At 40.7% G+C, this 72089-nt stretch overlaps 2 protein-coding genes across 2 annotated transcripts; both read left to right on the forward strand.

Moving 5' to 3' along the window:
* The first annotated feature begins 5375 nt into the window (after positions 1-5375).
* Positions 5376-59618, forward strand: pot1 (protection of telomeres 1 homolog). The gene is made up of 19 exons (XM_070831033.1): positions 5376-5407; positions 16745-16878; positions 17523-17595; positions 20529-20629; positions 24232-24339; positions 25554-25628; positions 28599-28725; positions 30195-30325; positions 30481-30774; positions 33670-33825; positions 53345-53529; positions 53842-53939; positions 56095-56263; positions 56363-56571; positions 56752-56887; positions 57753-57835; positions 58361-58455; positions 58785-58890; positions 59279-59618. The coding sequence occupies exons 2-19, from the start codon at positions 16759-16761 to the stop codon at positions 59395-59397; spliced, it is 2385 nt and encodes a 794-aa protein (XP_070687134.1). The 5' UTR covers positions 5376-5407; positions 16745-16758; the 3' UTR covers positions 59398-59618.
* Positions 59619-61799: 2181 nt separating this feature from the next.
* On the forward strand, positions 61800-67558 carry gpr37a (G protein-coupled receptor 37a). Its single transcript, XM_070831241.1, has 2 exons — positions 61800-62726; positions 66634-67558. The coding sequence occupies exons 1-2, from the start codon at positions 61800-61802 to the stop codon at positions 67456-67458; spliced, it is 1752 nt and encodes a 583-aa protein (XP_070687342.1). The 3' UTR covers positions 67459-67558.
* Positions 67559-72089: the final 4531 nt, after the last annotated feature.

Here is a 72089-nt window from a genome sequence, read left to right on the forward strand (position 1 = left end):
ATTTTTACTTATAGTTTATTTGGACAGTCTTCAGAGTTTTCACAGCAACACCTGGAGCCTGTTAATCCTCACTGTGTTCACTGAGGCCTTCACTCATTGAATCCCAGTTTAGGATTAATTATTGCAGCAGCAGCATGACCGAAGCAGCTCACCTGCAGTTTTTGACAGAAAGGAAAAGACTGATGCAGTTTGTAGAGACAACAGAGCATTATGACAATGTACTTCATCAATATGGGATTACTGCAGAGTGTGCAGACAGCTTCAACACATTATTCCTCTTCATCGTAAAAGGACGACATTTAAAAGAGTTTTTTACAAGTCAACATCTGCACATATTCTCAGAGCTTTGAAGTTAATTTAAACAACAGGTAGCAGTTTGGTGTATGCTGAATAATGCTGCTCTACCAGACGTGACAGAAAATTAGATGTTGTGATGTAACAAGCAATTAATTTATTCATTGGAGTGGTAAATAGCTATTTACTAAATTACATGTCAATACAAGAATGATTTTTTTCTGCCCTTTTCTTCTCTAGAGGAATTCTTAATTGGTGAGTGGGCTGACTTATTACCTGGGAGCTGTTAGCATAATATTATATGGCTTACCAAACATTTGATTCTCACTTGATGTACTGTGAAGAGCAATTGTAATCTGTACAGCAGAAAGCTGTCAGCAAACAGCCAATATTGTGTCTCAGAGGCCTGAATTAACATATTTGTCAGGGCAGCAAAGTGTAAATATTTGAGAAATTGAATTCATTTTCTGTACATCACATGAATGATTTGTTTAAATCTTTTGGCAGATTATTGATGTGGTTGTGGTTTCAGTGCTCCAGACGTCCAGTGAATGCTCATTTCATCAAAAACCTCAGAATGGATATTCCCGTCTTGGTGTTTCTGTCAGATTAGATTTGAGATCTTGTCTGATGCTTTTGTGTCAGTGATGATGTAGTCCTTCATTCCTCATTGTTGTGCTGTTATTACACTCCCAACATACTCCTTCACATTATCATTGATCAAGGAAATGATTCACCGCTGATGTCTCTCTGTACGCTATCAGCCTGCAGCAATTAACTCCATAAAAATGTTATTTGCAATTTCACTGTTAACTCATGTATTAATTCTGCAGTCAATTACCTTCACTTCAGCTTTTTCCAGACTCATTTCACTGATGGATGTCAGTCGTGACTGAGAACTTAACTCTAAGAAAACTTTTTGATCAGAGTGTCTGAAGTAATATTTTTTTCAGGGTTGAAATGGGGGAAGATTTGTACAGCAAATGTCACTCTGGCCATACTTAGGTGATAATGTTTTACCTTTGCTTTTAATAATCCAAATTCTCTTCTTAAAATAGAAATGTTGTGTTTGTTATCTTATTTTTGTAAGTTTAAGTTTTCTTGGCTTCCATCTCTGGCTTCTGGATTCCATAGAGCAGAAAGAAGACATTTGTACAATGCAGTGAGAGAATAAGAGAGACAATTTCTTTACTGTAGCTTATAACCTTGTTTAGGAGCCAAAGACTTTCTGGTTGACAAGGTCTGGGACTAAGCCCAGACCATCTGGGGCTGAGGTCAGGGTGTGTGCCGAACATGGTTCCCCTGCAATGGCGGTCCCTGCTGTCCTGCCTGGAACAGTACTGCCTAAAACTAATTTAATTTTACTGTATTATACAGTATGACTACTGCAAACATTACATTTAATTTAAAATTGAATCAAGGGAATGTTGTTGTGCATGTGCATGTGAAATTAAGCACTTTGTAGAGTACAAAAGAATTTGCCAATGAGCACAATCCAGGCACCAATTCAGCATCCTTCAAAATGTATTTGGGTAACATTTTAGTAGTAATTTAATGTCATTTCAAGAAGACAGGGTTGTGCAATTTGGTATATAGGAAAAAATAAAAAAATTGCCACAAAATTTTGTAGATATATTCATGCTCCTTATTTGATGAACTATGATGCCCTGACTTTTTATCTAGCGCCATAACGAGAACATTTCAATTTGTCCAATACTTTAGTATTTGACTTGCTAAATATTAGCACGCTGACTTTGTCACTGTGAACATGCTGCCATGACAAGTACAGTCTAATAGAGCCTAAATGCTATACACTGTATATATCTGTAATATGCTAGCTATAGCATTACTGTAGTCTGTCTACATAGGTGGTGTTCCCCAAGGTTCCATCCTCGGGCCCTTGTTATTTTATACCACTGGAACATATCATGATTAAAAACAGCATTCACTACAATTGTTCTACAGATTACACACAAATTTATGTCACATTAAAAACCAGTGAAGATGGTAATTTTGCTCCCCTATGAGCCATAGCGCACCCTCAGACCCTCTGGCAAGACTATGCTGGCTTTTCCTGAGTCTGGGCTCAAGACTAAAGGTGACCGGGCTTTTGTAATCAAGGCCCCTCAGCCCCGGGACTCCCAGTCTAAAGATCAGACGTTCGTAGAATCATTGACATCTTTTAAATGGCTTCTCAAAATGTATCTTTTTAAAAGTTCCTTTCAATGATCCTAGCACACCATTTTATTGCCAATATGTCTTTAATTATTGTAATCTATCTTTAATGTCATAGATTTTATACCATTTTATTTTTGTCTAATCTTAATTGTCCAATTTCATTTGCCTCAGTTCTGAGATAACCCTGAGAAAGTAAAGGTTATGAGTGTACCTCTTGACAGTAAACCACAGGATAAACAACAGAGAAAAGGAATGAAGAGAAACATGGAACAAAGCTGTGAGTGGTGCCAAATCATAAACCAAACAAAACAAAACGTGCTTCTTGGCTCATTGTAAAACTCTTACTTTTGACTAACCACTTGGAGTTTAATTAAGTAAACAGAGCTACCTGTCTGCACTAATCTTAAGTGTCATACAAGTCATTCAAAACACACACCAGCAGACACCCACAAGGCCTTGTGGGTCTAAACAATCAGGTTCACTACATGTAATGCCAAAGTCATAGATATGTAGAAAAAGAACAAACAAAAGTTAATCCTGTGGCCCAGATCCCAAACCATGACTAGTACCTCATCCGAGTTGAAATTCATGATTTTTATAAATAAATCACATCACATTTTGATCATCAGGACCATATGATCATAAATGATGCGATCATAAATGATTATGATGATGATAAATAATATAATGTCATGGCTTTTGGGAGTCTGTACCTCCACATGTTTTCTACAGATACATGAAAAAGAATAAATGGGCACATAAATAAATCCAGTTTCAGAATGGAAATTTGCTGACATGAACCTGGAGTTTTTTCTGCTGAGCTGCTGTCAGTTTAATGAACAACTGTGAACACAGAGCAGAGAGCTCAGATTGTGTCTCAGTCTGGATCACAGGTCGCACCGCCCTCGGCTCTTTCTCTGCAACAACACCATACAACACCACCACTCCTCAGGGCCTGGCCCGACATTCACAGGAATGATGCTACTCGTCTGTGGGGTGGACGGGACGAGTAAATCACCTTAACTCGTTCCTCCCCCTCCTCTTCTTCCTCCTCCTCCCCCTCTTCCTGGGGCCTGAGGCTGCTGGAAGGTTAGCATCAGGATTCATGGACATATTTTTGTGTCATCTATGTTGCTGCCGTATGACATCAGCACCCAGTCAGTCTGCATTTGACCTCCTGGTTATTTTCATAGGATTCTTTTTGCCGTTTTGTTGTAATTTCTTTCAGTTTCCTGAGACTAAACTTCACTAAAATTCACCAGACTGGACTAGATTAAATTAGATTATATAAAACTAGAGAAAAGTTTAAATGGATTCGATTATACGAGATCAGATTAAACAAAATTATATGTTATGTTATGTTATGTTATGTTAGAGAATAGACAGAATAGATTCAGCAGTAGGATGCAACCAGGAGGAGGCTCTGATAGCAGACTTCATCTCGTCTTCAGCGTGGGCATTTAGAAACACTTTGACGTTAGACGTGGTTGGACCACAGCTAGTTTTTCTTTCAGAAGCAGACTGAGACCTTTCTATAATGTAAAGCTTCCAGTTAATGTGAAAGACAAACACGTCCAAAAGTTCAGTAATGTGCATAGAACCCTGAAAACTGAATTAAAACCAACAGCACACCTCCATGGTGGAGAGGCAGCGCAGGCATTTGGGGTCAGATTCCCATTATAGTCTAACTGCAGGGCAGCAGCAGATTCATGATCGTGAGGTCAGTGTTAACAGTATCTCGCAGAACCCCCCCCCACCCCTTCTCCCTCAGGCAGCAACAGGGGATAACGGATAGCAGGACAATATGGAAGTAGTTGTTTTCCATCTGGAAGACAGCTTCATGTATGTAGTTTATTGGTGATATTCTTCACAGAGGAGAACGGTTGATTAGAAACATAAAGCAGGAACAGAATCTCAGGCCTGCTACTGTGATGTGTCTCTGTAGGAGAAACTCATTAGTGCTGAGTAATGAGCCTCCTGCTAATACAGCAGCAGAATTATGCTCTCTATCACGGGCTCTGTGAGTGTTTAGCATTTTTCAATTTAATTAAACAGTCAGTAATCTGGTTGTAAAAGCTTCTGAGGTTTCCATCTATAATGTAACATGAATATGACACTGGTGATAGCTCAGAGCAGAGTTGCTGTTTGATGAGAGGGAAGTTGTTGTTTCTGCCCTGCACATAAAGATGCTGATTGATTCAGATTCATCCCCAGTCAGATTTGTCAATAATTACTTGACAGATTTATGATGAAATACACACTTAGTATTCATGTTCCCCAGAGGATGATTGCTAAAGATTTTGGTGACCTCCTGACTTAGCATGTTTTTTGACATCTGACTACTACTGGCTGTGTGAGCTGTTACACTGCTTATGGGGTAATAATAGCCAATAATAATGATAGCTAATAATTACCAGCTGCAACCAAATTGGCTGGGATTGTTCTCACTTTATAGGTCTATGTGTGTTTCATATGTCTGCTTGTTCTGTTGCTCTCATTATTTTAAAATGTTTGGAGTTATAATCACAATTTGTTAAAACTAGAAGTGAAATTAAAGAAACAAAGCAGGTTGTAGATAGTTTTAGTCTTTGTGATTCTCCACCTCCACCATATAACAAATAACAATTTAGGCAAAACATACTCTTTAAAGCAATATTCCTAGCTGAAGTGTAAGCACTGACAGCAATTGGAATAAATTAATTAATTAAATAAATTTTTGTTCAAGTGTGGATTTGATGTGTCAGCTGCTTTCACTACATTTTCATAATTTTTATATAAATATTGTTTTTATTCTTCTATTATCTGTCCCCCTGTTTTCCTGTTAGTATAAATAGTAGTGCTCATGGCGCTTAGCTTGGGGTTCCTTTCACGCATGCGCATTACAACAGGCTGTCAATTCGAAACCAAGCGAGGGAAAACGGAGTAAACTGCTGCCGTAAGTTTCTTCTCTCTTGTTTCCAGCATGTACGTCCACATTTTGGCTGCTAAAGAGGGGCATTTTACCACGATGGTCCTTTCGTTGAAATGCTGTTCGTTAGTTTATAGAATCTTGTTTATCTTGTTAATCTTGTTCCGTTGTGTTTCCGAGAGTGCGTGGCCAGACCCAATCTAAAAATCCACATATTTTGGATTGCATAACTTATTGGCTGAACTGTCCACCACAAAAAGTGGAGGTTTAGACATTTTACAAATCTGCACATTCCACTTTAAAATTCGGCTTGCACGGAATACGTAATTAAACACACAGTGACGTTTTCCTTGGCCATAAATCAGGCAAATTTCCACCCCTTTCCGTCCGAGGGAAATGTTGAAATATTATTTAAATGACGTTCTGCATTATGTATTGTATGTATGCCGAATTTATCAATATAGTTTATGTATTCAAGAAATCACGTACACTATCTTCTATTCAATATGTATGGCTGCAGAGAATCAAAGCAACTTTAAATTGAGGGATTTGCGAATGGAGTTTGCGTGACGTTTGCTTATATGACAGAACAGCAGTAATCGCTCTGCGTTTTCTTTGTTCACTTGCTCACCTCAACACAGTAACACATATAAAATCATTTGGAAGTTTTCTACATATACTTGTAATGACTGCAGCTGCAAGGCTATTATGTTGGTGCTAACAGAAAGCTAAGCTGCCCTCCGTGGTTGTGTTTGCTAAAGTTTGCTAGCAAGCTAACAGTTTACTTGCTGTAGCTGAACTTCAGATATCTGGAGTAACGGAGCAAAACATGTGTGTTGTCACTGTTTCTATTAGCTTTAGTTGTTTATTTACGATGGACCACATTATAAACAGCTGGACCTGCAGCGCTGATGCTGTTTACTCGGTGCACTGTATCTTCTGCAGTGGCTCAGCTCCACTGGTTAATTGTCTTTTAGAGAAACTGATGGTTTCCTCTGTGAACTGATAATACATGATGCGCACATACTGGCCCCTCTAGTGCCTGATGGCGCTGTCGTTTCAGTAGCATATGCTCATTGTGACTGATATGGTCCTGCCGATTAGTGCCACAGCTGTTCTACTCGCACATGTATCTTATTAGTAGTTGTCAAGTGTTAAACTGGCAGATGCACCTCTCCACCAAATGACACAAAACATAACAAATCTGTAGTGTTAAATTGGCACATACCACTTCCCAATGATATATGATGGATGTCTATTATGTACCATATCACTAACATATGGTTTTCATCACATGAGTGGCAGCGATCAACAATGACCATTATCATGTTATGGCATATAAGTTACCACTTTTATATGGTACCTACAGGTGAACAGTGGCATATGTCAGTCAGGATTATCATACATCAGTAAGAGGTCTCTGCCAGATCAGGTGTTATTGAATCTTTACCTCGCACGACTTCTTCTTCTTCTTCTTCTTGATGATTGCAAGAATATGATGTATCTGTAAGAGTGCCGTGACCTCTTATGGCTGACCTGTCTCTTTCTGGTTTCTAGTGATGTTCTTAAAATAAAAAAAAAGCAAACAGTTGGTGAGCTTTTAGCAGCAGGAGTAGAGGGAGACATCGCTATTTGATGCAGTTATGGTAGTTTCAGCCATAATGGGCCACTTTAAAGCTTTTTTTTTTTTTTTCCTATTTTGTCCACTTGCTTTGTTAAAATAGGCTGTGATTGTGTTTGAAACTGCTGCAGAGCTGCTTTTTACTGCTGACATTTTATTGAGGTGCTGCTTGGTTAATCAGATGAAGGGATGACAGTGTGGGGCCTAACAACTTGGAAAATGGATTTTGCTTTTATTTATTTTTTTTACAATTTTTAGTTTTGAGCCTATGATTGAAAAGTGCATCACAATATATTTAACTTTCTAAAAGGAAAGAGGCTGGAGATATTTAATAAAAGTGACCGCTGGACAAAATGCCAAATGATTTCCTGTTGAGCTGTTGTTGGTTCATACTGTCTATGGGGTTTGTATGTGGGTGTTAATGCCTTGATCATGCCACACTGGAGTTATCCTTATTATAACTTGTAAATAGAATTCACATTACTCTGATATGTGCTACTTGGCACCCACTCATACAAGTTCCTTAAAATACAACAAATAGATGGATTAGTTAAGACTTTTGTTAGATGTAATTAAACCCAAATTTAAAGGATTGTGTTTGGTTTATGTTTTCAAGATGCAGTGTTTTAACCCAAAAGACCAACTCTGTAATCATACCGCTGTATTGATGATGTGAACACTTTAGAGTCGTCACCATGGGAATTTTTAAAATCTCTATCATGCATCCCATTTGACCTGAATGCAGCATCACTAGGCACAGGGCCTGTTGTATTATGGGAAATGCCGGATTCTGTACTCTGGACTAAAAGTCCCCTTGGCCTCTGTTGCTTTGATTTTATCAATACTGTCTTTCACAAGTGCAACAACTTCATGAACTCACACTGCTAAAGCACTAGAGAGCTACCTTTCCCTCTGTATACAAACCGTTCCCTTTTTATAGTTTCCCATTGGAGTTTTCTGCCTGTAAACCACAAGTTCTCAAAGTTTTGAGAACCAATGTAGGGATCTAGCGTATGATCGAGGGCTGCACAAGAAAAATTAACACATAAAACAAAATAATCATAAACATTAAGTTGCCAGAAACCTTCCCCTGCAGCAGAGAGAGAGAGATGGAGAGATTTTTAGAGACTTGTACAGTTTGGGTTACAAGCTTACTATATATCACAATAACACACATTAATATTGTTATTCCCTCTAGTCACAAGTTTGTTATCTGGCACCATCTCCATCTCTAACTTAAGCTAATAACACCAGCATTGATGACAAAACATAAATTCCTTCGCCATGTTGCCATGCAGCAACTAACTTTCTACAAGTTGTCATCCCTAACCTAACAGATGCTTGTTAGAGGGACGCATCTTGACGCAGTATCTGAGTAGTGTGTTTTAATGCAGCCTGTTGAAAGTGAAAGCGTTGAAATGGACCAAGGATGTTTAAAATCTAATGCATGCATGTCATGTCACCATCAGGAGCTGCACAAAGTGTTTCAGAGGGCCACCGCTGGCCCGCAGGCCGCACTTTGAGAATCACTGGTGTAAACAAACACAGTTCTGTTTATAGCCAGTGTTGATGAAACACACTCTGAACGTCCTTGACACCAATCACATATGTTTAACACATTTTGTTGCATGTAAACCATGCTGACATTTGCTAGCAGTTTTCTTCTTCTTTGCCCCTGCCTGGCGCATCGCTACATTTCTTGGCACGTAACTGGTGCCAGAGAAAGGCGTCATATACTGTAGCTCGCCTTTCATTTGATAGACATGGCTCTCAGCACTAATATATATATATGCTGCCGTGAGCGCCGGGAGTCTCAAAAAATCAATTGTTGGAGTCGGTGAATTGAAGCAATTAAGCCATCTAAATTTTTTATGTGAAAACGATTCATGTTCACTTTAGCATTTCCAGGTCTTTTTTGTAGTGACCTCCGTCCACAGTGAAACACCTGAGCAACATAAAAACAGTTGGCACAACACAGCTAACAGCTGGTCAGGAGTGGGACAGTCCGGTAGGCCGGATCATTATTTTATGGTTGTAATTCAGATGACTAAGTAAATATAAAACAGGTTAATGACAGCAGCGGAACTGTATAATGGGCTGCATCGATTTTTCAAATGAGCGATCACAGATAGTTAAGTGATTAAAGGTTGTGCTCTTAACTTTACTGCCTCACAGTGCAGCTCACGTCATTGTTTGGCAAAAGCTTTGTTCACCCGTTGCACACTCAAACACCAAATGGGCATTTTTAGATTTAAACACTATGTAGATGTTTTTGGTAAAGCTACGTTTTGGTGGGAGAAAAATGCTTATTGTAGTCTGGACGGATTGCTGAAAGAGAGAAGATGTGTTTACAAGAATTAACTGGCTTACAGTGGATGTACTCTTCAGTTTGCTGATTCTCGTCTCTTCCTGTGTGTAGCCGTAGATTAATTTTTACTTTTTGAATATTTGATATTTATGAGCTCTGAAGAGCTTACTCATCCTGTGTCCACCTGCCTGTGAGAGTTGAGTGCTCCCTCCTGCTTTTGAAGTGGCAGCCGCTCGCTGTAGGATAGATCACACAATGCGTGACCCCAGCGACCTCCTGCTGGACAGCCGTATGAGTGGGTGATGACATTGGACTTTCATCTGGTATATCATCCCAGTATTCCTCCTCTTCGCCTCAGTGGCTGCTCCATTACAGAGAAACCTGCCACATCATTCACTCTTTTCACGTGAAACATTGTTGGCTGGAGTGAAAAAGAGAATCCAGACTCTGGCTGGTTTCCTGCTGAAGAAGCCGAAAGAGCAGAACGAATTGGTCCTGGAGGAGGTGAAGATACCTGTTGCCAGTCCTGCAGAAAACTCAGTCAAACCAACTGTCTGAAATGTGACTAGTCTACATGTTGATGGCTCTGTTATGAAACTCTATAAGTAACATGGATGGGCTGAACTTAGGCCTGAAGGATAAACCATTTTTTAAATTGAATTGGCTGTCTGAAAGTGCATCTGTTAAATTGCAAGAACCACGATTTTCTATAGGTTTGAATTTATCCACATTTGAACAATGTCTGTACAATTTGTTGATGGTTTGCTAGCTTTAAGAAATCTGGTGGTGAAGAATTTACTCACCTGTAGCATATAAATGTTAACTCAACCCAGACTAAGATTCTTTCCTCAAGTAAGAAATCCCAGTCTGTGTCAGTTTGGTGTTTGAAAAGATTGAGAATAGACTTTTCAAAAACAGTAATTGTGAGCCTTTATTTTAGCTGCAATGTAAAATCACTGAAAAAAGTCAAACATGCTTAACTGCTTACTTACTTACTTAACTGGCTGAGCACTTTGCTCAAGTGGTCATAACAAAAGGGAGACACACTATAATGAATGTTTAAACACAAGAAATCTTTATTACAGCAAATGTCATCAGTTAAACCAAATTAAAGTAGAATAAAGTGGCACTAAAACAAAATTGAAGGATGGCATTATTTGACAGGAAAAATTGTATTTACACATTTTCCTCAAATTGTCCGGCCTTAGATGAACTGCTAGTATCCTAAATGCGGAGGTGTTCCCTGTAATGTAACAGGACAGGTTCCAGGTGTTGGCCAGGTGAGGTCATAAATGAAGAGCAGCAGAAGAGCAGCATGTTGGTCAGCTACTTATTCCTCATACAGAAACACAACAAGGCTCACTCCAGCATGGACACACTTACACCGCGACAATCCTCTCTCCACATCTATTCTAGGAGTTGGGTTTTTTTCTTCATTTGTTGGGTCTCTCTCTCTCTGCCCCCCCAAAAGAGTAAAAGATTATGCAAATGTAGAGCAAATAAATAAGGTTTGTGTCTTGGTAAAAATGCTCTGGAGTCAGAGAGGACATTTTGTGATTTTTGACACACTGTGGCTGTTTGTCAGAGAAGGGGGAAGAAAAAGCATCTCAACAGAGCCGTCGCTCTCGGTCTGACATGTTTGTTTTTCCCCTCCGCCTTTCTCTGCCCTGGTTGACTGAGGTTTGGATTTATTAATTCACTTCTTCTTCTGTGTCACTTGTTTTCTGACACTGCGGCACTGCAAAAAAAAAGAAAAAGAAAAAAGAAAGAGATCATATTTCCTTCACTGTCGTTAAGTAACTAATGATGATAATGTAATAATACAGCAATAAGATTTAGGGGTAATATTAAAATGTTCCCATAGGTCACAGTCACCCCTTCAAATAGCCATTTACCCCATATTCTCAGGTAACTCTATTCACCTCAACTGCCTTTATTTGAAACCTCTAATTCCCAGTTTTTATATATTTGGTAATGCAAATATGTTAGAACGTTTTATGTAACACAAATTAGATTTGGCACCATCGGCACAGGTTGGCTACGTTTTAATTTGCCAGAACATCTCATAATGAGAAATAATCCCTTTGCATGAACCCCTCCTCAATGACAATTTTACCAAATCTTTCTACCATTCAAGTGAAGTTGATGTGTGTTAACATTCGCCCCTGATGTGTGCCAGCCTTTTAATCCCAAAGTAACACTGATAACTTGCATTGCTGTAAGGTATGTTTTTCTAGAAAAAAACTCAACTGTGCAATTAAATGATATACAGTAATTACAGACCTACTGATTCTGTTGTTTTGTTTTATTTTATTTTATCTGACAGTAGTTCTCAGCCAAAAAGTGAGATTTCATTTTAGTAGAAATAATTTTTTCCTGCAAGGTGATCCCTCCATAGGTGCTCATTAAAACCTCCAACCATCTCCATTAAACCATTAAAAACAGCTACTGCTGTCAGCAACTCTTCAGTGTTGCAATTGCGAGAAATTTAACCTAAACAAAATCTGCTCTATAAGCACAGAAACATCATCAGTAAGGTCATATTTTTTTAACTCTGCATCCTGAGGAGAAGTTTTCAAAAGTCAGCTTTTCAAAACGGAGAAGTTGTGACCTAACATACACAAATCTGTATTTTACCACAACAACATTTTAAAGATTTTAACTAGGGCTGCCTCCTGCCTGTCTACCTACATACCTGCCTACCTACACACACACACACACACACACACACACACTGCAAGTGCAACCACTGTGTATGACCGGAGTCAAGTCTAAAGCTGGCGAGCTAGTCGCACAAAAATGGCAGAGAAAGACTGTCATGAATTACCAGCAGGAAGCAGACACCCTCTGAGCCGAAGATCTAGAGAGAGCTGTTGATGCGACAGTTTAGTGAGCTAACGGCACAAAGCACAGCCCCCTGAGCCCAGTGAGCAGTCGCTATGAGCTAAAGGTAATATTACGTCTGTGACAGCTATTTACTTGTGTTTATACGACTGTGGCATTTGATGTTTGTTGTTCATTTGTTACACTGAAAAGTGGAGAGAGGCTGTCAGTCAGCGGTTTTGTATATAAATGAATGAGACTCTGTAAAGACTCAGCCTTTAACACTGCTTAAAAACTCCTGCACACTGTCGCCACTACTGCTGATTTATTCAGTCAGCCATAATCAAGCGTTCAGACGAGCATTACAGTTACTTTTATACACATAGATACAGGGGAAAAAAGTCAGTCACAGGACCACAAAACAGTGCCATCCAGGTAATTGGATATAGACGGCTAATCGCCATTATCAAATACAACATTAACCTTCAGGGTTTAAAGTCAGATGTTGACCAAACAGACAACACATATTTTAAGATCAGTAGACCTGCTAAACATGTCTGTATCCCTCCTATTACATTATAGTAAATTGAATTATAGGATTTTGGATTGTTGGTCAGATAAAAACAAGACATTTTATAATGTCACCTAGTGCTCTTGGTTATTTAGATTATGGACATTTTTCAGTCTTCTGATGTTTCGTCGACAGAACAGTTAGTCAATTGATAAATGAATATAATGGTTAATTGCAGCTGTAGTCATGATATTGTTCATCCCGTGGCTGTAATGAAGAGCTGACTGCTGTCCTGCTTCTCTGTGTACATTGGTAATGTTTGTATCACCGAACCTGTGTCAGCTTCTTATCAGCTGCTGGTGGTGGAAGAAGCTTCATCTCTCTCTGGCCTCTGGGAGGATTTCTGTGATTCCTACTGCAGAGGGAACTCCTCCAGTCTGCATGGAAATAAACCTTTTAGATCTGTGTTTTCATCCTAGGGCTGAGGAGATAAGACAGATGATTTATGGGGATGCATAGATAAAAGAAAACACTCTACACTACACAGATAATGTGTATCATTGTACCTCCTCCAGTTCCTATAAAATGCGGAATATTTTAAGCTTCTTCTGATTATGAATTAGATGAAACAAGTCTTCGGTTTAACTGCTCATTCTGATCTACATTCATCGTAACTTAAACAACATACAGCATTTCAATAAATCTGGAAAAAAAAAATCAGCCTAGAAGCCAAGATGTGACTGTTATGTGTTTGTCTGCCAGTGTTTGAGCAGAAGTTTTGATTCAAAGGTTCAGTGAGTAATTAGCTGCTGTATTGAAGATCAAAATTGACTAGGTTTAGAGCAGCAAAAACACTACCGGTAACGGAAACGCTGGCAACTGGAAATGAGACCATTCTCTTCCAGCAGCACGTCAGGTCACAACTTTATATGGGCGCACTATATATAACTGTATATAATTGGAGAATTATTTTCCATTTAAAAAATGTATTACTATAAAGATATTTATTGGTGCATGTTTGCGGGGTGAAGCAGCTCTGGCTTTTTGTCCCCCCCCTCGGGGTAAGTGTAATGCGGGTGTGAGATGTGAGGCAATTTAAACAGGCGTGTCTGTGTCCAGGGTCTGTCTGTCTGTTTTTTTTTTTTTTTTTTTCTTCTGCTGTCGTCCACAGAGAGCCTGTGACTCAGTGCTGAAGTGTGGTTTTAAATGGTTTTAATAAATGGGATTCTTTGAACGCTGCAGAGCCTCTCTCCCTTGACGCACTCCCTCCGCTCTGCACTTGCAAGCTGCTCCTGACCTGATAAAAACCTGAAATCACCTGCTGAGCTGCAGGAGTTTATTTTTTATTTATTCAAAAGGTAAAACTGCTGGAGCGTAGGCCTGTGGCAGCTGGAGGTTTTATGTTGTAGAAAATGAACTTTCAGGTTGCAGCCAACACTGAGCTGTGTGTCCAGGTTCACCTCGGCCCATAATTAATGAGTGTACTTTGGAAAATTGGAGATTGTAAAATAGCAATTAAATATGCAAGTTTAGAGTTTAATTTGTTTCTCAGTGGATAGTGGGAGAGAGTCATTTGCAGTGTACTGTGATGGTGTGCTGTTTGTGTTTATAACTGACTGTGCATCACCCTTGATTACCCTCTCAATGTGTCAACTGATGACACCCATCTGATTAAAACAAAATAAATGCCATATTACCATCACTTTCTCTGCACAGTTTTCCATCAATAGAGGTTTTACTGGAGCTTCTGTAATTACGCCATTTTGTTGCGCTGCCTTCCTCTGCAGCGCTTTAATGCAAATGACTCTCCCTTAGATATTTCCCTCAGGAGCTGCTGGGGACCAAAAACAAAGCTAACTCTTTAGCTGTTAAATGCCAGTTTTCACCAGCTAGTTGTTAACTATCTCTGTCTGCCGCTACACGATGTGCTGAAACCTGCTGTAAAGCTCCACAAAGCCAAGAGGAGCTGCAGATTCATGTAATAACTCTCTGGAGGTTCATCACTACACATAATTATCTGTTTTGTACAGCTCACTAATTTAAAGCATTTACGTTAAAGCGTTAGAAGTCTTCAAATGCTTTGTTTGACCAGCAGTAAAAAAAAAACCCCAAAGACATCCAGTATACAATGACATAAAACAGAGAAAAGCAGCACCTTGAAGAAGCTGCAACAAGAGAATGCTTGATATTTTTTGCATTGTGTATGAATAAACAACAGACCACCTACTTAATCTTTTCAGCTGTGTTTGTCAGCATTTTGTTGCTGGGACACTGTCTTACTCAGTAGCACTTTGGTGTTTTGCTCAGCTCACTTTCTTTTGAGGGGAACAGGTGAGTCGTTGAGCATCCTCCCACCACAACGCTCATGTCTGGCTTGCAGACCGAATGGCCGCGCTGAGCTTACGGTTTAGCAGTGAGCTGCTGTTTGGAGATCTGTCCTCTGTCCCTCTCAGCCTCTTTTCCTCGTCAACAATGTGGCTGGGATGAACTTGAGTTACCCTCTGAGTTAATGAGTGTCCCGGAGCAGCTGAGCAGTGGGTCTCTGCGACGCTCGGAGGAGCAGGAAGGCCGCCGTCTGCTCGGGGTGGCGCGGCCGTCATTTGGCAGGGATCAGCTACTGTCCCACCGCGGGGATCACCAGACTGTTTACAGCGGACTGGTGGTCTCTGATATGCTGCTGCTCTGTGGGAGGGACTCTGACTCGCAGCTCAGTCTGTGTCCTTCATTTACAGAAGCTGACAAGTTAACCAGCTAAAGGTCACAGTAGGTCTGTGTATAGCTGTGGTCCAGATGCCAGAATTTTATCATACAGGTGTTTGTCATGTGCAGCCAGGGAGTTGCCAATAGAGATGCAAAGTCTGAGGCACCACTGGTTCCTCACCATGTTTTTCATTACTGCAATTCAATTTTGAAAAAAAGCACTGAGCACTCATTGCTTTTCAACACAGAAACTCAGGAGTCTCACAGATTTCATGATCCTATACTGTAGATGCATGTTATGGCACTGCTTAGGGTTGCTTTCTTATGGGGCTTTTTGCTCTCTTAGATAGTGTAAAATACAGTCTTAAGTGACAATATTTTGAGTGTCTGAACAAAGACTCCGACCAAACACTTGATGTTAGCTTTGAGTACTCAACAGTTTTTGTATAACTCCCAAGGGCACCCATTAAAACGTTTGTCTGTGTGACTGTGACGCCACAAAGAATAGGCTGATTTGGGTGTTCAAGCTGCCTGGTGAGCTGCAGCTGTAGCATCCTGGCTGATGAACCTGCAGGTGTAGGTGGGTCTGTGAACCGGCAGCTCTGTGATGTTTTTGGGGGCAGGCAGACCAACAGAGTGACTTGTAGCAGCTGTTGGTCAGATCCAGAAAACCATCTGTGGTACCATCACACAGAGCAGCTCTGAACTCATGAATGAATCAGTCATCGTGCTCTAATTCAGACCTCTGGCTCCTCCCCTCTGGTCCAAATCGGAGAGGTTTATTTGATTTTATTTTTTCCTGGCTGGATTTTCTGCGTGACTGAGCAGCTGACTGTACGGCCGAGTGAACAGCTCGTCTGCCTTGCAGGCTGTTCCCGTTCCGCCGTCCTCGGTCGACGAGGTACCACCGAGGGACTCGCCAGTCAAATCTGCCGGAAATCAAACTAACGAGCTCTGACATGAAGCAATGTGCTACCTGCTGGGAACACGGTCAACACTTTTCTGGGTTCCTCCCTGACACGCCTCACAGACTTTTACCCTCCCGCCGTGCTGTCGACATGGATCTGGTGTTTCCTGTCAGCGATTTTATCCTGGTAATGAGTCGTCCGTAGTGGAGGACAGTCAGACTGGACTTCAAACCAAAGCCCTTAAAACCAGAGATCACCAGTTGGATCAGTGTCTGTCAGAAGCTGTGTGTCCTGCCTTCTCAGACAGAAAACCTAAAACCACTGGCATTCACCTCTGTCCAAACCAGATAAATATGAATATTTTCAGAGGTTTCTTTTGTTCACAAACCCGGAAACAGACCCATAAAATCAGAGGCTAAACTCAACCCAAACTATTTGGCACTCAGTGTGTTGCTATAGAAATCAATCCTGTTTTTCAATTCATTTCTCTCAGGTCACCTTGACGTCATGCCTGTCCATGTGCTTTTGGAGGGGGCGGGGCCAGGTGTCCAGGTACCAGCACACCTGACCAGGGTTCCCATCCCGCTCATCAGTACCAGCACCGACTCCTCCAACAAAACAGTCCAGGTTTGTTTACAGCACGCCTGTAATCAAAAAGGCTTTTCATTTTTGATAAGACTAATAATACTGATACTAGTAAGACCTAATGAGCACCAAAATACCAACAACTCACTTTGAGCTGTTTGGTTTGACTGAATCTCTCACCTGTGTGGCTGCGCAGGGCGATACAGTACCACACAGACGGGCAAGGCCAAGGAGTATTGTGTTGGTCATTGTCACAAAAAAAAATGTTTTGTTGTTATGGATGTTTGTGCAAGATGAGTATGGAAAAACAAACAAAAAACTAGAAAAGAAAACATTTTAATTGATGTTTTGTGCTGCCGTTCATAGCTGCCACGTCTTTTCTGTAGAGTTTCAAGATTTTCATGTGTTTTCCTGCACTGATCCATATATTTTTCCCTTTATTCCCTTTTCACTTCTCTGTCACCTGCTACCATCTGTTCACATCCACCTAGTTTCTCTTTAATTTGAGGCTATTTTTCTTGTTCTCGATTAGTACGCTGCAGGAATATATTCATAAAAGCCAAAGCAGCAGAATAAGCCACCGTCTGTCTTGCAGCTCATTTCCCAGAGGGCGCTCATCAACATTACTTAGTTTTCTGATGTGGCTTTGAAAAGTTGACAGTCTTTTGTTTTTTTTTATTTTCCAGGGGAAAGTGGTTCATAAAGGCCCGCTGGTGTCGTCAGCGGCTAACAAATTCATCCAGAAGACTGTCATCCAAGGTAACACTCAACATGTGTTTGTCTCGGTGTCTGTATCACCTGTCTGTTTGTACCTGAATTTGGTCCAAGCACCTGCCTGCTGGGTTCTGTGGGTTATAAATTAGTTATCAGAGCTTTCAGAGCAGGTTGTTACAGATGTAAAAGTGAAATCAGTGCTGTTGTACTTAAAAGGTCACAGTTGTTGCTATGGGGAATCAAACCAGCAACCTGTCAATCATCTTCTTTACTTTGGTCACAAGTTTTGAAAATCTTGTCTTTAACTTTACCAGTGTGTGTTTTTTAGAGAGGAAAAACCTCAATTATTGATTAAGTTATTAGATTAATTGGAGTTGCTGTACAGGTACTGGAGATTGTATAAACTATCTGGTGCTCATTTCACATAGTTAATTAACAAAGTGGTTTTTCAGTTTAGTAATTTTTGTGACACACTGAAAAAGATTAACCTCAACTGAACTTAAAACAAAACTGAGGCATAATTCACATTATGCATTTTGTTTCATCAACATAATTGGCTCATTTGAGACTGAATTTGAAAAGGAAAAACTTTTTAGCAATTGGAGTTTGGACTGAAAGTCTTTTTGTGATTATGTAAAATGTTTCAGTATTGTTGTTTTCATCTCACCCTGCCATGCAATCACTGGTCTGCTCATCAAGAACAATTTGGGCTTTAGTTTCTTGATGAAGGACACTTTGACACAAAAATGTAGACTTAATTTCACAAGTAGTTTGCAATAGTGCATTCTGGGATGTTTCCCCACACCTCCCTTGGGATGCTGCAATATAAAGCCATACAAACTACTCCAGTAAGAAGTTGTAATATTTTGTCTTCCACCACCAAATCAAATAAGATTACATCCAGATCAAACCATTTAAAGTAAATTTTTGACAAGAAGAAAATAATTATTGATTAGTGTTGCATGAAGCTTTAAATGTATTTTTTGATGTCTGAAAAGTGTTAAGAATCTCTTATCTCTGTCACACTGTTTTTAATCATTAAAAGGTGCAGTGTGCGAGATTAATTTGCGTATCTTTGGGTAACAGCTGGCGCTGGAAGCTGACTACTACTATTTGGCAAGCTACTGTGGCTAGCAAGCTGGTTGTAACTAGGCTGGCAGGTGCCGGTGCCAAGGCGTTTTGCTGTTGGTCTACGATGAGTTTCTCTGAGCTTGTTTACTGAAAACAGCTGCCTGCTGCTGCTGGAAATGCTGGGACTGAACCAGGAGGTAAATGTGCTGTAAAACCAAAACCTGTAGCATAGAGAGGCTAAAAAGGTGCGTAGTACTGCAGAGGTAATGGTGTGCAGTGCTTCTCTGTGCGTCTGGGTCTTTTAGACCTGTGTGTGAAGGTCTGGATTGTAGAGGCAGACAGAGACCAGTGTGTCTCATAGTTGTCTTGTCTGTGGCTTTCATATCTCAGAGCGTCCTGATGAAGAAGCTACAGAAAGCTGAGGCTCTTATTGTGGCGGGGACATCCTTCCTTCTGTTCATTTAGACTCTATGACACCCTGCCTGTGTCTCCAACTGCAAGATGAGTAGGTCCACCTGTCCTCTATTGTGGGTTTGCAGACAGAAATGAGAATTTGAACTACTGACCCACACCCGCAGTACTGATGTGAGACAATGAAAGGTTGGATCTTGGCAGGATGATTTGACCAAATTCAGAATTGTCATTGTAAAAGTGCAGCATGCCATGCTTGTACTGCACTCATAAAATTAGTCATTCCTATATGCCGATGTCCTATTGTTCTATCAGTAAACTGTTGTTGCTCTCTGTTGCCAACAAAATGGAGAAAACTAGCGAGCTCTGCTGAACAGATAAGCATGACACCAAGCCATCTGAGAAGTAATGTGTTTTAGCGGTTTGGATTCAACACCGCAGATGCCTTTATAAAAACGCAACTGCCTTTCTGTTCTGGTAATTTGTCACTCAAATGAAGCATTGGAGGCACCAGCAACAAACAAAATCACATTTTACAAACAAATTACACGTTACTTCTTATTCATTGGAAGTTGCAGCCCCAGTGTAGGATAAGGGGATCCTAACCACCAGGTCTGACACTTTTCGTTTATGCCATTACATCCTAGAGTGTGTGCAGAATTGACAAACTCTGTAACAGAAATGTGTAAATGGTTAGAGACCCACCTTAAAATACAAGTTTTATTGTTTACATGGGAAGTTAATTACTAGCTTTCCTTTGCACCAAACAGTTATTTTGGTTTCCTCTGTTCAGTGCACTTGCTGAAAGAAATCATGGGACTAGACTGGTGACAGAGTAAACTAAATGTGTGTCATCTGCACAATAATGACGTGATTTGACCTAATGGAAGCATGTCAAAATGTGAAAAATGATGGACACAGATGGATTGAGCCTTGGGAGCAACCCAATATTATGTTGATCCACTTGGATCTATGGTTGCCAGGTGAAGTAGTTCCTGTCCACATATCCCCGCATATTTTGCCATCTTATGGTGATGGCCTTTATACAAGCTTCTGACGAGGGTCCTGAGGATGAGTGTGATTGAAAAGTAGACAGACAGGCAGACAGAGTTTTACAGTTGACGCTGGTCCATCGTTTCTGGTGCTTCTGCTCTCACTTTGCAGGTAAAAGGTCTGATGAGTCCCAAGATATGTTGTTGTAGCGAAAGCAGCCTTGGTTTTTGATGGAAATGTTGGCAGCTTTGCACAAACCTGAAGGGATGGCCCTTGTGCAGATTAAATGAAGATGAAGCTGTTGTTACAGAATGCTAATCCACACGTTATCCCTGCATGTAGCGCAGACATATGGGTGATGTCTTTAAATATCTTGTTTTGTCTGACAGACACTCCCGAGACCCAAAGATGTTCAGTTTATTATCACCCAAGACAAAGAAAGTCAGTAAATCCTCATCCTCATCCTCATCGTCCCGAAAACATGTTCTGCATCTGTTTTGCAGAAGAAGAGTCGCAGCCAAACGCCTCGTCTCTGAGCCCGTCCATTAATGTTGTCCTAATCGGAGAGCTGGCCAAGGACTTCAATCAAGCTGTCAATCAAGGGGTAGGTTCATTTAATCATCAAAGATATGATGCTTAGGCTTTTTGGATGGAAACGTATATGGAGTTTTTTTTGTTTTTTTTCTCTTGACAGAGATGCAAGTGTTATTTACGACAGATAAAAGCATTAGAAATCTCTTCATACTGTAATCTAAATATACCACATTATAAGCATCACTGATAACTAGTCATAGTTTGTTCATTGGAAAAACTGAACAAGTGTAAACAGTAACTATCTGTTGGCTACTTCAGACATTAAGATCAGGGCAGGAGTAAAGCCACGGCGAAATGGTCAGTGCTGGACATAGTGTGGCCATAATTAACCTTCCAAAATTAACCATTCACAAGGCCAGCTTGGCACGACTTGGTGCCCTACATTTTTGCCTGAATGCCCCAATACATTTGCATTTACCAAATTTCTTGTATGAATAATGAATGAATCTATATTTAGTGTGTGTGTGGACATGCTGTTGTGATAAAGTGCTGATGGAGATGGTGATGACGTTCGTGTCTGGCTGCTGAATCTAATTTACTTTTCTCTCCTCTGTGCCATCTGAGTGTTCACACCTCAGTGGTGTGTTTGTTCTCGGGTGAAGATCACATACTCTTCAGCCTCCCAGACATCTCCAGCTGTATCTGGAGATCAGTCTGAATAATCAGTAACTAATTTGCTTGTTAATTGTTTTTAATTACGTGTGTGTGTGGTATTTAATTTATCTATCTCACCTGCAGAGAAAGCAAGGTCACTGGAACAGGCCTGTATTTGAGAAGGATCTTTTGTCTCTTTTTTTATCATAGTATTTATTTTGTGATCTATATATTGTGTATTTTGATCACACATCTGCGGTAATTGTAATTATCCATTTATACAAACTCAACACTTGCTGTTACCTGTTCACTTCATTTTTATAGCACTGATTCCATCAGTACAACAGCAGAGTTGTGTTATACACACCACTGAAAACACAGATACTGTTCTCATTCATTAATAATTTTCCAATAATATCTACTTTGCTGTGTTTTTGCTGTTGAGCTGATGTCATTGAAACGTAACACTGCATATGTGTCACATTAAAAGCCCTCCAGCAGCTCACAGTGCATAACCTTTCATAATCAGCTTCACTGTGAAACATTTGAAGGAAGTGTGGATGTACAATGACAATAATTGAACTGAATGTAAAAAAAGTAGAAAATTAGTGAATGAAAACAGTATTAATGTCATAAAGAGAGCAGGGAGTATGACATGACTGTTGTTGAACTGATGGAATTAGTGATCTGGAAATGGACGTTATACTGAATTCACCACGAAGAGGAAAAGGAAATGCAGTTTCATCTTTGATTTGTTTACTCTTCATATTAATTTTAAAACAAATTAATAATACATTGTTTCTATACATTGCAATAAGAAAACAAAATCTAATGATATATGATGATGATTGTGATAATTACATCTTCTGTAGAACACATTCATGTTCTTCATGGGAGACAAAAACAAGGCTTTTTAAGGTTATTCTCCTCGAAATGTACTTGTTTCAAAGGAACATTTTTCACCTTGAGTGTGAGTTTTTCTTGGAAATCTTTGATTTAATAAACTGCCTTTTTATTGTTGCTGTTCAGCATGTTCTAGTATTAACATCTGGCACAGACAGCTTATTGGCTCTGGCCCTGCGTGGATTACTGTGTGATTTATTAGATTTCTGATATTTAACACATTTGTCACTTGACGGTGTCCTTGTCAAACAGTTGAGTTTGAAGAAGTCACTCCCTTGAAGCTGCATTCTTTAGGCTTGAGAGGGGATGAGTGAAAAATGGCTTGAAAGGTTTTTTATAATGAATATTCATGTCATGCTGATGAGATTACATTATATTATTTTAATTAAAAACAAGACTTGGGAAGAATTGGAAAGGTGTGTCTATGGAAATTGTATTTTTCTGCATCATAACACGTGATTTGAATAAGTTAATGAGCTGAGTGATTCATGTGATGTGCTGATGAGTATTACATTTGTCTGTAGGATGAGATGAATTAATTTACATATGGTATGTTTGAAGAAATGTACGCTGAGCTGTGTTAAGCCTCAAATGGATTGAGGCATCTAAATATCCTGTGCTGAGAAAATTAAGGGGGAAGAGTCAGTTCATCCTGAGTATATAAACCACTTTATTTGGACGTTAATATGGAAAGTTGTACATTATATACAATTATCCTTTGAACTTTTTATGACTAAACTCATAGTCCTTAAGATTTTCATGAAACCAGACCATACAATATATTTACATTTAGCAATTGCCTTTTTATATATAATTTTTAATTTTCAGTCTGCTTCTTCTGCATTAGATTTGAGTTGCTGGGTGGCTGTGGATACCCGGTCCTACCACTCTGTACGTCGAAGTTTCCCTGCACAAGACACTGAAACCCGACTATGCTGAGGCGTAGATTCAGTGTGCAAATGCTCAACTGTGCGAACGCCTCCAACTTAGATTCCTCCTGTATGAATGATGTGTGAATGTAGTGTAACAGAGATCTGAGTGGTCAAAATGACTACAAGTACAGAAATGTTACTATTTGCACACAATGTAATGCAATCAGCAGTATTATTGTTTGTAATTTGAGCTCTCAGATAGCCTCACTGTTGACTGTTCACTCTCCTACAGCCGTTTCAGAGCTGCATCAGGTTACTGGTACTGCAAACCAAACATTTCCCACTGCTGCTTCATATTAAAAGCATTGGTGAAACGCAAAGCTTTTATTGTGAAGCAGCACAGGAAACCCCATGTATTTGTCACCACTAACTCCGCTGTTGTTTCTTACATAGTAGCTGTTGAAATATTTGCAGCCTCCAGAATTCTGGGAGCTGTAGTATCAGACGTCACTCGTTCTTACCACGGTAACCATTAAACGTAGAATAGATCATCCTTAACGTGGTTCTCCATGTGTCATTGCTCTTGTGTGACAGGTCACGTCCTGCAGCTCTCTTGAACTTTACAAAGTGACTCTGAATCATCACTGCTGCAGCTCGCTGTGCCAGTTTACTTTCAGGCCACTCCGATACTGTCACATCTGTACACATCTGTACAAACCAGTAGCTGTGATGGTTACGGCGTGGTGAATCTGTCTTTGACCTGGACAGGGACAGTGAACACATCAGGGATAATCCACCTGTCAGCAGAGTCTCACTGTGTTTTTGGTCTCCCTACAGCGGCGTGTTGATGGAACTAAAAAGCGCCGTAAAGCTCGGCTGAGGCAGGAAGTCATCACAGCCTGAGCCGCTGTGCTCGGCTATAGATCACAGAATTCTTGTCAGGCTGTGTGTCTCTGTAACATGATTATTCAGACTATCAGCTGTCCCTTTGTCAGCCCTGAGTGGAGACTTTAAAGCCGTCTGTGGGGCAGCTGACACGCCAAACAAAAGACAATCTTTACTTTTCACACCAGCTTATCATCGGCGGCTTGTTGTGACATTTTACTTAATGTCTCCCAGGATGCAACATCTGCTGCTTCAATCTGTGCTCCCTCTGGGAAAAAGGATGTATATTTATCTCTCTGCTCTCTCAGTTTTAATCCCCGATTTCTCCGCTTGTTGTTTATCTTACTTTGTCCCATAGGATGTGGTGGTGGCCTCTGGCTTCACTGTGGGAAAATCTCCAACAGTTCATAAGGACAAGCTGCACCCCTGCAACCTGCTGCTGTCAGGAGATGACGCCTGCGTTTATGTGAGGACTTTTCTAAATCCAAGACAAACATACTGTTTGAGAAAATCTATCTGTAAATGTATACAGTGTATGTCTTGCACAGTTTATTTGCACTATGGGTGCTTTCACACCTAACTTGTTTGGTTTAGTTAAAAATGGACTCTGGTGTGAAATTGACTGCAGTTTGTTTGAAATGTGTGAATGCTGTCCATCAAATGCTGGTGCACACCAAACAATCGGACCAAGACCGCTTTAAAAAGAGGGTCTGGGTCTCCTTCAAGCTAACTGGTTCATTTGTGGTCTCCAGGCAAATGTACCAACCACAGTATTTTGTACTTTTTTTTATTTTTTGGTTTTAGCACAACTTCAAAAGCTAACTTCAGTTTATTGTAAGACCACATCACCCACAGTTATGCTTAAAAAGTTAAAATACATGCAGACATCAGACCTCACATGTCCAAATACACACACATGCTAAAAATCTATACAATGTATTCCATCAATAGCAAAATTTAAATACTATTGTTGCCCAAAGCCAGAATCATAATCAGTTGACCTTTTGGTAAGGTTGTGATCCCAAGTACACGTTTACTACTCACCCTCTCTGTCTGAACCAATGCATCACTGTTACTGTGTGTGTGTGTGTCTGTTAATTCAGTCTGCAGGCTGTAACACTCTGAGAGCATGAGATTGCAAATTGAACATGACTCATCTTCGGTCTCTGTCTACGTCAGTGTCAGACATAACACCACCACCACCTGGAGACGTGTCTCTGTTTACCTGCTGATGAATTTCACATCCCTCTCATGTTTTATCTGCAGTCAGACATCACTACATTAACAGCACAGCAAGGTTCAGCAAATTAACAGCTGAAATTCAGATCGAAAATTTAAGTAGTCGGTACTAAAAAAACAGTATTAAAGTTGTTCCAAGTTAAAAAGCTAATTTGGATCTAAAAAGTCAAGTCAAAAACTCAAAGAGCCTAAGGATGAAGCTTGCAGTTTGTATGTGGGTTATGTAAATAAAGCTGACTAGTTTCCTATCCTGACATAAAGTTCTCTCAGTTTTACCATTTTTATTTGAGATAGGAATACTTTATAGATATTATTCCACCCTCCTCACTCACCCTGTCATTTTCTGCTTTTTCCTCCAGCAGCATTGATGTCTGCAGCGCGTCTCCTGCGGTGGCTTAAAACACATCGCTGTAATGTTTCCTCTCTGTCTTCGTCCTTCAGGTGTCCCGCGTGCCGCCTCCTCCTGACCCCAAATTCCCGCCGGCCGTCAAGAGGAGCCCTACGCGCTCTGCTGAGGTCAGAGTCATAGGCATGGTTAGCTGAAGAGGCTGCTGGAGTGTGCTGTGGAGGTCTTGTAGCTGTCAGGATGCTTTATGTCAACAGCTGGCTGTGCCAGAGTCACCTCGAATGGGTCAGGGTCTCACCAGACCTCTGTGTCTCTGTGGTGGCGATGATGTGGCTAGTTTGTCACCATTTGATACAAGTGTTGTTAAACCCTCACAGCCCTCAGTAACTGCTTGATAGCATTTTTATGTACGAGTCAAACATGGAAATCAGTGGACAAATTTTGTGCCGAAAATGTATGAACTTTTTTAGAATGGGGTGTTGGGTCCACTGGGAAAACTGGATTTTTGAGATGGTTTGAGGAAAAAGTCTGCTTGAAAAAAAGTTGCTTCAAGAACAAAAAGTCCCATGTTATGATTGGATTAGACATGTTAAACCGTGACTAACTTGTACAAGGCTTGTTGTTTGACTGTGGAGTCACTTTCCTCTTACCAGTATACATGTGTGGTTTGTGTCTGCATGTAAGAACTTTACAAGTTTTTTCATACTATAATGATTTTTTTCATAACATCACAACTTTTGTTCCAATTTTTTTATGACTTTTCTTTTAAAAAAAAGTCTTAAAAGGTGTTTAATTCATTATTCTAGAAATAAGACCTTATCTGGTGTTAAAATTTAAATGAAAACATTTATTGGGGATCAGTGCTAAAGTTAGAATGCTAGGCTAATTAGCCTCCACTCTCTGAGTGAAGGTAGCAGTGCAATAGCTCAACCCAAATGGTGAATGATGTGCAGGGATGGACAGCTTTTAGGGGCAAAAATAAAACAGTCCTGCTCTTCAGTGAATATAAAGCAAAACTGCAAAAATAGCGTCAGGCTTTCATGATTAAAGCCCATCTGACTGTCTGCCTGCAGAGACAAATGAGAATGAATCAAGATGTCGGCTTGGAACTCTGAGAAAAGACACTGCTGCCACAGTTCAAGATATCATAATATAATAAATAATGTATCTGAACTGCTGTACAACTATAGGAAGTAAAACATTAAGCCAAAGTAACTGCGAGGTGGAGCTGTTACAAACATTTCTAAAAAGGAGTAAATTAACGAATACAAAGGACAGAATAACACACAGAATAAAAATAAACAAGAGATTTTCGGATGCCAGTGATAAAGGTTTCTAGATTCGATTGAACAGCCGATTCTTACTCAAAGTTTGATCTTTACTGTGGCACAAATACTGATAAAAAGAAATGTTGGACAGACCGCCTGTGTCTGGTTTTCTCTCTGATGAGCATATGCTCATTTTTCAGGTCTTTTAATATTCTCCTCTGAAAATCACCTGATTGAGGAAACATTGAAGGAAACACTGGAAACGGAAGTTGGAAATTATCGGTTCCTCTGATCAGTCATTCCCCAAGCTTTTAACATTTAGCAGATATGACATTTGTTTGGTTAAATGCCAAGATTACAAAATGTGTCAACCTCTGAAAACATGATTATTAGTTACTTGAAGTGTGAAACATCAGTTCTGTCCTCAGTTTGCCTTCATCACAGCCTACAGTGATGATAAGATCTAGACTTCACTGTTCACACACAGACGGCATGCTAACATGCACATGGTTAACACTGACAAAACACTCTCATGGAACTTGACACTTGAGTCCTTTCTTTCGATATTTTCTATAGTTTTATGGTTCTATGGAACAACGAAATACTTTTAAAAACAGCACTGGGCTGCTGCTCCACCGAACAGGTACACGAGGAGGAGGAGACAAAGATGGGTGAATCTTTGTTATATTATCTTTCAAGCTTGAACTGTAAAACACTTCTGCCCTAAATCTAACCACAAAACCTTTGTGGTTCTTCTTTTTCTTCTCCTTGATCACAAGCCAAACCCAAACGACTTAACAACACTGCACAAATGGATTCTTCTTTCTTCACTTCTGTAAAAAGTTGATTATTTTCAGTCCTTGTTGTTTTGACCTGCTCTCCTTCATCACACTCAGAGATGTAATAACAATCCATTTCAGCGATGCTGTGTTTTTAACTGAATTCCCAAAAAGAGGGGAGAGAAACCTTAATTTAAATATTCTTTTTAATAAAGAGATCCCCTGCGGGCATGTTTTAAGACGTTTAAGAATTACACTGCTTTGAGTAATTTGTTTTTGATTGCCTGGTTTAAAAATCTCAAGATTATATCTAGTCACTCGTTGTAAAACCCATAATCACTGGATATGCAAATATTGTTCATTTCTAAAGTGTAATTCTCTGTGCAGTCCCAATGTTGATTGGCTTCCAAGCTAGTTTGTTATGTCGCAAAATCATGCTGTTAATGTTAAAACAGCCTTCTAAAGTCAAACTCGACACATACCTCATACATTTTTGACTGGACTTCAATTTCTTCAGCGTTTGTTGGCTATTATGTTGATAGCATTATCAACACTTCACATAGTTGTTTCACACTTAAGGTCAACCACTGCTTTCACATTAGCACGCATGTATTTCATCTTTAGCTTCCAGCAGTAAATGAACTGAGCCGAACAGAAATCAGCTGAACTCCTGCTGTGACAATGTGCTGGTTAATAATGATGAATGAGATGATATGAACAGGGAACTGGCGATAGGCCACACATGAATTAATGTGTGCAAATACATGCACACATTAGAGTTTGACACAGTGAGTACTGTAAATATGTTTAATCAGTATTTGGTGAAACCCCTACTTTATACCGCCTCTTATCCTGCCTCTGACCTTTGTCCCATTTGAAATATCTCAACAATATCTCACCACACACCTGCCACCTCTCAGCAGGTGTGTGAACAGTCAAAATGTAATTTGCTTTGGTAAAAATCCTCTGCCAAATGAATGTAATGTAATGTATTGCATGTCAATATACTAACATTAGCGTGTTACTGTTGTCATGCAACATGCTAACGTGGGCTGCCGGTGCCTCTTTTTGACTCTGCTGTGTTTCTCTTCAGGATTCCGGGACGGCCAAGGCTCCAAAATACACCTACGTCCAACTGGGCGACCTGAAGGCTGGATCTGTAGTCAACGTCTACGGGGTGGTGGTCTTCTTCAAACAGCCGTTCAAGAGCCGCGGCACAGGTTAGTCTAGAATTGGACCAAATAATGGACAGGAAATGTGGGAAAGATTTGATTATGTATTTGTTTCTAAAACAACCTGGAAGAAAAATTTCAGTAACTGAAGGTAATTGAAGGCTGAGGAGTAAAGCTCCTCTAACATGTCCAGTCTACCCTGAAATATAACCTTTTCAGCACCATGGACAGAGATGTTAAGCTGCTCTGCAGCTGTGTTTGAAACTTATTTGAAACGTTTTTGAAATTGTAAGAAAGATTGATGGTTTTTGGTAAAAGGGATATGAAAACATAAAGCACATGATCTCCTTTGATAGAGAAATGAAGTGACAAACTGAAAGGAAGAAAAAATCTTTCATGAAGTGATAAAAGCTGGATCAGTGCTGAGTGGGAACAGATGGAAACGTATCTGAATATTACTATAACACACTCGGAAAGGTGTGGAGAGAGGTGGCGTAGTAAAATATATTTTCGGTTTGTGTTGATTGTCACATAATGGCTGTTTGGGATTGAACAGGCTGCTCAGGCTTTAAAAGCCTCAGTACTCGTCAACATCAAATGGTAAACTGCACTAATCTAATCCACTGAACCTCTGGACAATGTTTAGTCATTTACTTCATTTTCCCGTTAACGCGCTGCAGCAGATATAGTCATGAGGTGCAAACAAAGCAGTTGGTCCTGAGGAGCAGGCGGAGGTTAGGACTCCAACAACAGTGTCAGACTTAGCAAAGAAGAGCGAAGGGAATGATGCTAAGACAACAAACACCAGACTGTTTAGTCTGAGTCTACTTGCAGCCATGCAGCTCAGGATGATGAAGTGTGTGTGTGTGTGTGTGTGTGTGTGTGTGTGTGTGTGTGTGTGTGTGTGTGTGTGTGTGTGTGTGTGTGTGTGTGTGTGTGTGTGTGTGTGTGTGTGTGTGTGTGTGTGTATGGGGAGGGATAATGAAGAGAAAGCAGCATATTGGTTGGAAACTGTCCAGATTTTGTCATCATCTTTGTGGATCCTTCAGGGGTCTTTTAAAGTTAAGAGTTAAGTTAAGAGACATCTGATGTCAGAGAAATACACATGAAATCAAACAGTGGAGCAAGCTGCGTGAGCCTCCCTCACCTTTCCAAATACATGTAAATCACATCTCTATGTCTGAAAAGTAAACATAGAAAGTGTCCATCTGGAAAACCACTTCAGGCCAACTGCATAGGGATCTGGTCAATTCACCAGTTGAGCTGACTCAACCATGTACATATTCACTATATCCACCTTTTTGGGAAATTTGGGAAACAACTTGTCTTGTTTTTAAATGTGCTTTATAAATAAAGTATCATCACTTGATCTTGGGGGTTATATCACAAAAGACTGGAAAGTCTTTTTGTTTTTTTACTATGTGGATGATATTACGCCTAACAATAATGATCATGCATTTTCGGCTTTTCACATTTGTGTCTCAGAGATCTGACCACAGGAAGTTTTCTCTCTGTAGACTTCTGCTCCAGCCTGAAGATTACCGACCAGTCCGACCAGAAGATCGGATGCACCATCTTCTGTGAGAAGCTGGACGACCATCCCAAAATCTTTCAGATCGGAGACATTGTCCGCATGCACAGAGTCAAGGTCCTAGGTTCTTTTAGCAACCATGCTAAATTAAAATTTTGCATGATTATGTAAAAAGGAAAAAAAAGAGCAGGACTGCACTAAACTACTACTAAAACATCCAGAACCACCAGCATTGTTCTAAATCTGAAATGATTTTACGTGTCCCTTCTCAGGCTCGATTCTTCAATGACTCCATCACGCTGGTCAACACCTTCGGTTTCTCCGTGGTGACATTTGATGGGACGGTGGGCGGAGCAATGGAGCCACGCACCTCCAGCCGCTCCTTCAGCTTCACCCAGGAGGACCGTCGGACTGTTGAGGAGCTGCGATCCTGGACCGCCAGCCAGGCTCTCCTTACCCAGGTTCCCACAATCCCTCTGTCTGCCGTCCAGCCCAAAGCTTACTTCGATCTGACATGCCAGTTGCTGGCTAAAGCTTCCATCGACACCACCTGCACCCTGCTAAGGGTAAGAGAGTTACAGACATGGTAAACTACAGAGTACTAACTAACAAGTTGAATTACTAACAATATGTGGTGCATGTCCACAGGGTAATGAGCCATGTTGTGTCTGTCATTACTTATTTCTGTGTGAGACCGCATTTTGTACCAGAAGAACGGCAATTCTGAACCTTTTTCAGAAGAGGGAATGGAAGTCTCCAAACAGTCAATGAATCTGAACGGACGTAAAATTATAATCCTCTCTACAGAGGTTTGGTTTCTTAACAGTCACCTTTTTCCTTCACTTTGAGTTTTGAATCCTGATTTCTAGGATTTCTGATTAGATAAAACCACCAAAGTGTGAGTCCAGCAGTCTTCAGAAGCTCACTGTCATTTTCAAGCATATCCACTGCTTGTAGCTTTGTTGAACCGTTTTCGTTTTGAAAAGCAATTACAACACAAGTCATCCAATCCTCATGTGAGACGTCCTGATGAGCCAGCATTGGGCAGCCACCAGAACAGCAAACAGTCTCTCACATCCTGTGATCCATATATTCATAAATCTAAAATAAACACATAGCAACTAGGAAACCAGAAATGGTGGCTTTTTCATTTTATAGCCGCTAAGTGTGTTTTTTTCACACATATTGGCTCCAGAGGCCTACACCATGAGTTAGATCCAACAAATCCACAGTATCTTATCTTTTCCTGGCTTCACTAAGCCGAGCAACCACAGTCACATCAAGCGGTCACACAACGGTGGTTATCAAGTTGTTAAGTCAACCCAGGGCTTACCAATCTAGCTATGAGTGCGTTCACACTGAAGGGGCGGTGTTTGCAGCATTTGACCATTTGCAAACATGGATAAGTCTACTGGCAGCTGAGTGGCATATTAAAAAAACGAAGAGCAAACGAGGATAGTAGGCAGATCAAATAAGTTTAAACACATAATCCAGGCAAAAAGCAATGCGGTCCCAGCAGCTACATGCAGGAAGAACAGACACAAAATCATTAAATCAGACTCTGTGAATACACAAGTTAATATGCTTATAATATCCCTGCCCTGTCATTAGATTTGACTATTATAACATTTGTGTATTCTATCAAATGAGTGTGTTGCTTAGATGTATTCTTATGGCGTGTGTAACAATTTTAGCCTTATTCCTTCAGCTGCAACCCCGACAGTGTCAAATGGACGAGAGATCAAATAAAGAAACAAATATAAAAACATAATTCAAAGTGGTAAGTAGACTTACTGTCATATCTTATATAAGTACAAGTACGAGGCTTTAGTGTCTCATTCAAACTCAAAAGCACAATGAAATTGCTCTGACATTGCTTGCAGCCAACAGGGAAGAAAATGCAATGTAAAATTGTCGGGGAAAGCCGGTCTGCTGATCTCTCTCGCAGCACAAACGATAAGTGCATCTACTCATTGAGAGAGGCGCTATGCGTGTTACACACATTTGATTATTTGACTCTCCAGACACGCCTACAGGATCGGCCAGAATCTGATGTTATCAGTTCTAGTAGAGCTGATCGGTCAGTAGGCAGCGATTTTACGGCGTTGAGCTCTTATCTCGAACATGCCCTGTTCCGGGGGAAGGTTATGTTCAGCATAAGAAGTAATGCACCATCTGTAAGACGTGAACCACCACTGTCGCCCGGAAAGCTCAGGGTTAAACTGGAGATTACCTCCCTAACCCCAAATCCTGCTTTGTAGTACAGGCCTCTGACTTCAATTTGTGAAGATCCAACATAACGGACTAATGATAATAACCAGAAGATCTGTTTTGATGAGTGACGTTTTCTGCTAATAAGCAACACAAAATTCGTTTGTGTTCATAGTGCAGCATCACAGTCAGCAGGAAGTTTCCCTTGAGGCTGTTTACTGTCAGCTTATATCAATTTGCTCTAACTGTGTTGTTTTTATTACCCACAGTCACCAGTTCTTTTGTCGTCGATGTTAATGTGACTTGTTGTCTTGTTAGGAGGCTGCGTTGCTGTCTTGTTCCTCCTTGTTCCTGCATCTACGGTTCCTTTTAAAACTTCAGCCTGTTTAAGTAGTTTGTATTGTATTTTTCCCTTGGGAATAATGGAGCTGTCTGCCTTCAGTCTTTAGCTGTCTTAGAGTAAATCTACTTCACAGCCAGACCGTCTCAGTGGGAGGAGGTCTCGCGTATTTCATCTTGGTCCTGAGCTGTTTTACCTGCCACGACCGTTTTCAGAACAGAAATGAGGCAGTAAGTGACGGCTGGTTTCCTGCCAGTGAGGCTGATAGAGGAGATAAATTTGAGCAGGATTTGGCAGTGACTGCTGGTCTGCTGCCAGGCTGCTCTCACTGATTTCTAAAGCTGCTCTGAGTGTGCTGCCTGTTGTTACACAACCAAACATGCAACCAGGGGAGGTTGTTTTCAAATCATAAAAGAAGAAGAAGATGATATTTTTCAACCTTTCGTCAAGCGCCTGAGATCATCGCCAACTAAGATTTGGTTCTTTGCTCCCACCTGCACCACTGTACAACAGGCAGCTTTGACATGAACACATCTGACTGGGAGGCTTTCAGGTCTGGTGAAAATCTTCAAGTGCTCTGGATTAAAGAGTTGCTACACTGATTAATGGATCAGTCAGTTGACAAAGAAACTAATCTGACTGTTTTGATAGTTTGATAGTTGTTTGAGGATACTAGAAGTGACTAGGTGCTCCTCGTCTGTGGGAAGTGCTTCATGTTCTACATTTACAGACTGAGTTATTAATCTGACAATTAGATGTTGAGACACAATGTTGCGTGCCAAAGAGGTGGACAGGCAGATGGGGCAATGGGCCATCATCACCTTTATTTTTCTCTGCCTTCAGCAGGTTGAAAATATCTGTATGCTGCCCTGGTCAGCAGAGTCGGAGTCATGTTTTTGTGTCTCTTCAGGTGTGGGACGGGACCAGGTCTCCTCATACTCTGCTGAGGGTGATTGTTGAGCCGAACGCCACAGAGGGACCGTCTTCCTTCTCTGCAGAGAAAGAAAGTCTCATCGCGAACGTCCTCGTCTACGACAACCATGTGGAGTTCGCCAAGCAGCTGAAGGTCAGGACTCGCTTACAAAACAAATAATTATTGTGATCCATCTCGATGTCATGATTACCCTTGCATGTTATTGATGCATTTTGAAATTGAAAAAACTTGCTTTTTACATTTATACCTTACTTAAAAAAAAAAAAAAGGTGATAAATGTGCACAAAAAAATATTAGGCTTATAGGTCCAGTGTTTTTCAAGATTACCCATGACAGATTTATATATACACACACACACAACCAAATGCATGATCTCCTCCAGGCTTACACAACAGCACAACTGACAAATTTGAATAAACAACATCTTCGGTTTGCATGAAGCAGCAGAAGCACTACCTACTTGATTAGGCGTGACTATCCTGAACATAAATTCATAAATTCAGACACGAGCGCACAGTCTCAGTCAACTTTTCTGGTAAATCAAGCATAAAAAGTGGTTACGTCTCTGCTGAGCTTTCTCAGATTACGGAGTAAAATGGAGGGATTGTTCCTGATGTAAAACCTGCTGACGGCATACAGATTTATCAGATAGGAATAGGAAACAGCCAGAAACACAACAGTGTTAGTTTTTCTGTCGGATGGTTGTTTGAACCAACGGGAATGATGGATGGTGGCTCTTGGAGTCAGAGTTACATAAATGTTCAGTGGATTGTTTCTATGCCTAGCTGTGTGCTTGGTTAGAGTCAGTTAATCAGGCTCAGTGTGGAGAGGACGTCTGCAGAAATGTGTCATAAAAAACAAAAAGATTCACACTGTGTAGGGACGCTTTTCTGTGGTTGTAGTAATGAAGAGAGTAGCCCAAGGTTCATTCAAGAAGTTTATGTAGTTTTACGAGCTCGGAGTCTAACATCACAGGCATAGATGAGACTAAAGAATACAGAGCAAAGCTTTCACATATATATAGGATTCCACAAGCAAGATCTGGTTTCAGGTATGTGAGGGGGTACCCCAAAGATGGACTTAACCTTTACATGTGCTGACCATCGTCCAGACAAAGTGGAGTCAGGAAGATAGAATGCTGACTTGAGAGGAACGTGTATATTATCTAGGACACATGTCCCTACAGCATGTTACATGAAAAAGACATTCTAACACACTGTATGTCCAAACCCTCATACTTTGGATTTGTTTGTGCCTTTTTTATTACTTTTAATTCTAAAGCACTTTGAGATGTGTAATGTAGTAAATGTACAGAAAAGTCCAGTATGTGACATTATTCAGACGTTATCGTTATGTCGACTCAAGCCACTAAAAATAAACTAAATCATATATTTCCTGCTTGTTTGCAGTATTTATGTTTTTCAATTCTTTTAATCAAAATAAGATCTTGGGCTGAGAAAATGTGCCCATAACACACAGTTAAAAAAAGGAGAAAGCTGAAATATCTGGTCAGATTCACAATCTTGTCGACTTATTCTTTGATAAGATCCTGATTTAAATCTACATTTTTCCAGCTTGAGACTATTTTATTAATGCAAAGTTCTTGTACTGCAGCTTGCTGAAACTCTCATATCATATCTAAGCAACACTCCTATCCTGTTGAGATTAGTTTACATAATTATTCATTTATCTTTGGCAGCACATTTTTACATTGAAATTTTAACTTGACAGAAAATCACATTATTGATGAATAAGAAAGCAAGTCAACTTAATTTAAATGAGCAAATCCTTAAATCAAACTTGGTGAATTCAGTATTGTGAGTAAGATAATCTGTATTTGCATCCAGTTTCTCTTGACCTCGTCCGTCCATGCTGAAAAGTGCAGCACTGACCTCTGTCTTTCTGCTTCATGTCGCTCTCTGTTCTGCAAAACAAACCAGTTTGTTCTCAGCAGCTCTGAGTGCCTCGGGCTCACCTCGGATCACACTCTGCACAATAATCGCTGTGAAGTTTTAGAATTGCGATCTGAGATCTCTGTTCGCTCATTTCCATCTCGCTCGCTTTCTCTCCTCCTCGTTCTCCGGAAAGTAAAACTGCAGCTTAGATCTTCTTTGCTTCTCAGCTGTTCTTATCAGCTCCACAAACATGGACTCATTAACAGCTGTGGAGCGTTGACACTCATTACACCAGTGTTTTCTTGACATTTTCATTTTACAGTGTTGTCATTTAGCACCTGTGCTGAATAACAATGGGTGCACAGTCTGACTGCTCGTATCTTTGACACGTCTGACTTCTGTTAAACGTCAGTTATTATAAACTTGGTGATTATTACAGTGTTGTTATCACTGATGGAAATGATGGACAACACTGCCAATAAGACAGGAATTGAAATAAACTGGTTTTTATGCTGTGATTTATATGTTTACATAACCTCTGGCTGTGTGTGTGTGTGTGTGTGTGTGTGTGTGTGTGTGTGTGTGTGTGTGTGTGTGTGTGTGTGTGTGTGTGTGTGTGTGTGTGTGTGTGTGTGTGTGTGTGTGTGTGTGTGTGTGTGTGTGTGTGTGTGTGTGTGTGTGTGTGTGTTGGTCATAGCAACGACTGCGTCCACTGAGATTCAGATTCATTCAGCGTGTTAGATTGGATGTAACATTGGACAAATTCACTCAAGCCTTTTTAGAATGATTTTTCTCACTCTGCTGTGTAGTGTGTGTTTGTGTGGCAGGGAAGCACATCCATCTTGATTCAGGTCTCTGAGACATAAATTACATCGTGTTGGTCACAAAGTCACACTGAATTACAAGGCAGACCACTTACACACACACACACGCACACACACCCACACTGTTGTATAGTTGCGGGTTCTCCTCTGACGATCCTGTTTTTCCCAGACGGGTTTATTACAAAGCTCTGTTGAGCACATCCAATCCCTGACTGCATCAATGCATAGTTTTAGGATAGTTCACGCTGGCACCAGTTTATAAAGAATTTCTTTAGCTTTTTGCATGTGTGTCACATTTAACAGACGTGTTTAAAGTCCACACGGACTTCAAGGAATGTAAACCATAAATGTCAAACTTCATGTGAACCCTTCTGTTTAGATTTGTCCATTTTTTTCTCCTCTTGCTTCACCTGCAAAAGTGTCAACCCCCACAATTAACCATTTACCTCCAGTTGGCGTTCATGTACCAATGATTCAATTAGTTTCATTTTTGGGTTTTGAGCTGTTGATTGGACAGAATAAGATATCTGAAGATGTCAGCTTTGACTCTTGGGTGGACAATTACCTGTATTTTCTAACAATTGATGGACGAATTAGTCTATTAAGAATATCATAATACTGAGGTTGGCTGGAGCCTGCCCTGATTTTACATACAATTGAACTTCAAGTTGTAGTCAGTGCCCACTTTCACAAGTACTCCTGTACAGTCTAATGCAATCCAATATAACTTTTCTTTATAAAATCTGCTTTTAATCAGACACTGTCAAAGAGGTGTTAATTCATTTATATGTTGTAGCATGGAGGTCATAGTTGGTGCAGTTGTTGTGTCAGACTCTGTTATATTCAGAGGTGTTGATATTATTATATTATGTTCTGCCCCCTCATAAATGGAGCGGACAAAAAATATGAAGCACTTCTCAGTACAATGCAGTCCAGTAAAACACCACCTTTAGCTACAACATCAGTAGTAAACATATAAGTGGATTTATACATTTCTGACAGTGTCACAAAAAACTGAACATTATGAGCTTTGTAAAGATACCATAGAGTGTTGTAAGGATGCTGTATTGGATTGCATTAGATATTTACAGTGAATATGTGTAACTTTAGATGATTTCAAAGTTTGGAATACTGATCATTTTTGCATGTTGTCTTTTCTGGGTAACTGCACTCCAATGTCAACTCTTTCTCTGTAAGTACTTAGAAGGAGAGAACGGATAGGTAGAAGGATTCACTTACATCAGTTGATCAAATAACCATCTTTTAAAGGTAGGGGACCTTTTATATAGATGGTACAAGCTCTTCAAATTATTATGATCAAAGAGTATTGCATCTAAAAGTTCCTGCAATCACAGCCTCAACTGCCTTTTTCTTTCTTTTTGTGAAATTATTCTTGCTGTTTCCACACCCTGAGGTCCTTTTCATTATATATGTTGGTAATCAGCATAGAGCGGCCTGTGTAGCTGCATAGAGGCTGAAGCGACATAAAGGAGAGCTGGCAGGAAACTGGGATCTCATTTGTACTTTTCACTTTCCCTACAAGGACGCGCACCCTGTAATAATCACAAATAACTCATGAGATGTCACTGATGATAGCTATGGATGCCACATTCTCGGAGCTCCTGCTGCACACCCAATCCCACACAGCCACACCTGCAGTTTTACACTCGGGGCTCTGAATCTGTTTAAGAATAGATGAGTTTGCATTGACCTCTGGGCAGTTTCGGTGCCTTTCTGTTGCTCCTTTACTTTCTCTGATACATCTTGTATACCAGAATCATCTGGAGGGCCACAGCTTTCCTGCCAGACTTTTATTCAGCGATTTCTCTTCTGTGTTTGCTTGTAAAGGAACTTAGATTTTATGGTCACCTTGATTTTTAACATCATTGCAAGCTTAAAACAGGCTCAGATGTGTAAAACCTCAAAGTGGATGTTTGAGTGTTGGAGGTTTGGTGTTTTTGGCTTCATCTCAGTTCTCAGCCCTCAGGAAAAGCTCTCAATTGATGTTTTAAAATATTTTTTTTTTATTTTTTTTTTTTATTGTCCAAGCATCTTGTTCTGTGCAGAACTACCAGATGCTCTTAGCTGCATTAGCAGCAGTGTGTGGTAGGTGCACTCAACAACTGGGCAATAGAAGTGATATAAATGTATATCTCAGACGGGCAAAGTGCTTGAGGGCACACCAGCATATAATACACATATAATAGAAAAGGTATAATAGAAAAATAGTTTTGTCCAGCCTGCGCATCTGTTTGTATGTCCCTATTTGTATCCTATGTCCTAAATCAAGTGGGGGTGATTTTGGTTTTTCCCTCTTTAATATTCAGTGGCTCAGTTGAATGTTTTGAAGTAGTTTAGAAGAGACAGTGGGAACTTCTTCTTCCTGTGGAGAATTCATCAGTGAGTTTACACTTTTAATGATAACAGAAAATGGCACAAATTACTCTATCTTTAATATTTGCTTTATTTACCAATCGCTTGCCCAAGTGAAGTTAATTTCTTCTCATTCATTTTCTTAATTATCGCTGTATGAAGTGATCATCTGTCAGTTGCTGTTATAGAGTCCGTTAAATGTAGAGTGTGTGAGGCTGAGTAGGGTCTATTTTTCATTTTTACTGTGTAAGCAGCTCTCCACTCTGTCCTCATGATGCACATCTACACTCAACCCTGGAGGCGTTAAAGAGCTCTCACAATCAAACAGAGCCAGTTCATTACACCAAATATCTTTAACCACAACTCAGTGCCGTAAATACCCTTCATTAACACTTTATTTAACTTAAAACATCAGTCAAGGTAATGAGTTTGGAGTTATGTGTTGAATGAGATCATCTGGAGGTCACTGGTTTTAATACAACTTAATGAAATGTCATAGAAGTAGAGCAAAAATTATCATGGCTTCGCCTCAGAGCTTGGGGAGATTTTTCTGTACAATACTGCGGTAAGCATTTAAGGCGCATTTAAGGATTGTAGTTTTGAATTTTGACTTTGGTATTTCCGCACCAAGTTTAAATTTATGTGCAAGACTTCAAGCATGGTTTTCATCCTCGTGTTTCTGTTGTGTGTTACATACCAAAGGCGTGATTCTGCTAAATGGGGGGAAAAAAAACTACTGTTCTTCTGTGAAATGACGTAATAGGACAAACGAGACAGAATGGAAGAGAGCAACATGTTTGTCATTGCAATCAGGGAGATGAATGACTGGAAGAGGAAACATTTAGCGTCCGTGCGAACATCCATGTAATGCAAACCGTAAAATGTATATGAATAATTATATGGCAATATGTCAGTATTGGAGAAGTGTTCCACTAATATTGTAACTGTATTGTGTGATCACATCTTTGGAGCATCCCAGTTTGATCTTGTTTTTCGGAGGATCCTGTTTAGGCTCTTGTTTCTAAAGTGTTTTTGGTGCATTTCAGTAAGAATCAGGTTTTTAGTTTTTCCATTTATCTTCCATTGTTTTGCTAAGCATCTGACTTTTGGGGAATGCTGAAGGTTTTTGGAGTACCATGGTTTGGATCAGTTTAGAGTCTTTAGTTCTCTCAGACTTGGAGTGAGAGACTTTTTTTCTGTTAGGGAATAAGGCTTTCACGCCTGTGAAAACCCTCCGCTGAGCCTGTAAAAATTGAATTAAGATCAGGCTAATTTTAGATTCTGTTTTTGCTTCTTGTAAAGAACTGTCTCAAGTGGTATCAGGAAATTATTTTGCTCACATTGTGGAAACTCTGTCTTCGATTGGAGACGAGCAGTGTAGTTTGTCTCAACCAATTTGGCCAGAAGTAGCCTCTTGGTACCCACAGTGCCACAGTGAACTGATCTTTTCCAGGGTTTGGACGAATATGCTTTAATGATCAGGAAACTAATTCTGGTCTGAATCCATTGCAGTGATAGTAATTCAGTGGTCCCCAACCTGGAGGCTCCCCAATGGGTCATAAGATAAATCTGAGGGGTCAGTCCATCAGTGGCATATAACACTATGAAAAAACGGATCAAGACTCAAGCTGACTTTTTAACTCCAAACTACAGACTTCAAAAGGCCCTTTTAGAAACCTGAGGAACATCCAGAGAGGTTTTATACATAATATAAATGATATCTGCCTCGAAGGCGTGACTGCACAGCATTTATATCCTTTGCCCCACGTCCCACATATTTAGACAATGTCCTGCATTTTCATTGGCTCTGGTTTTCAAACATCAAATCACTGCAGGACAGATGGTTTTCTAAAATATCGCCGTCATCTGATTGCTGTGAAGAAAGCAAGGAACGCTGTCATCAACAAATGTACTGAAATTGTCAGAGATCCTGAGGCATTATGGAAGTTTCCGTTTGGGAACAGCAGCCTCAGCAGTGCGTGCTGCACTGTGACGCCTGTGAAAGCTGGTACAAGATCAAGGTGCTAATTGCGTCTTTCTCATACTGTTCTCACAGTCATGCTGCTCGATCCAAGAAAAATGATCTCTGTAACCTCGACACCTACTGCATTGAACAAAGTGCTTTTAATTAGTATGATGCACGTCATTGTCATCATCATTATCATCATCATCATCATCAATCAATAATGTATCTTAAATACGTTTTAATTATGTATCAGTCCATTTTTATTTATATTGCACCAATTCAGAGCAAACATTATCTAGGATACTTTACCTGTAGAGCAGGTCAAGACCAAACTCTTTAATAAAGAGAGATCCAGTGACTCAAGAATTCAAAATTAAGGATTCACAAATCCCCAAATATTGCACTATAAGCAAAAGACAGTTGTCAAAATTGTCAAATTTTAGACTACCTCTCAGCATTGGTAATGTGTTGCACATTGCCCCGTAAAAACATACTCTTTGTCCTACATTTGGTTTGTTGGGGTCTGGTCATCCTACCCTTGGGTGGTGCACGAATGTCTGAGTGTGTATGACTGTCTCAAAATATGTGGAATACATTCATGCATCCCCTCTGAGTGTCCTTTTTGAAGTGTATCAGGGCTCTTGTTTGTGATTTTAAAATCTTAATGTAAATCTTTATTTTAGGACATTATGCTTATTAAGTATGATAACATTTGACTGACAGGAGTATCCACACAGTCACACCAACCCCAATCCAAACTCTACACAGTGAAGAGGAGTCCATTTAAAACACACAAGGTCTGCAAACAAAGCTTAATTGTGTATCATGGGTAAAATGTTCCTTTGGATTTTTTTTTTTACAGGTCTCTCTTTACACCCGTCAGTCAATTAATCTCGTACTCACATACTGTGACACACACTCGGAGCCTTTCCATTAAGAACAGGGATATTTCTCCCAATTACAGCTGCTCTGGTGAATCATCACTGATATTGTGTGAAATCGACTGAGGCGTTTCTGTGAGAAGAAGGCCATTAGGAGAGAAAGGAGCCCATTGTGATCAAAAGAGAAACTGAGGTGTGTGTGTGTGTGTGTGTGTGTGTGTGTGTGTGTGTGTGTGAGAGAGAGAGACTTGGTTAAGGACAACTTCTTCTGCAGACTTAATCAAAGCAAAAAATGTCACATTTAACTGCCAGTCTGTCACTCCTACACCACCTTCATCACCAGAAACACTCAGAAATCAGTATGTATAAGCAGATGAAGAGCGCGTAGAGTATAGTGTACTCAGTTGCTATGGATATGAACATACTTTGTGCCTCTCAAAGACTTTTGCCTTGACACTTACGCTTCAGTCACAGACACAGTGGACTGTACTTTTATAATGTCATTCTAGTCTTTTTGACCACTCAAAGCAGTTCAGCGTCATTCATACACTCTCACATCAAAGCTGTACTTCAGGAGCAAGTTATGGTTCAGTGTCTTGCACTTCATGGACACTTCAACATGTGGACTGGAGGAGCCAGGAGTCAAATCCTTTGATTAGTGAACAACCCGCTCTACCACTGAGCCACAGCTGCTGTTCATCAGTTTTACAGCAGGTTTTACCTCTATGCATTTTACGCCAATATCATACTGTTCATATCTGCGTAGCTGCAAGGGTCCACACAAATATCATCAGCCCAAAATTAGTGACTGTGCAGAAAACACCACCTATTGATTTATTTTACTTACATACACTATGTAAATAAACACCACAGACTGACCTTGCCATTTCTAGAGCCAATTGCTAAAATGGCTAAAAATGACTCCCTACGATTTACTCTGAGGTAAGGTTTTGTCAAGATGCATCTCTGTTTTTTGGACCAAACATGGAGCAAATAGCAAAGCTGAATGAGTAAGCAGCTGTCATTTCTGCTGTAGCATAAAGCAATTTTTGCAGGACATGAACTGTTCTGTTTTTGGTGACCTAAATGAACGTTCCTCTGAGTTGCTAGTAGTTCTCTTTGGCTTCAGCAGTACAAGTGATCCTTTCACATCACAGGGAGCCGTTTAAGTCGGGATTAATACAGAAAATACAGTATCGGCTAATTGAGCTTCATGCAGGGAGATTTCAGTTTACAACCAGACCTTTCTTGATGGGTGACTTCAGAAATATTGAATGAGACCTGATTGTCCTGAAAGCTGAATGTTGAATTCCAATAACGTAGGATCTAAAACTTTTAATTTGTAGCGTTTCATGTGTCGTCTCCTGTTTTATTTTTTGGAGTGTCACTTGCCATTATTTGCAGCCACACTCTCTCTCTTACTCCCCCTGTCTCTTCCCTTCTATTTCTCCATCTCTTATTTTCAGTTTTTCCTGACTCTACCATTCTTCATTTATCCATTCATCTTCCCCTGCAGTCCTTTTTTGCTCTGCCTCAGCAGAATCTCCGGCACAGAGGTTTACCTGGTTACCTCTGCACGCACCTCATTTTCTCTTCCAGCAGAACCTGCGCCTGTCTGCAGTCTGAATCCTCGTCTCTCCTGCTCTCTCAGGAATTAAAAAAAAGTAGACATCTGTTGTTTCTGATAAACAGATGCTTAACATTATTGTGGGCGTACAGGAATATCAATGAACCTGCTTCATTCTGAGGCCAGACTTCAGTGAAATGAAAATTCATTACTAGTTTAGAATTTTGTCTTTGACACAACACGTACACAAAAAGTTGTATTTAGTGTCTGTTGTTGGTAAATATAAATTAAAAAAACAAAATGTATGGCATAGAATTTTGTTCAGAACATTTGTGGTTCACAGAGGATGAATCTTAATGACTTCCCCTTATTTTCCCTGTAGTTCCACTATGAGGTTGACATTTGAGTGAAATATCTTGACAAATTTTGGATTGATGGTTGTGAAATCTGCTAGAGATATTCAGCTTCCATAGAGAATCAGTTCTAATGACGTTGGTGATCCTCTGACTTCTCACTGTGGGCATCTTACAATTAAAAGCATGCCAAGTACTCCCTTTAGTCCAACAGCATCTGCTGTGTTTCAAGGTTTGCTTTGTGTTCCAATTGTTTTCCTCACTGTTTAAACTAGTGTTGCACGTACATATTGGCTGAAATCAAAGTCCCAACTTCCTCACACTTCAAAACTCATGGATTAAACGGTGCATTCCCAGAAAACTCCTCAAGTGCTGGGGCCTGTCCAAATCCACAGTTAAGTCCCAAAAGGCCCTCAAGCAGGTATCCTGCAGACTTCCAGAAAGGTCACGTAGGGTACAGACTTCACCACATTTCTCTTTAAAGGGTACTAGCGAGCTACGTATCAAAATACATAGATGGATAGACAGACATGTACTTTATTGATCCCAGATTGGGAAATTGTATCATTACAGCAGAATAAATAAAATAAATACACAAAATGAATGTAAGGATAGAAAAAAACAAAGTAGTGATAATGAAGCAGAACAACCACTCTACAGACTACAGTCCAAGTGTGCTATACTGTATTTCTTTCCCAAAGACACCATCTTCTTCATTTGATATGTATACATTATTAATATGAATATATTTAGGTTTATTATATATATGCATACATATGACATTTTATATATTTATGTTCTATTGTATTCATACAGAATATGCAATAATTATAAGTTTGGCTGAAGTAAACTAGCCCGCAGCGCTTCTGTGGCACCTCATTGTAAGCCCACATATACTGTCATCAAGTATGTAAGGGATATATATTTTTTTACTTCCTTTTCCAGGAAATAACAGTTCCTTGAAAATATGGATAGTGAATTACCTTTAAGATAATGGTTACAATCAAATAACCTTAAAACAAAATTGAGTTCACATTTAACATGGCTGTGCAGCTATCAGCTGGTCTAAAAGTGAAGTTAAACTTTAGAAAAGAAAGGGAAGGCAAACTCTAAAATCCATAGCCTTTGATCTATGGAATGAATATCTATTTAATTCCTCTGCACTAAATCTTTATGGTGCAGATGGTGAGTCACCCTGAATATCTTGGGCTAGCTTGCTGCTCTCTTGTTATAATATCATCGCTGTTTCTTTTAATTGCAATGCCAGAAATCATGGTCAAGTCTGATGATTTGTAATCACACGTAGCATATTATGTAGACTGGTCATTCTTACTCCCACACTGGTGCTTTGAGATTGTTCCACATTCACACAAGCTACCTTTATTTAATGAAGGGGCGATGGCCAATATTGATTAATCCAAACATCTCAGCCTTCACTGTCGGTGTGAAGGCTTTCAGTTCAATTCTACCACCACAGAAATGGTGTCATCTCTTCAGAGCACAACAGTTGAATCAGCCACTTGGTTCTTATCCAAAAAAGCTACAATGTGAGCATTCACAGCTTAGGATTTGATTATAATATATAATGTAAAAGTGTTAAAGTTACATTTGCATTAACCATAATTTTTCTGATATACTGGGTAAATGGAGTATGAAACATGCATAAATTAGGCTACTAATGTCAATTTTCGTGAACTTCCAATGACTGACGTCTGTGAGGGCTTAGTCCAGAAGCCGGTAGGGGCGCTTGAATTCAACCACTGCGTTTCATTGCTGCTGCTTTTTTTTTCTTCAGTGGTCACATCCTGAAATATTATGGAAAAAGTTTGAGCCATTGATTGTAGTGTTCGCATTGTCATTGTGATCTCCTCAGCCTGTTCAGCTCCAACAGTTTCCGTTCATTATCTCATTTTTAGCACTCACAGCTGAGCGAGTGCCCATTTCCATGTCATTGAATGTTTTTGGGGGTTGCGCACTAATGCGGTATGCTCTTTACTCCCACACTGTTTCCCGTTTAGCGAGCACAGCTCTGAGGAAAATCAGACTTCATGTCGGCCTGCGGGCTCAAATATCCTCCAAAAACCACCGACCGCAACAGATATGTTGCTTCTCCTGGCGCTTGAGAAGTCAGCAGAGCATCACTCAAACGAGCGAGAGTTCACATCCGCATTCACACCGATGCTTCATTACACAGCTTGCGTCTGTGTGGAGCTTCATCTTGTGTACAGATCATTATATAGATAATGCAGCTTTGGACAGATTTATCCCAGTGAATGTGAGTGGGTGCAATGCCTAGTCTGAGGAACAGCGTTTAAAAACGGCTTTTATTTTCCAGCATTGTTCTCTGCCAGAATATCTGACAATCTGTTCTTTTTAGGCTTTTTATCAACCTTTTGAACAGAAAAACTAAAGCTAAGTCCATGTAGAGTAAAAACTGTCCAAGTTTGCTCACCACTTTGAGTAATGCATTCTGCTGCTATGAGTTTTTTTTTTTTTTATGTTGTGAGGGACGGGACTTCCCTGATGGCCGTCTGACTCCTCGGTGGCCTTGATGACCGCCTCAACCTCCTCCTTCTATTATTCATGAAGAGAGAAAAAGGACCAGAAAACTGAGAGGCACAACAAAGGTTCCCTCTCAACACTCCTCCAGAGAATACAGTAAATAAATGAGTGGTATAGTGAGTGACTTAGTCATGTTGAGGACTGACGAACGAACAGACGTCACAGTGAATCCTACTTAAATACTTAGCTTTATTTGATCAGGAACTCTCATTTATATCAAGATCTCTTTTACAAGAGAACCCTGCAAAGAAAACGCATATATATATATATATATATATATATATATATATATATATATATATATATATATATATATATATATATATATATATATATATATATATATATATATATATATATATATATATATATATATATATATATATATATATATATATATATATATATATATATATATATATATATATATATACACAACCAGACAATTCAGTCACACAAATTAGTCATCGCACTCACCAATTAAAATGGCTACAATATTTTTTAGCTTCAGTTTGTCTCACCAGTCCTCTCAGAAGTAAGGCTACTGGAAGCCAGTCTTTCCTAGTTATAGATGGCATGGAGAACTTTTAAAGCTTACCTTTCCTGTGATCTGGTTTCATTATTTCTCCCTTTTAACTCCGCAAAGGATGGAAAATGTCTCAGCAACCTAGATAGCAAGGCCATCTGATTTTTTTTTTCATATAACTCAGGATGAGGTTTTTTATTGACAAAGCATCAGACATACCTTTGGAAAATTATTTAACTGATTTTGTCTCTGATGAAATGAAAAGTTTAAAAGTTTGCAGTCCTGCCAGTGTTCCCACGAAGCTGCAAAGTTCATTACAACCTCATAAAGAAAATGCTGGGCAGAACAAATGCCACACTAGTGAGGAACATTCTTGACCTTGGAAATGGCAGCAAACAAAACAGTCCTACCACAACATTAATTTGATAGCTGTTCTGGGGCTTTTGATCATATCACATGATCCTCATCAATAGATAGTTTGCCCAGTTCTCATGGAATTGATCTTCAGTATGTTAAGTTTTTCTAAGCACTGTCATGGCTTTTCATCAATGTTGAAAGTTGAACTTTTCAAAGTTCTAAGGTTGAGAATTTATTTCGAAGCTTAACTTTTAAACCAACACGTAGAGGCGTCTTTGACGTCCATCAGTCGTGCGTCTCATTCTATAGATACGATTTCAGTTTATGAAATTAATCCACAATGATGCGTCACTTCCACCCCCTCACCCCACCTTTTCACACGTTCTATTTCAGTTGCGTTTAGTGCAGAGACAGCTATTTAGATCACACAAATATCCTGCTTTATGTCTGTTTTGAACTTATTAACCATATGTGTATTGATCGATCAAGGCTGCTAGTCTGTCTGTGAGCTTATGTGTTTCTCTGACTTTACAGGCAGATTTTCCACACTCGTTAGGTTGGCAATGACACATAATCAATGTATCAGTAGGTTACATACAAATCCTGCTGATTTCTTCCTAGTGGGAAAACGCTTAGCTACAGCACAAAGCAAAGATCACATAATTAACGAGTAAGGTGATTGTTTAAACCTTCATGTAGTAACTATATTAATAAGTTGAGATGCATTGATATCTAATTTCTTGGGAGACTGCAATGGAGACCTTTTTTTTCTAAATGACCTCAAACATATCTGACATTTCTGACTGCTGCTTACTCATTTATCTTTGCTGTAATATTGATGTTTCTTATTGTTATCTGAGCAAAATATATGCTGATACTAAGATCAGTGATAACTGTGCTGCACCAGTGTATCTGTTGGATAGTGACAGTGATTAATGAATTTACACATTATTGACAGATTGTCCAGTAATTAAAAATGTTTATGCATCCTGCCTTGTATTGGCTCAGGCTCAGAGTGCAGTTGAGGTATTTAATCTAAAATGAGGTGTTCTTCAGTCGGTCACATCCCCTGTTCCTCATAGAGTTGATTTTCCAGCACAAAGAGCCCTGCTGTTGAGTTAGGCTCAATCTGTTTGGCTTTTAAAGACTATTTCCTGCTGTTCCATAAAGAAGCCAGTGTGAAACCAACAGTTTCTTCTTCTCAGCGAGGGCACAAGTTTTTTGGCTGCTTTATTGAGCCTCAGCTTGACGAGAAGCCGTGGAAGCCCAAAGCAATCTTTTGAATTTTAAGGAATCCCTTTTTACTGAGCAGCCGAGCAGCACTAATGCCATGAGACAGAGGCAGCAGCGTCTTGGCTGTCGGGCAGTGGGCGGACGGTGAAGTGTTTAGTTTTCATACAGATCAAGTACTTACAGAAGCCACCACAGGCTGTTCCACTCTGTTCCCTCTGCCTCTTTAAAAAGAAAATGGTTTGTTTGCAGGGGAAGCTGCAGGGAGCCATTTTCTGTCAGACAGGACAATCGCTCTCAGAGCTGTGGACCAGTGTGTCCTATGGGCCCTGAAAGCCTCGTGTGCACATGCTGATGGTGGGATAATGTGTCCATTATACTAAGTGTGGTCTCAGTTGAATGATCTGATTGGTCAAAGAGCTCAAAAAGCCAGTCCCAAAGTGCTGCTCATTTTTTTGCTGTTGGTTGCTATGCCAACTGTTGTTGTAATGATTGAGCTATGAGGTGGGTTTCAGTTTTTTCCTGGACTTTTGTGTCTGTCTTGATGATACAAGCACGATGCAATGATGTATTTTTGCAAAAGTTTTGATGAAATACATTTAAACCGTTTATGCTAGATATCGAAGGTTACCAGCCCTCTATGCCCAAGTATCTGCAGTTACAAATCACAAACGAGTGGCAATACGATACCTGAGCTTAGTTACCAATGTAAATACTCTTATAAATACCTTACATTAAAGAATATATTTAAAAAATCCTAGCCACTTTTTGATGCATTCAAGGAAACCCCTACATCTGAGATATTAGGAGTGAGCTTTGGATAAATTGTCCAATTGTCCTGCCATTGGCCTGTATTTGATGAGCAAGAATATGAAAAAAACAACACAGTACCAGTGAAGCTGATTGTAAACACTACTGAAAACACTACTAAATGTCTGCTTATTGAAGAATTAAGAACAAAATTATGAACCAAACCAGACATTCAGTGCCGGATTCAGTCAGTAGTAAAAAGATGTTGCGGTTCGGCAACCCAGCCATAGTCAAAGATCAATACCACTGGCAACTTTATAAATCTGGGTGGTGATTCAGACGTCTGGAACCAGGCTAGCCATAACAGCCTCAACTCTTCTGGTTTCAGACCTTCCACAAGGTGTTGGACTGTGCAGCAGGGATTTGCCCCTGTGAGTCACAAAAGCATTAATGAGGTCCAACACTGATGTTGGGTGATCAGGCCTTTCTCACAGCCGGCGTTCCAGAGTAACCTGAAGGTGTTGGATGGGATCGAGGTCAGAGTTCTTTGTTTTCTTATTTTGTTGAGGAAGAATGACTGACCTGCAAATTCTCTAGGGGCCCAGCTTTGTGCTCAGGGGCATTACAAGAGCACCTGGCAACCTGGTTTTTGTCTGTATGTGGATGTCTGAGTCAGTTATCGTCTTTATATGGTCACATGGGAATGTACCTGTTGTATTATGTCCACTTACTTACGGAACAAAGAGAGGTTGTATTTAAATCATTTGTTAAGCTTCACTTCACTATATATAATCACTATACAAGAAAAAAAAGTAAAAAGATGAATGAAAATGAATACTGTACATCTGGACATACAGTGATCTCAGATCAGATGGCTCTTAATCCTGGTCTACACATTGTGCAGCTTCTCTCAGGTGAATGTTGCTCATTATAATCACACCTGGCCTCTTAAGACTGCTACAGAGGATTTAATATGTGAATGCAGACAGGAAGCTCGACAGGGCTGATACCACATGGCATCGCCTTTATTCGCCATGCCGTCTGTCCTCTGGTATTCTGACACTGCCTCCGAGTATTAGTCCCCCCCCGCCGCCCCCAACTTCCCTCTACACCTGCTTCTGAACACAAACTGTGGAAGATTTTGCTCACATGTAACTCTGAGAAAACATAGCCAGACTCCACAGTACTTAGCAATTGTTTTCTTCTGTCTAAGTCTGCTAAGCATCCAGGTCTCAGGAGGCAAATAAAACCCGGGAAAAGTCTTGGGTACGGCAAACAAAATACTGTCTGAATGGTCTCATTGTTTGCTTCCTGCCACAGTGAGATTTGTATGATCTTAATAATTCATATTCAAATATCATGTTTTCTTCCATACTTATAAGGTGTAAAGAAAGAGCTAAAACATTCACCCAAAGAAAAAGAGGACAGTGCTTCTTCTCGCCTTGTTGCATTTAATTCAATTTCATGAAATTCAATTTGTATTTAAGGTTCGATAAAAAGGCTACTAATCAGGTGACCCCTACATGGGTCTTTCGATGGGATCAAAATTTACTTTCCTCTTCACTCTCAACTCGCCAAATATGGGACATCTGTGACAAGTCTTTATATCAATATATTAGTGACGAAGTTGATTGGGGCTTACTTGAGTTAAAAACACAGAAATGACAATCAACTTTCAGGTTCTGCAAACACACTGGCATTGGTTCCAAACACACCTTTTGTGGTTTCAGGGGGCTGCTATAACATCAAGCTACGGCTTCATTTGATTCTGAAAGAGGTCAATCATTAGTAGCCAGCTGCCATGCTGTAAAGGGAAGTTGTTTTGAGAGTTTGCACAGACTACCAGGGCTGTCATTTTCCTCCTGAGGATGGTCTACTTGCAGCTGAGAAACATCTTCAATAACACAAAATATTTTTTCTTGATCTTGTTAAATATCCTTTTCACAGATTGCGACACAGTCAGAATTTCATTTTTGAATTTTCCGAGCTTAAATGAGCAGCAAAGCTTTTCCTCTATGTTCCTTCAAAAGAAACATCTGTTTATGTGGACATAATTTTAGATTAAAGGATAATTCCAGAAAATAACATGTGAGTGGGGACAGCTCTCCAGTCTTCCCAGTTCATCTCTCGGCTCCTCATGTGGATCTTCGGAGGAGGAGAGCCCTCAGGAGATCAGCTGTTAATCCACCCTGACACCGACTCAAACTTCAGTCAGTATATGGAGAAAATGGATTTAAAGGAAGCCACAGCTTATAGAGGATTCACTTTCTGAGTCTCTCTTCTGCTCTCCAGCTTTAATGCAATTAAAGGTCATATACATGTGTATTTGGGCCTTATACCAACTAAAAACCATAAAGCCTTTGGTGAAACCTATGAAGAGAGTGAATCCCCCTAACACTTGATCACTGTGATTCAAGATTCAAAGATTCAAGATTCAAAGTGTTTATTGTCATATGTACAGTAGGGAAACATGTTTCCATGTACAATGAAATTCTTTCATTGCTGTCTGCAATGAATGCCTAACAATTTAAGTATAAATAGTAAAAAAGATAAAATAAATAAAAGGCAATAAAGTGACGTTGTTGACGATGAGAGCGAGGAGAGATTTCTGTAGACTGTAGGATTGTCGAGACGGAGATGCAAGCGAGGGGAAAAAACAAAAATGACAAACCCTCCAAACCAAGTCTTTTGAGCTGCCTATGAATCACTGTCACCCGCACTGACTGTAAGTTTGGTGCAACATCGCCATCTGCTGACTGATAAAACCCTGAAGGAGCTGAAAACGACTGACCAGAAACATACACAGTGAGAATCCTTGTAAAGCATGTTCGCTTGTTGTCACTGCGTCAGGGAGGAGCTGATTCAAAGGGTGCTGGATGAGGTCAGTTAGAGGTGCAGTGAAAGAAATTCAGAACCAGTAGGATTGGTAGCTGCACTAGCTCACCAGCCTTTTAGACCAAAACTTGTGCTTGACACAAATAACTATTAATGAGAGAAAAGAACAATATAAAGTTACCCTTTAGTGAGCAATACCAAGTGATGAGATAAGTACACTAGGCAAGCAAGAAGATGTACATCTGGGCTATTTTGTCATTGGTTGGACTATTGATTTTTACAATTTTAATCCTGCTTCCGAGGCCAGCGGCAGCCACCTCGGGGGTGGCGGAGAAGGGGATGAGGCATTAGAAGCAGAGGAGCCAGGGACAGAGCAGCTAGAGGCTCAAGGAGTGCAGATGGGCAGCACGAGTGGAGCCAGTGGAGACATTTTTAGACAAAGGGCATGTTTTCTTTGGTGGAAGAAATTCTGTAAGGGCGTCCCAGCTACCATAACAAAGAACAGGGAAGCTCAGATTACAACACACACACAGGGAGTGTGACTTCATTGTCTGCTCAGCACACCATTATATTTACACAGCAAATAGTTGTTTGCTACTGTATTAAAAGTCAGAGGCTGGTGAAGAAAGTGAAAGAGTCAGGTGTGTTTCTCAGGAGATGGTGGAGACCAAAAAGAGAGCTAAAAGGAAGCTGAATATTGGACTTACATTCATCAGATGGACAGAAACATGCCTCTAATGGGATGATGATATTGCTCTGTGCCTGCCTGATGTGGATATAAACAGCTGTATAGTATAATGTTAGTCACAACTACTTTGTAAGCCGGCCATATGACAAATGTTCTGTTTACAGGTTGTTTTGCTGCTGCAAAGTCCCACATGCCACCGCCTTCATTTGCCGTGCCGTCTGTCCTTTGGTGTTTAATCACTGTCTTCCAGCATTAGTCACTCCTGCAGTTGTCTCTACACCTGTTGTCTAAACACAAACTATGGTAAATATTTTCTAAACTCCCATGTAGCTCTTAAAAAACACAGTCAGACTCAACAATCCTCAGCAGTTGTTTTCTCTCATTCTGGTAAACATTCAGGTCTCAGGAGACAAAATAAAACCCAGGAAAAGTCTGGGATTGAGCAAGCAAAAATACTGTCTGTATAGTCTCATTGTTTGCTTCCTGCCACAGTGGGACTGAAATGATCTTAATGATTCATACTCAAATAGCAGGTTTTCTTCCATAACTAAAAAGTACAGAGAAAAATAAGGTCTAAACAAACTGCCAAATAAATGATTTATTATCTCTGCCAGGCATAAACCTGGAGGGAATCATGTTTCCTGTCACACACGTGTACTTGTGTAAGTGTATCTGTCTGTCTGCAGCTAATCTCACACACTACTGGACCCATCAGCCTAATATTGTTTTGTAATGTATTTTTTGAAAAATCTTGTCTGTTTTTTACTAACAGCATATTTCTATATTCTCTATATTTCTTTGTTTAATGAATGCTTCTTTGTTATTTAACTGTCCCATCTGTCAGCCCGGGTCCTTTCTGAGGATCTACAACCTACGAGCGATCCCAGGATCCAGTAAGGTACCAGGCATCACCAGCAGCCAGTCAGAGCAGGTGGATCACCTGGCTTTTCATCTACATGGAGGGACAGCGTACGGCAGGGGCATCCGGGTTCTTCCAGAAAACAGCCCAGATGTGCAGGAGCTGAAAAGGTACAGCAGGAGACGAGGGACAAATATGTCTGAGAGAGAGAGAGAGTTCTAATTAGTGGTTCTAGTTCTGCTTTGGACCAGAAAAGTCTAAAGCAGTACTAATGCAGTGTGTTTGCAGTTCGACTTCTGCAATGGTGATCATTAATTTATCCGAAGGGATTAAAAGTTTGGAGCTTTGAGTTTAGAGTGAAATATCGAGAGGATTTTACATTGTGCTGCAGTATAAAATAATTCTATGGTAATATATGTATATGTGTTTGTTTGTGACCATGAATCTCGTAACCAGAGACAATTTTCTTTATGTTTTTGTAGAGTCATTGAGACCTTCCCAGAGGATGTCGAGGATGGCCTCTCTGAACTGAATGACTCAGAGCTGTTGGAGATCTGGAGCACTCCACCAGAGAGTCTGGGTATGAATGGATGCTAGTTGGGTCTTGAAGTTATCACTTTTTCCCACGAGACCATCAAATATCAAAACCTTTTAGTCCACAGCAGGTTCAGTAGAGCAGCAGCAGCTACAGTGTGTCGTCTGTGTCAGCACAGAATGTTTAGTGACATTATGTGCAGAGCCCAACACACAACCACTGTAGTCACATGTAATATGGAAGAAAATACAGCTGTTATTTAAAATAGAGGCATATCTCTTCTGTCAGGCACGTGTGAGACCTATGACTGAAAAGGCGTGGCTGAAACGCCTCCTTTATAGACACTCATCTAGTCTTGTTTTTCCAATAAACCTCCTCTGTAGAATCTGCTTATAAATGACTGAGAATGAAAATCCAAATATTTCCATGGCATGTCTTCAATACAAAGAAAGAACAAGTCGAGTCAGGCTGCCCACCAGTCTTTCATTAAGTGAAAAATGTGTTCGCCAGCAGCGGAAATATGAACATCACGACTGCTCAGACAGACCAATTTCTTCACTGAAGAAAGGATGTCTGGATGGATTGAAGCTGCTGGGAGCTGCTTCCATTAGCAGGGTCTTCTAAAAGCCTACGCTTCACTGGGGATAAAATAAAAACGCCAAGCTTTGACTGTGACCTGGAGGTTTCCACACAGGCAGACAAATGGCTGCAGCTTTAAAACAAAAAAGCTCTTGTGTTCAGACCTGCAGGCCTGGTGTATGTTGTATAACTGAAGTTGTACTCTAGTAGACAAAATATTTAGGAACCAGTTTCTGATGCATGATGAATTATTTGGCTTCGTACAAACTTAATTCAGTTTTAACAGGAAAAATCAGCCAGTCAAATCAGAGCCAGGTCTTGATATATTGAATATTGAATTCATGCCATGAGGCCATTGATCTGTACCTCCTTATTATATAATACAATACAGAACATTTCAAAGAATTGAAAAGTAATCAGTCAGGTCTCGCAAATTCAAGGTGTCCTAGTTTATCACTCTAACACTTTAATTTATCTCCTTATTTGCTGTCTTTCATCGAAACTTGTCCACATAATTCTTGTATATTGTTTGCTTTTGTTTATATGACTGAATTCCTCAATTTAGTGGAATGTTTTTTAGCAAATAGACAAAGGAGATGATGGGAGCTGAGGCACATCCTGTTTTCTTGTTTTAATGATTCTAATAAAACACTTTTCAGATCGTCTGATTTATTTTCTCTCAGCTGGCAGCAGGAGCAGCTCAGCAGAGAGCAGTTTGTTTGTAGACCTGCGTGACTTATTGCTTATTGATTTGTGTATTCCTCGTGCTCAGTTCTTGATGGTTTCTCGGTTTCTGATTTAGACGCAGGTACGACCTGTCTGTAACACCTCAAAGTCCACATTTGTAAAATGAAACAAACACAACCTGTGGAGCTGTTGAAGATCAGCAGTTTGTTTAAACAGGATTACAACATTGTGCTTTCTAAATGAAGTCATGTGTAGTTTACATCAGTGCTTACAATGATCCAAATCATTCCAAATTTTGTTAGATCCCTTGAATGCTTTTACTTCCTGCTTTTCTAGGTCGACTTGTGAAGAGACCTGAAGCTTGCTGTTAGCTACAGTTTGCTGTTTGCACAATCGTTTGTGAAAAACGTTCTGTAAATCCAATCGGCAGCATACAAGACGCTATGAAGAATGCTCAGATAATTATTTTAGCTCCTGCTTCAGGTCATTGTCATTTTGAAAAAGTCAGAATGAAGCATTACGATGCATCATACTCATTTCATCAAATTCAGTTCAGTGATACCTCAGAATAAATAAAAAAGTCTTCTATAAGCTAAATTGGGATTGGTGTGTCAGTGGATTGTGCTGCAAGAAGCTGTTTCATGCAGCGCTATCGGACCTGTTAGCAACACTGCTAACTGCAGTAGTGACAGTGTTGCTATCAGGTAGCTCGGCTCATTGCCTCTTTCAAGGACTTGAAAGATTTATTTGTTTTTATTGGGTTAAGCCATCCATTTAATGCCAGGTTTCGTTCATGTAATTGATTGTATCAGAAGTTTTTGTTATATACTGCTGTAAAGTACTTTGGTCGGTATGATGTGAAAAAGGTGCTTTCGATGTGATTTTAAAAAGATTGTGTCTGAAACTGTATCTGTCTATATTGTTGTACATTTAGTGTGTGTGTCAGAGAGAACCTGCGGTCACGACATAAATCCGGTTACACTGTCCAAGCTGAAGCAGTCCGACCCGGGTCGAGTTCACCACGTCAGAGCCCAGCTCAGATCCTACGAGCCCAGCAGCCTCCACCAGGCTCTGAAACTCTACTGCAGCAAGTGTACCTCTATGTAGGCTCACACACTCAAAGACACTCAGAGTTGATCTGCATTTTTAAAATGTAATGAAATAATATGTGATTTCCCTCTGATCCTGCACTGTGATCTCAGGCTGGACGTCCCAGACAATGATCAGGTGTCAGGACTCTTCTCGGAGGCATCCAGGGACTCTGGACCCTGCAGTCCTCCGCTGTGGGCGCTTTCTGGGCAGATCGAAATCCCCGGAGATTCCCAGGGGTCCCTGAACCGATGTCTGAACATTCACCTGTCAACCCAGCTCATGTCTGAAGGCAAAACCAAAGAGCTCATCTTCCTCAAGGGTAACACTCTTTATTCTCCCCAGCTTGCTTTAGCATTATTTATAGCATTATTATCAGCATTCATTTGAAAACATTTGAAAGGAAAAGATCGAACACAAAAATCTAACAGAGAGAGGACATTTTTTTCCTGCTGCCATCAAACCCACAATTTTGCCCTAAAGAGGTTCTTGTGTTTTGCAGGGTCGACTCTGGAGGAAACGTGTCGACTAACGGCCGGCTACCAGAACATCGTCCCTGTGAGGTCGTCTGGAGGTCACCTGACTCTGCTCGATCTGTCTGCACCTTTTCTGTTTAGAGGCAGGAAGAGATACTACGGGTCAGAGATGAGACACACACACACACACACAGATAAATCCTAAAATACAGGTGGGGCTTTATCAATCAGTTGGTTAATCCTGAGGTAAACAAACAGCTATGTCAGCTATTTTTCTTCCTGGTTTCCCACCAAACCCAGATCCATCTATGACACCGTGTCTAAATATGAGGTGTAACATGAGCAGGGTGCTGGCAGAGCAGCCGCAGCTTCAGTGCCCCCGTCTGTGTCCTCACAGGATGCGTTCAGGCACAATATTGACTGTAGGCCACCCACATTTTGGCAGCACTCAAAACCCAACACACAATCTCTGGAGTTTAGAAAATAGACTTGAAGCTTAAAAATACACTTCAAATCACATTTATGCATGTTGTGTATACAGCGAGTACACTACAGGCATTTACGCGGCCCGTGTCAACAGCTGGATTGATCAAAGCGTATCTGATCTGTAAGACGCACATAATATGACGGGAAAATAAACACTTTCTTGTTTAGATGCACAGTTGGACTGTTAGAGTATCATGATTAATCACTGGAGGGGGTTTCTGAGGCTGTTTTACCATCCGACAAGCAGTTTTGATGAAGCACACTGGCAGTTTTAAGCCTGTGTGCCGCTGCTCAAAATCACAAAGCTCCTGAATCTACTAATTAGATGTGATTGCTACATACTTTAGGCCATGTTGTTTATGCCTCTGTATTATAACCAGTTGTGCAAGGGAAGTGTCACTGAGAACATTTGAGGTGGTGCATGTTAATGAGAGCGCATGTTTGATGATTCTGCTACTTTTTTTTCCCAGTAAAGGAGGCTTACACAGATATCCCAGAGCTGATCGTCTATTCTCTTTATGATTTCATGTGTGTGTTTTAGGTGTAAGCGGTGCTCTGTGGCTGCAGTGAGGGAGCCGTGTGCTGAAGGAGTCGAGGTGATCGATGATAAGATCATTGCAGAGGGTGAGAGGGTGAAGAGACAATCAGTTTCACATTATACTTTTCATCAACTTCATCAACAGAAAATTAATCAAACAATTTCAATCATCAATTTAATTAAAAGCAAATAACTCCAATCATTCTCTGGTTGCAGTCTCTCCGCTGTGAGGATTCTCTGTTCCTCTCTGTTTCATACCACTGTAAAACTCTTTGGATAATAAAAATTAAACTTTTCTGACAACATTTATCAATTAGGCCCTGTCCTTGAATGCACCATCAAAGACTTGAAACCACTGTCTTCCATTTATATTACTCTTACAAAACATAAAGTTCCTAGCTGTTGTTGCTGATGTCTCATCATGTGGTCTTCGAGGTTTAAAAGCTTGCTCTTTCGCAGAGTTTTATACGGCTGGTTTTCCTTCCTCCTGATTCAGCAGGTTGTAAAAGCTCCTGAAAGACTCCTGGCTGATCTGAAGTCTGTTTGGGCTACATGTTTTACTTTAAAAATAAATCACGCACTGTTAACGGCTCTGCTCTCCTGATCTGCAGCTCTCGGCGTTCAGCTGCTGCAGTTCGTCCTGCTGCTGAAGCTCGAGCTGCAGGACGCCACAGACACGCTGGATGTCTTCCTGTGGAAAGACGCCGTGAGTTTCAGATCACATTTGGAGTCGTGCTTGGATCAGAGGAGATTAGATGAGAAAGAGAAGGAAGAAAGTTGCCCATGTCCATCCGTCTGAACTTTTAGCAAAATTATATCTAAAGCTTTATGAAGTTTGTGTCACTCTGTTACGACTGTAGTGTCAGTTTTTCGAATGAAGTCCTCCATTGGTATCAGTATCACTTTAAAAGCACTTGGTATCCTAATTTTTGAAACGATGCTCAGCCCTTTACACGCCATCATAAAACCACCTGAAACAGTTTTTAGAAAGTGATTAATTAATGAGTTCTAATAATTGTTTGTGTCTTTTATCAGGAGTTGTTCTTCGGGGTGGCGCCAGAGGACGTAGCAGCCAATCAGGAGGCTCAGGACAGCATCCAACAAACAATGGACACCCTCTGTCCAGCAGTAGGCAGCACTGGTATGTCTGTCAAACTCCCACACAGCTGGATTGTAGAGTTTAAAGTGTAAAACTCCAAAAATATATCAGCAACTGTTTTGATGGAGGTTGATGGGTTAAGTAAAGCATTACCAAACAGTCCCTAGTTTGCACTTTTCAAAATGGGTATAAAACCTGCATCTGAACCAGGACATAAAGAAACAACACGGGAGTGATTTACAGAAATTTGCAACATTTCAAAGAGCGGAGGGAAAGACTACATAAGCAGCACATTAGTAATTATGAATTTCCTGTGCCTTTAAACAGAAGAAAGAGTGAAGCGCTGGTTCACCATGTTGGTTATAACGAGGCATATTTAGGGTTTTTCTGGGAAAGTGCTGTGAGTGCAGGTGTGTTTGTGTCTCCTCAGGTGAGCGCCCGTGGCTCGATTTGTGTCTGGCAGCGTACCGAGCGGAGAGCGAAACCTGCTATCAGATCTGCCACACCGCCATCACCAAACCCCCCTCCACGCGGTCCGACCCCGCCTGAACCAGCTTCAGGTCAAAGGTCATGGGTAAACAAGAGTCCTGCAGAACATTTTTTTTTATTTTGGTCATTTTGTACTTTACATCCTCCTTTTGATTCATATTTATTGTGTAAAACAAAATAATTGTACATTAAACTGTCGTTGCTGTTTCCTGTGCTCAGCCTTTTAATGACTTTCAAAATAAAAGAAATTTCTTTTCATGAGGTTGTCGATATTTTAGCAGCGTTAGCTGTATGTGAACAGCCAGTGAATGCTGTCTAATACAGAGAGGTCGTGATTCTCAGTATTTCACCAGCACAACAGATCTTGGGTCAGTCATACATTTAGCAAAATTTGCAGTATGTGTGTTGTTTTCCATTAAACTTGGTACAGACATCATTTTTCCTCAGGGTGAATTGAAGAAACTTTGGAGATTCCTTAATTTTTTGTCGTACTTCACAATCAGGTCAAATTTCGATTTGGTCAATACTTAAATGTTTGACCAAATACCTGCGAAATAATGGACACATGAGCAGGAAATGTTCTACATTTCTAACAATCCTCAATGCATTATTAGGCAGTAACATTAAGCTTGGTCCGATTTCTGCTGTAAAAATGCTGTAAAGACAAAGAATTAATAACATAAAGTCATTTACTTGGAAAACAAACTCTTTCTGTACTGACCTGTGATGTTAGTTCGCCATCTGCTGGTCAAATGACAGCATGATTTATAAAAGGCACATTGATCCTTCCAAACTGGATCCAAAAACAGTATGTAGGTACAGCATAGGGCAAATGTGTATATATCCTTTTTTGCACACCTCCTTCTTTGTGTATCGTTATTTCTTTACATACCTCCTTCAAAGCAGGAGACCCCCTGCTCTTGTTACTGTCCAGAAAGAAGCTGAAGAGATGTATGATGCATTTTGTAATCTTCATCTGCCCCACCAGTCTGCACCAGTTCAGTTTTCTCTGTTTGTTGTCACCTTTACCTGTTTTTCCTCTGTTCCCCAGAGGAGACGTGTTGGACACAGACGTGAGACGAAACCTCTACAGTGTCAAACCAGAGCGCGGTGATTGATAAAGTTCAAATCATGAGCGGTTCATGCTGACCTGACCAGGTACTGAAGGCCATGAGAGACCATTACTCAAAATATTTTTAAGCACACAGTGCCAACTCCCAGGAGGGATTCAAACACTTTTACAGTTTTAGTCTGGAAAGTCAAAAGCAGGCTTTGCTTTCAGGAGGTGAAACTGTGAAAGCTGCCAGTCAAACACTCAAACCTTTTAACAGATCATCTTTTCTTAGCTTTTTTTTTTTTTTTTTTTTTTTAGATCAGACCAGTGTAATGCTCAAACTATCCACTAGATGACACAAAAGATCTGTAATTATTTGTTCAGACATGGAATTCAGTAAACACTTATGCTTTGAATACAAGCATAAGAAATAACATTTCTTAACTGTATTTCTGTGACAGTCTGCAGAGGCCTACCGAGAAGTTTCTGCTGTTTAATTAAAAATGTAGAATTATTCAATAGTAATCTCAGCAGCAATACTATACAAACATCACACATGAATTCCTGCAGGATTATTTATAAATGTGTATCTATGTTTATCTGTGAAATTAGCATGTTAAATCAGTGTTTGCTTCAGTTTTAGATAAACAGGTTAAGAATTTACTTTCTATTCTATTCATTTTTTGAAACCTTTCTGATTATTCATTTTCCAAAATCTTTATTTTTTATCACCGTATCTAAATAACCTCTAGATGTTTTTATAATCAAGAAAAACTTTTTACAACAAAAATATCCACGTTAAAGTTATAATAATCTCGAGCTAAAAGTAATCCACACATGATAATCCCAAACAGGTTACAGCTCAGTGTGTTATTCCTACAGTTTATTATCGAATCAGAGCTGGTTTTCCAGATGACTCCCCGCCTCCTCCCTCCTGCCTTCCTCTTTCTCCTCCTCCTCCTCCCACTACTCTAGGCTCCTCTTGTCTCTCAGAGGGAGCTCAGCGTCTCCTCCGACCGCACTTCACCGCACTCTACTTGAAACTTCATGGGACGAAGGTGGACCTGTCCCGGCTGGGCTTCAGCGCTCTACCCCCACTTCCACCCTCAGCTGAGCGCTCTGTTCACTTTTTTCAGACCAGTTTGAGGACAATTTTCCGCTCTGGTTGTGGTCTCCTCGGTGATGCCTCCAGACTGGAGCCGCTCCGGGACGCACCCAAACCTGGCAGGTGCACCTCGTTCACACGACCAAAGACTTTGTAAAAGCTGCTTGCGCACGTTGAAGAGGTGAAACTGAATTTTGTGTTTAAAGTTGAGAGTTTTTAGGACTAATTATCAGACACCAGAGATGGATCGATCGTTTTGGAAAATGTATCAGTTTGATCTGACAGATTAGAGAGACCCACACGATGCTGCTTCCATTCTCAAGGTTAGTGTGTTTGTGGCTCTGCAGCGAGGTTGCAGCGAGTCAGCTCCACTGGCAGCAAACAAAGACGACTTTCAGTCCTCATTATGATTCCACCGCCGCTGACAGGAATGCGCAGAGCCGGAGATGGCGCACAGTCAGCGGGGAGAACAATGGGCGGACGCGCGGTGCCAGAGCGCAAGCCTCCAGACTGGATACTGTAAAGCCGCCATCCCCTGACTGGCTGGGGGCAGAGATACCCCGGCATGCTGTGCGTAAAAGCGATGCGCAAAATGGAGCGCGGCGCATCCAACCTGGACCCGGAGACGAAACTTTACGCACGGATATAAACAACGCAGTCGATCCACGGGCTGATGGATGCAGTCCAGGAGAGGTGCTCAAACAAACCCCGCATGGATACACCTGTAGCCGAAGGAGGAGCGGACGCCACCGGCGGCAGAACCGGAGCGCAAAGTCCAGCAGGGAGGACAGAGTCGTGGGCGCGTGGGAAGCTCTGCCCGCGGCCATGGCGCAGGAACAAGACGCCGGATTCAATATCAGTGACTATGAAGAGGAGTACTCTCTGCCGGACTTTCCAGACACTACGCCGTTCGAGCCGGTGAACACGAGGACCAGACGGAAGCAGGTGAAGAACCCGTTTTATCCGGTGACCGCGGAGTCGTACGGAGCTTACGCGGTCGTTATCACCGCCGCCGTCATCTTCAGCGTCGGGATCATCGGGAACGTGTCGGTCATGTGCATCGTGTGTCACAACTACTACATGAGGAGCATCTCCAACTCGCTGCTGGCCAACCTCGCGCTCTGGGATTTCGTCATCATCTTCTTCTGCCTGCCGCTCGTGGTGTTCCACGAGCTCACCAAGGACTGGCTGCTGGGGGAGTTCTCGTGCAGGATCATCCCCTACCTGGAGGTGAGACGGAAAGGGGGGGGAGTGATGCTGCTGATGGTGCAGACTGGAAATCATTGCCTCAGTTCGCTGTCAGTTGTCAGGTGAGAGCAGGTTGACGGGTGTTAGTAAGGATGATCAGGCATGAAGTCGTTTTCTACGGAAGCTCTTAAGTTTCCCACATCAGACTGACTGTGGTTTGAGGTTTTGGCAGAGATGAACACAGACTGTTAATGTCACACAAACACAGTTTATGACACCCAGGAACCATTTCTATTAAGAAGACCTAACATTAAAGGACAGGCACAGGATAGGTTTTTATGTCTGTGATCATTCCTCCATATTGGTCATCAAAGGATCTATTCCTCATTTGTCTACAAAGTAACTTAGTGGGGACAAAGTCTGCAACTCCTCATCCTGCACCAAAATACACTCTGAAGTGTATCGGATACTCATATGAGGCTTCATCACCCAGAGTTAATCAAATCAAGTTAGTATTTTCCAAACTTAAAGTCCTTTTAGTATAAAATTCCCCCTCTGAACAGTCTGGGCTGTGGTGGAGAGAAAGAAACACAAAGTGCAAACATTGACCTAAAAAGAATATAACTTAGCTAATTAAACCTGCTTAATCCTTGCATTCACCATCAGTGCTAACATTTAGTGTCCACACAGGAAACAGAGTGTCCTTTATGTAGGGAGGAGGAAATAACGGGTGTGGTGGGTGGAGGTTCAGCCACTGTCAGACTCTGTGTCCTCACTGGAAAGACATGAGTCTGATGGAGCTTTGTCAGTTACTAGAAGCACATTTATGGCAGACATAAAGGATTGGTTCAGAGAGCATGGACTGTGGATTTTGTCCCCCATCGCTTACATTAGATTCACATCATCAAGGGATTGCTTTATAATAAGAGCTGATTTCTTCTTGGATAAGAAGAAATAAGAAGGCAGACTTGAAGAAATGTAACCCTAATCTTTAAATCCCTTAAATTACTGTTTCCATGCACATATAAAATATTTTAAAAAGAGAGATTTTGAACATAACAGATTTTGGAGAGTCGTTCAAATATCTGCATACTTTTGAGAGGCAAAAGTTGCATTTTGCACTGCATGAATATACAGAAAGGGTTTTCTCGAGAATGCAAGCAATGCATGCTGGGAAGTCTGCTAATAAGCAAAATTCATGCTAAAAAGTTTTTTACACTGCTTAATTTTACAGTAAAAGTTAGAAGACTTCTGAATGTCAGCATTACTTGATTTAAGTTTTTTGAAACTGACTAACTGTCAGTAATCTAATCTAATCTAATTAGACTGAGATCATGATAAACAAAGAGATTTTCCTGTTCAGGTCCAATTAGTGAAACATTTTCCAGTTCACACGAACAGGAACAGGTCTCATCAGCGTTGCATTAGGTGGACAGCGGCTCTGGGCTGCAGTCAGGGTTTAAACCAGGTTTAATGTCGCCTCATGTGAAGGGTCTTTAATCTGATCAGGGTCACATCAGGCTGTAGAAAACAAGACGACACCTGCCGCACACGTGACGTCCTGCTGGCCAATCAGAGTGAAGGAAAGGATTAATAAAGAGTCTCAGATTGAGATTAGAGAAAGACGACCCCCCCTCTGATTAGTGACAGGGATATAATCTGGATGCACAGCGGGGTCTAAAAGTCTCAGACCGCTTTGAAAATCTCTGGAAATGTTTTCACGCAAACCTGAAAATAAGCAGAAACCTTTAAAAATACAAGAGGTCATGGTCTGTGATTCTGCACTGTTTCTAGCAATTTAAGTACATTTGCTGAACTGACCAATTTAACTCCTTTGTACAAAACGGGAAGAAGATCAGATCTACTTGAGTGGCATCTGAACACAGGCTCCAGTGAAAGGGAAACAACTTGAGGAAATCCGACCTAAAAAATCATTTAGAATCTTAAATATTTCCTCTTTATTTCACACCCTTTAACTTTTTGTGTTTTAAATGTCCCTGAATCTGAATTTACATGAAAATATTAGAGAATGTGGTGTCAGACTTTTAGACTCTGCTGTATCTGTACATCTCATTTAATTTCATAATTTACACAGATGATCTTTTTGTCCACATTTACTGAGAGCCAACATCTGTGTCGGACCTCGTTAACGCTCTTGTGGCCAACCCCTGCAGCCAGGTTTAGAAATCTGGTGCAAAGCCTGAAAGCAGAGGAGTGGAGGCCGTTACAGCAGCAGATTAATATCCACGGTGTCAGAATCACATGTTCAATAATCACACATGTTCGGTTGTCCACATACTTTTGGCCACGTAGAGCTTGTGACCTCTGTGCTGGCAGCATGTAATCTCAGAGTGGCTGATGTTGCTGAACTATGTTGACATGTTTTAAATCGGCTAACAGCCAGAGATGTAAACATTATCAGCAGGTTGACAGTGGAAAAGCTTTTTAACCTAAAATCTAGAAACCTCTAGACCTCTAGAAAGGTCGTGTTTACTGGATTTAATCTTTTTAGCAGCAGCAGCAGGTCTCTTTGTTTGAGATGGTGACCTACATGACATGACGTTTGGGGTATTTACAGATGTCACCAACTCTCATCTTCTTCTGTCAATTTTGTCTTTTGATTCTTTTATTATTGTTATTTTGAATTTTATTTTAGGAGAGGCTGTCCTTTGATTTAATTCCAAACGAAGGAAAAAAACGTTTTGCACGCTGCAGATGCTTCCAGGTCCTCAGCAAAGCTTTAGCCATTGGTCTTCTGACAGTTTTCAATTCCAAATTAATAAAAAAAATACATAATAAATAAACATACATACATTTACAAAAAAATGAGGAAAAGCAGAATAGATGGTCTAAAGAATTGATGCTCATTTTTTGTAGAAAGTGAAAAGTAAACCCAAGAAACATGTTTCTGTTTTTTTCAAACCAAAGAGATTATTTTGAGTTACAGAAGCTTGTGGAACAGCAGCTAAACGGGAAGTGACATCAGGACTTACGTTATTTATCACACTTTGTCCTCCGAACACACGCACACACACACACACACACACACACACACACACACACACACACACACACACACACACACACACACACAAACAGCTGGTTTCCTTGTCTGTTGTCCTTCATACAGTGTGAAGTGTTTACAACTGCTGAGACACAACAGACGTGGTTTGTGACGTTACGGCACAGAGCACAAGGGTGAAATGTGAGTGTGTGTCTGACCTGTGTGTCTCAATAACTCTCTGATGTAAAAAACATTTTACAAATCATCGGATTGTCTCTCACTACTTCACATGGTTCACCTCAGGGTCAGGATTCAGGTTCAGATGGGAAAATATTTATATATATTTGGAGTTTGTTCAAACAGTAGTTTCACCCATCATGTACTTAAAATCATATTACACTCACTAGGTTCAGAGCTGAGATCTGGGGTTGAGGCGACACTGGTTTCAGTTGATTTCTACAAAAATCAACATGCAGAGACGTGAAAGCTCCTACAGAATGTTGTTTACTGGACAAAACTATGCCTTCACATTGTCTTAAAGAATAATTTAAAACCTGAGCCCTATTTTTTTACATATTTTGGGTTTGAAATAACTGGTAACAGAAACTTTTGGAATTGCTCCAGTTGATCGCCAAATCAATGGCTGTAATGTAATCCTGTGGGGCAACCTTGCCCATCAAAACACGACCACTAAAAGTGCTCGTTGTTTTTCAAAAATGTCTGAGTACAGTACAGAAAGGATCCCGACAGAGACAGACCTGTAAGATCCTTTTTGTTGAACCAGAAACTGCTCTTGAATCCATTGAGGAAAAACAATAATTTTCCTCACAGCAACCCTGATTTTCCATCGCCGGTTTAAATTGTCACACAATCAACTGGTTTATTGTTTCTGGGTTAGGGAGAACTTTTGTCTAAGAGTAACCTGATGTTCCTCCTCTTTCCCAGGTGGCTTCTCTCGGGGTCACGACCTTCACACTGTGCGCTCTGTGCATCGATCGTTTCCGCGCTGCCACCAACGTGCAGATGTACTACGAGATGATAGAAAACTGGGTGTCCACCACGGCCAAGCTCGCCGTCATCTGGGTGGGCGCTCTGCTGCTGGCCCTGCCAGAGCTGCTGATCCGACAGCTGGTCACTGAGGACGGCGACCCACCTGACGTGACGCCATGCGAGCGCTGCGTGGTCCGGATCTCCACTGACCTCCCGGACACCCTGTACGTCCTGGGACTCACCTATGATGGCGCTCGCCTCTGGTGGTACTTCGGCTGCTACTTCTGTCTGCCAACGCTGTTCACCATTTGCAGCTCACTGGTCACTGCCCGCAAGATCCGCCACGCAGAGCGGGCCTGCATCCGTGGCAGCAAGAAGCAGATCCAGCTGGAGAGCCAGATGAACTGCGCCGTGGTGGCGCTGGCCATCCTTTACGGCTTCTGCATCATCCCGGAGAACATCTGCAACATCATCAGCACATACATGGCCGCAGGTATTCCCAGGAGAGCGCTGGACATCCTGCACCTGGTCAGTCAGCTGATGCTCTTCTGTAAATCTGCGGTGACGCCGGTGCTGCTGTTCTTCCTGTGCCAGCCGTTCACCAGAGCCTTCCTGGACTGCTGCTGCTGCTGCTGTGATGAGTGCGGCCCGCCCCGCTCCCCCACCACCGCCACCAGCGACGTCGACAACGAGTGCGCCACGACCGACCTGGAGCTGTCTCCGTTCAACACCATCCACAGGGAGGCGTCCACCTCCGGCGTCGTGGGGACACACTGCTGAGGTCAAAGGTCAAGCACCAACAGCATTGGGCGTCACTTGTTCTGGGGCGATCAGGAATGTGATTGGTGGACGCGTCGACGTAACAGAAGTGTTTTTTAGAGCCCAAACTTTTGGACACGTTTGTATTTACTGACAAACAGACTGAAGGCGTCACTGTTCCATTCACTGTTTACAGAATTTATACATGAAAGACCACACAGTCAGTATTAGTTAATGCATTATTTTAGTTTTTTCAATTAACTCACCAATATTTTCTATTGAATCTGCACTCAGTCCTACTTTTTGTTCATTGTCACTGTATTTTACAGAAGCTGAGAGCAGACATGGACCCTGATTGCTTTTTCCTGGAATCACGACTTGGTCTACAACTTCACAGGCAAATGTGGTTTGACACCTTGAAATACGTTATAATTACATTGGGCTTTATTGTATGTGTAATTTTGTTACAATTTCCTTAGATAGAGGGAAATTGTTATGAAATTTCACATAATATTTAATTTATTTGAAGCGTTAACTTTCCTGTAAAGAGCAGCTCCATTAAACCCAAAATATTCATATTCTTTTTTTATTGGAAATACGTTAAATTTCACGTTTTTCCAGGTTGAGCTTAGCTGCTGTGCACACAATAAAAAGACTTTCTGAGCTGTGCCAGCAATTATTTGGAACTGAAGTTATCAAACATTTGCCCTATAAACGGTGCTATATAAAAAAAAAAAATTTCGAGGAAATTTGCAAGAACATTACAAACACGTAAAATAAAGTGTTACCTTAAATTTTTGTTTTGGGTTTAAAGGAATAATTGTCGGCCATGTCCACTATGGGCACCTGTAGTTTAGTTCTTTTGGATGTTACTGGTTGTTTCTTTGTTTGTGTGAGTGTGTGGATGGGACCTACAGTAATATACTGAAAACGGCTGTTGATGTGTGTTGTGTTTGCTGATGGTTGATCTGGTCAATCAGCTCTGGCTGTGTGACTGTACTGTTCTTCACTCTGTGTTTGATGGCACAAAACCTGCTCGGTATGTCAAAAGCCTACTGTATGTAGTAATGTGACAGAGATGCTGTTGTTTTTTTTAGCCACAAGAGAGATGTCACTTTAATTAAAAAATATTTTAAAATAGATTTCCTTGTGCCCTGGTGTGCATGTAGACAGCTGATTTATTTGTTTGGCACATTTTAATGTGGTCTGACAGAACAAGTATGAAGAAACTAAACCAGGGCTGTCACCGTTTCAAAAACCTTTTTCCCAAGTTCAAATGGCAGTTTCAAATAACATGTGACAGCTCTAAATGGGACGAAGGCCACAGTCCAGCCTTTATTTCTAAAAGTGAACTCGGTGAAATCAGTTTGTTGCAGTGGAATCCTGCAAGTTGTAGATTTGCTCCACAGTTCAGTTGAGTTACTGAATTTAGCAACGAAGGGTTTAAAAAAGAAAAAGAAACTCACTGCTATAAGAAAAAGAGATGGAAGCTGATGCACAGAAGTAAATCACATTGATCAAAAAAAAAAAGAATCAGAGTGAGAATCTCCATCAGCGTCCACCCAGAGAACACAGCCACCATTGTTTGTTTGTACAGTTCAGACTCAACACAACATGTCCTCATCCCCTCAGAGTTACAGTCAGTCCTGCAAACAGCTGAACCTTCCTTCAGCTGTTTGTTGGACACAAGGCGGCCAGCATGAAGTGGAAAAGCACGTCATTAATTATGCAAATCATATTTTTAATTAGTTGTTTTTGCAGAAATGACAGAGAAACATACAAACAAACTGAGTAACCGTTCACTTGCTGCGTCACGCTCAGCTCAAATCTCAGCTGTTTTTTTTTTTTTTTTTTCTCTCGCCATTGTTTCGTCATCAGCATCGTCAACGCCCAGCTGGGGGAGGACACAGGCGGCCATTGTTTTTGCCTCCCGTTGTCACGACGACGGAGGGAGTCTGCCTCTCAGCTGTCCGCCGCAGTGAACAGTGCTGCAGTGCCACAGTCGACACATCGAAGCTCATTTATTCTGAAAGAAGTTGTCACTGATGGTTTCTGGCCTGAACCAGAGCAGTCTGGCCTTTAAACAGCTCATCCCGTCTACTGCTTTTGGCACTGAAAAATAACAAAATAACAAAAACAACTAAAACCCTGATCTTAAAAAGAAAACTCTGGCATTAAATTACTTGTTTTATTTTTCTGGAGTGATTTTGAATTGAAGAGCCACGGTCCACTCTGAAGCCTCCTGCATCAAACACCTAAAGTGACGACTTCCATGTGTTCACCTGGAGCTCCTAAACCTAATGCATGTCCAGTCTGTTGTTCCTTCACATGGATGCGTTAAAGTGAAGTTCTGCTGCTTTGATAGAGGTTAACTGGAACAAGTGCTAACCTCTAGCTAGCTATTGCACGTCAGCTATTTTACATTAGCTAATACGTGTCAGTTAGTTAACCTTAGCTTCTATGTGAAGAAACAATGTCAGAGTAACAGACGTAGGTAAAACTCAGGAGTGCCAGGTGAACTCAGGTGAAGCTGTTACCATAGTTACACGGCCATGTTAGAAGTTTACTGCAGTGACACCCACCGCTGTTTCCACTGATGACGTCTGCTCATGCAGTTACGGTACCGGTGCTTGGACTGGCCAAAGTATCTCTTGCTCCACCCGTGATTCCAACGGTCACATTTTTTTACCAATGAAAAACAGCATCAAATCACACAACACACCTGAATATTAGCTGAGCCTTGTTGAATATGTGACGTCACCAAAGAAGTCCTAAGACAATAAAACTGTTTCCATGATAAATTTGCTTTTTGAGAAGCGCAACAGATTTCTGCTCAGAATCTTCCACTGCCCACATAATGTGTGCAGCAGTTTTACTTTACGTTATTGTACAAGGAGCGTCACCTCAAATTACCTCGCTCATTTTTGAGCTTTCATAAAAAACGTAATAACCCCACATTATTATATCTTGACAGGATTAAAGCAACTCCAGGAGTCTGAAATGTGAATGTAAAACTGCGTCACAAACACACTGACTGCAGCGAGCCTTTGACATGTCCGCACATCCACAGCAACGCTTGCACAGAACTCCCAAAGTCTGTTTCTCCCTGCCTTTCTTTTTTCACATAGAAACTAACTAATCCGCTGAAGATATGTGTAATTCAGCTATGAGCAAATTGTTAACGTGTTCCAAAGCCCACTAATCAGATGCATCCTAAAAAAAAAAAAAGATTCTTTATGTACTTTAAGCATCATTTGTGGCCAAGAGTTTGGACGCATTTTCTTTATCTCTCCCCCAATCATTTAAGAACATGTGGGATTAAATTGAATCTGCATTTATAGCATTCATTCCCCTGGATAATTACATAACATTTTTGTGTACTTGTATTCATCACAGGATCACCAAAAGTGGGCTCTTTGTATGTAAACCACATTCTTCTCTAATCACCCGTTTGGCTTTGATTTGTTCTCTGGCACTAAACTTGCTTGTTCCAGTCTTTTGTAAATGAGGCTGGCGGCCCCAGTCGCTGCTCCAGTAATTAGACATCCCCATTCATACAGAAACAATGGGGCGACGGGTACACTGAGGGTTCGCTGCTGAACAAGCTGCTCACTGACCTTCTCCCAACTGCTCCCAGGACTGTTTTCTGGGATGAGACGGACATCCTGGGAGGGCCGGGATTACTGCCTCTCATTGGTGGACTGCGGCCAAGCTTCCACGGCAACCAAACCACTCATCCTGGATGGTGCCGATTCAGAGAATTTTTTCTCTGCTGGGATACCTGTTGGCTAAATATATAAAAAGAACAGTCATGAAAATATAGCCACAAGCAGCAGCAATCGGGCTCCATGTGGGTTCTGTGAGATGTCAAAAATAGGATTTTGAGACCAGTTTAGAAGTAGAAGACTTTTGGAGCAACAATCTCGGCGATGCTTCTTCTGAAAGAATTTTGACTCTAGCCTGCGCCACCTGTCGTGTCTTGTAATTTTTACACAGATAGAGAACTTATCCTGGAAACAATTGGGGCAAAGATGCCACTAAATTACACGATTAAAATGATGAAAAAATGTCTAAACTGAGCCATTTTCAAGATCACTGGGAAAACATGACCTAGACTCATATATCAGAGTAGTGGGAAGAATTTGCAACCCACCTGCCACTTTTCATGACTTTTATTTTTTGAATAACCCGTGTTTTTGGATGCTGGATAACCACAAATCAGTGTCTGCAGTGAGTTTTTGCAGTGAGCATGCTATTCACTGCACCCACGAGCTCCAGCCACTGAACAGAAGTGTGCTCCAGTCTTTCAAGAGTAGAGTTAACATGCACTTTGACCCCTGGATGAAGAGCCACCTGGGTATCGCTTAGACTATCAATGACCTACCTGGCATTGTTGGCAAAGCCTAGCCTGAGGCGGCAACTCCTGACAATATCATGTCAGGGTTTAGATGCACATGCATCTGGCTCTTCAATTCTGACATCTTTGGTGAAAATGACTTCAGCTTTTGTAGCTGACAGGCCAGAACCAACCACTGCTTCAGTGTCCACTCCAGTCCCCTCTGAGCCCACTCTTACATTCAGTCCCACTGAGGTCGGGATCTTCTCAAAGGCTGGACAATGGAAGAGCGTCACCGAGGCAAGGAAGAGGATGG

Source organism: Pempheris klunzingeri, chromosome 5 (genome assembly GCF_042242105.1).
Source record: "Pempheris klunzingeri isolate RE-2024b chromosome 5, fPemKlu1.hap1, whole genome shotgun sequence".
Classification (NCBI taxonomy): Eukaryota; Metazoa; Chordata; class Actinopteri; order Acropomatiformes; family Pempheridae; genus Pempheris; species Pempheris klunzingeri.

Excerpts from the sequence above, each read along its gene's own strand:
- pot1 (XM_070831033.1), top strand. The coding sequence starts at position 16,759 with ATGCCTGTCCATGTGCTTTTGGAGGGGGCGGGGCCAGGTGTCCAGGTA. Across the intron at positions 25,629-28,598 it reads GCCCTACGCGCTCTGCTGAG|GATTCCGGGACGGCCAAGGC; the intron begins GTCAGAGTCATA and ends GTTTCTCTTCAG. Across the intron at positions 56,572-56,751 it reads AGAGCTCATCTTCCTCAAGG|GGTCGACTCTGGAGGAAACG; the intron begins GTAACACTCTTT and ends TGTGTTTTGCAG.
- gpr37a (XM_070831241.1), top strand. The coding sequence starts at position 61,800 with ATGCTGCTTCCATTCTCAAGGTTAGTGTGTTTGTGGCTCTGCAGCGAG. Across the intron at positions 62,727-66,633 it reads GGATCATCCCCTACCTGGAG|GTGGCTTCTCTCGGGGTCAC; the intron begins GTGAGACGGAAA and ends CCTCTTTCCCAG.